This window comes from Xenopus laevis, chromosome 3L (assembly GCF_017654675.1).
Source record: "Xenopus laevis strain J_2021 chromosome 3L, Xenopus_laevis_v10.1, whole genome shotgun sequence".
Lineage (NCBI taxonomy): Eukaryota > Metazoa > Chordata > Amphibia > Anura > Pipidae > Xenopus > Xenopus laevis.
This window is the reverse complement of record NC_054375.1, coordinates 98,798,402-98,859,435: the sequence shown is the minus strand read 5'-3', so window position 1 is coordinate 98,859,435 and position 61,034 is coordinate 98,798,402. Positions and strand designations below refer to the sequence as shown.

General features: G+C 38.5%; 1 protein-coding gene across 1 annotated transcript; it reads right to left on the bottom strand.

Moving 5' to 3' along the window:
* Positions 1 to 7,252: 7,252 nt before the first annotated feature.
* On the bottom strand, positions 7,253 to 60,429 carry cspg4.L (chondroitin sulfate proteoglycan 4 L homeolog). Its single transcript, XM_018252921.2, has 10 exons — positions 60,354 to 60,429; positions 38,233 to 38,384; positions 30,968 to 34,549; positions 29,699 to 30,166; positions 26,117 to 26,293; positions 17,453 to 17,648; positions 16,597 to 16,728; positions 16,343 to 16,509; positions 15,967 to 16,150; positions 7,253 to 11,003 (listed from the first exon to the last, which is right to left on the bottom strand). Exons 1-10 carry the CDS (start codon positions 60,421 to 60,423, stop codon positions 8,884 to 8,886), a joined length of 7,248 nt encoding a protein of 2,415 aa, XP_018108410.2. The 5' UTR covers positions 60,424 to 60,429; the 3' UTR covers positions 7,253 to 8,883.
* Positions 60,430 to 61,034: the final 605 nt, after the last annotated feature.

The following is a 61,034-nucleotide window of genomic DNA, read 5'->3' as shown; positions in this document are numbered from 1 at the left end:
GAAGTGCAATAAACAATAGTCTGTGCTTATACTTATTGGTGGCTAGCAGAGTGGGTGTGCCCAGGAAGCTGTGCCTTCATGGAATAAACAAGGGCTGGGTGAGTGAGTTATCCACATTGCCTTGCCAGCCTCCCCTCTTTCTCCATTCTCTCATTGCTGTCATTATTTCATTAGTTGCTTACACTGTGCAGATCCTTCACCTGTTTCTTTCTCTTCTGTTTTGCTTCTTCGAGGCATTTATCCCACCACTGCCTTCAAATTGCTTAAAAGCAGAGAAATCAAATCCACACAATGTTCAATATAAATAATTTCATGAAAGCTGTCAAACACATTCTAATAAATCAAAAAACTGAATTATATTCATAGACAATTTGTTAAACATGTTCTTGACTATCTTTAACTGATAGAATTCCAAGCGTTGCCTTTATGATTTCTCAGTTTGTATTTGAATACCGCCCCTCCAACACACATTGTTAGTATTATCAGATCAGACACAGAACACAAGAATCTCCTGGCAGGAAAAAAGGAGACACAAGCAGAAACAGGGTTATAGCTATTTTAGGATTAAAGTACCTTTGATCTTATTTTTAAGCACAAATAAAACCTTTATATTTTGATGTGTGTCTTCTGCACCCCTCTGTTCTCACATCTTATTTGACTTTTTTTAAATTTCTTTCCTCCTAGGGTTGCATTGAGGCTGGCATAAAGGACAGGTAGGGTGGGTTTTTGGGATGAATGTACATTTCTGTTTTAGATATTTATAAGTAATACAAAGGCTAGTGCCACACATGCCAATCTGCTGCATTCCAGCAGTACCAGCAGTACACACACAGGTGGATTTCAGCATGAACAGGTGGATTTCAGCATGAACATTTTCTCCCCAAACCCACTTCGGTGTGTTTTGACATGCAGATGCTGTGCCTATCCATGCATACTAAAGAAGCTATTGAAGGTAGCAGTTTGCCATTTTTCCCCCACCGGTGTAAATACCCATGTGTAGCACTAGCCATAATTTTGTAAGTCACTTGCATTATAGGGATTGTATTCAGTTTGCACTGCGTTCATTTATTAGTGCAATTTTCAGGCAAAAATTACCATGCTTTTAACTAGCAAAACAGAATTTTTTCTATAATTTTCCTGTAATTACCACTTTATTCAGGGTGGCAGGAACTCCAGGATTCCCCCAGAATCAATAAAAACTTTCCAGCATGATTCACAGAAGGTCAGATGCAACCACACTAAGGGAGTTATTTGCTAAACCTCGAATTTATTTGGTCAGGCTTATTGGAGCTAAACCTCTATTTTTTTCTTGGAAAAAACCCCCCACATTTTTCAACATTCATTATACCCCAATGCTGCAAAAAGCCAAAATCTGAAAATCCACCATCTCATACCTGTCGAGGTCTTGTATAAGTCAGTGGGAGAGGCATCTATGTCAATTTGAAGTTTTCGTGGTTTGCGCTGGTTTTAGCCTGAAAATCTGACTTTTTCAGAGATTTTGGGCAAAAACACAAAACCATCGAATGATTCGGGGGAAATGCCATGAAAAATTTTAGCAATGCGGGGTTTTACTTGGTTTTATCAAGTATTTCCACTATTAATGTTATTGTATTAATAAAGAAGGTCAAATAAAGCATGGGAGTTTGTTTGTTTTTTAAAAATATGAGATGAATTTGGACTTTAGTAAATAACCCCCTTAGTGTAGCTATATGGAAGTTTGTTTTTTTGACAGTACCATTAATAAATTGGGTCAGTATAATGCAACAACTGTGTACATTTTAGTGGAACCCTACTTATAGCTGTGTACAGGAATTCTCCTTTAAGGGCTCAACTGTATATGGATCCTGCAAAACATGCTGGCATTAGGCCACATCCAAGGTTTATCCTGGATTCTCTAGAGCAGTGCTGTCCAAGTTCTGTGGTACCGAGGGCCAAAATTTTACTGGCCTATGTGGAGGAGGGCCGATAATGGAAGTTAGGGTTGGCCACTCCCCCTTTTAAACCACACCCACTATAATCTACACCCATGTTACCACAAGAACTTTTAAGATCATATGCACATTATGGTGGTAACACACCAAAAAACCAAATGGTTGGTGCTCACTGCAGGGAAATCCCTCATCACTCATATGTGAAAAATTGAAGTTATGTTAAAAACATACCCTTAAATCCATATGCCTCATCCTCCCCTGTGAATAATACAACAACCCCCAACACATGATTAAACACCTTAGGGGCCCTTAACAACAATTTCCAAATGCTAACAAATCCCAAGAACAAACCCCTAACAGGCTTACAAATCCCACAGGTAGCATAGGGCAAGAAGAGAATGGCACACACAAGCAGCACTGGGCAAGCAGAGAATGGCACACACAAGCAGCACTGGGCAAGCAGAGAATGGCACACACAGGGAGGCAGGGCCGGGCCAAGGTATTTTTGCACCCTAGGCAAAGGCTTCAATCAGTGCTCCCCCCCCCCCACCCAGTCCTGCATTACCATTTCCCACCTTACCAGTCATATAGCCCCCTGTACCTGTGCCAGCACCTATCATATTGACTCCATTTGTATATATGCCAATGGCAGTCAATCCCTCAGATTGCCCCCAGGCCCAAATCTGTACCTGTGCCAGCATAAGCCAAAACATCCATAATATTTTTACCCCTAATCTGTACCTATGCCAGCGGCAACCAAAAGAATCCATCATATTGCCCAATTTGTATCTGTTCCAGCAGTAGCCAAAAATCCATCATATTGCCCTCAAATATCTGTGTACCTGTGCCAGCAACCACCATATTGCCCCATGTACCTGAGTCAGCAGAAGCCAAATATCCATCATATCATCTGTTTACCTGTGCAAGTAGCAGCCAAGATATTGCCCACAAATATGTACCTGTGCCAGCAGCTACCAAAAGGGAGCTGGGGAGTGATTCTGTCTGGAACAGGGGGTTTATAAAGTTGAAAAACTATTAAAGGCCAAGCAAATCGGGGTTTAAAAAAAAAGAAATTCCCCTTAAAAGTGTGCCCCCACCCTTCTCTGCCTGCCCCTAGTTCCAGCCCTGCAGAGAGGGAAGGCAGAACAGAGCAGGAGACAGGGAAAGCTCTCAGTCTAATATGTACTACATACAGTGACACTGTGCTGGTGCTCCATTAGCATTTTCTATAAAGTGTGAACAGGTGAACAATGTCGGCAGTTTCACTCTGGGTCTCAGTTAGAACAGTACAGGGCTTTAGGGGAGTGAATAATAGAGGTGTCACAAGTGTGAACAATACAGGGGAATCACAGGTGTGAACAATACTGGGGATTAGTTTGAATTTGAGGTTTAAACAATGCAGGGTGCAGTTTATCTCTACAGTGATACCTTTTAAAGTTTACATATGGTAAACAGACAGCATCTGGGGGGCCAAAGAAGGGGGACAGCCCTGCTCTAGAGAATATTAACAATAGTATTTATGCTAGTTCCCCAATAAATTAATAAAATGCTTTTCTTTTCCTAGCCCCCTATTACTTACAAGAGTCATACTATTGCATGTCTCCTCCCATGGCTGCTGCAGTTATGACACTGGGGTTTGGGGAATGGCAAACATGCGATTGGTTGGATGCAATATTTTGTATGGAAAGGGGATGTTGTTTACAGGGAAGCATGGGTAGGAAAAAGCGTTCTACACGTTTGCACATTGATCTCTGAAAACACAAATTTCTTTGGAATCCAATGTTATGTTATTTTAGAAAAAGAATGTTTATATATAGCTGCAGTGTATGAAGAGCAAGGAATTCATTCAGGGCTCATGAGATTTGCAAGCAGTTCTAAGATTTGCCCACAAAACTCCCTCTATCATCCCAATAACATTTGCCAGAGATTCAAGAATATTGCTGCAACTGTGTGTGTTTATTGGAAGGCAAGCAACTCTTTTTATTCCATAATGGTCTAAGATTTTTTTTAATAGCCATGTTTCAGAGTTTGCCATTTGTACGTATTGCTTTTTACAAGTTGTATAAAACAGCATTTTGTAACATTTCCATTTGTGTGTTTGTTGAAACCGAAGATCTTTTGAATTCTGTCTAAACAGTAGCAGCAGCCCTGTGGATGCCTCTGTTCTCTATAGGTTATGCAGATGTAGCTATTTTTGGCTTGCTGCATGGCAGACCATAATTGCAAGCGTGGCCTCTGTGGACCGCAGAGTAACGTGTAATCTTATCCACTGTTGGGGATTGCTGGAAGCTGTAGTTCAGCAAAATCTGAAGGTTTGACCCTAACTGTTCCAATTGATGCACTAGTTTTCTATATGTGCAAATTCTCATAGCTTTACCAAAGTTGGCAATCCCGCAGCTTCACATTCAAGTGTATTTGCAGTTTAACAACAGCGGAAACACTTATTTTACAACCTAATGTCAGTCTATAATCTGCTCTGCAAATTCAATATCCCTGTACAGGAAAAATACTGTGTAAGATCCGCCAACAAGTGCCATCTGAGATTTACATTACTGTAGTATTACTCATAAATCATGGTTACAGCCCTTGCTCAGCGATCAGGACCTTAGAGCAGATGGACTGATGTTTGCCTATGTGTCACGAACAGGGTGGAGTCAGGTTCTGTGTGTTTGTGTAGATCTGCCTGACACTCACTGGGTGCCTTGGGGGTATTGATGTCACACAGCAGGAATGTAGTTGAGCCAGGGAAAGGCTACAGCAAGTTAGGCTTCCATATTGCCTTATTCAAAAATTCTGCTTTGTACAGGTACGTGATGAGAGGATGTCAGGTGTGTGTCATGAGCACAGCTCTCTAGTAAAATAGGTGCCACGTCTCTTGGGTTCACTCAGTTTAACTCCATACTTAATGCATCTAGAGGTGTGGACTTAGGGTTTGCATACAAAAAGTAAATGCACATTTTGATTTGGCTTCAGAAAAAAAGTACAACACACCATTTTCCATCCTAGCAAACCAGTGCAACTAGCATCAGAATCTTGTAAATCGGCCTTGTACCATCAGATTATATTACAGGCCAACCTCATTTTCTGCTTGATAATTTGCAACAACCCCTAAATTTAGCTTCTCAACAGCTGCTCAGAGCCCACTGATCATGTGAGTGTCACAGGCACTTTCCAAGATGGTGACCCCCTGTTACAAGTTTGAAATCCTGGATCATTGCTGCTGTCGAGAAGCTGAAATTTTAAACTCATGCAATAAGTTAATTATATAAAATATGGCATGTTTAGCCATATTCATTTTTAGGGTTTAGTTCTCCTTTAAACATTTAGGGGCAGATTTCCAAAAAATTCAAATATTGAAATTTATCATGTATTGTCTCTTTAAAAATTTGACTTCGACCATTCGCCATCTAAAACCTGCCAAATTGCTGTTTTAGTTTACAGGGGACCTCCTAGAACCTAATTGGAGTGAATTGGTGGACATTGAAAAAACTGTGGGGAAAAACTTCAAATCGAATTCGATCAAATACGCTATTCCTTTAATTCGAATTCAATCTAAAACAGACCTATTCGCCCCAAAAAAAACCTCCGACTTAATTTCAGTTGGTCTTTCTGAATTCGAATTTCGAAGTTTTTTCAATTCTAAATTCGACCCTTGATAAATATGCCCCTTAGTGTGCCACAGATGCAATTATAGGGATCTGTTTTTCAGCTTTGGTGGAGAGGAAACCTTTAATAGAAGCAGCTTTTATTGTTATTTGTTGTAATGATTACACTCCAGTGTCTCCTAAATATTACGTTGTTAGAGATAGCGACCCCCCTATGACAAAAAAACAATGGATTGTGAGGCTAGTTTTTTTTTTAATTATTTCATTTTTCCAGGCGTTATCTTAATTTTTTTGGACATTCAAACAAGTGTCTCTTTGCTAGGCTAATAGACAAAATCTTTTTATGGCCCTGACGCAAAGGGTATGTCAGTCCCCTCTCGTATTGTACTAAAGATAGAGAGTCTGTGTTAGGTACTAGCACAGAGGCAAAGTCTTCCAACCCACTTACACTAATCTTACCTACCTGGGGGGAATCCTCATTTTGTGGCTGGATAAGAACCTTTTGATGTACTAATCATACACACAATAAAATAATGCAACTAGACCTGTTTGCCAACTTCTTTGCCTTATGAACAAGAAGAGCAATGAAGTCGTGATGTATTATTGACTTGTGGGTTCTGCCGCTGTGGTGTTTCTTGCACATTTCTACTTTGTATAATGCTGTAACACTTGTAATCTAGTGTGTGCATGTTTACTGAGCTCACACTCAAGTTACTGGTTTAAAATCAATGCCATGTACCTTCCTGCTCCCAGAAATCCCCTGCACCACCATGAGTGGGTCACACGCAGTTCAGAACTTGTTTATGCTGTGCCTAGCTTCAATATACAAAGGGGTGCCAGGGAACAGACAAGAAGATGACAAGACCACATTGGGATTCAGGTCAGCAATTATAGCCGCTAGGGATGCCTAACAAGTTGGCACCACCCCCAACAGGTTAATGGTTTTACCATCTGATAGTTATTCCAGAAATGTAAATGGCCTATATTAATTATATTTTGTAATTATATATTCATTATGATTGTAATAGTCACCATTTTCAACACATAATAATGTTAATTAAAGGGGGTTTCACCTTTATGATAACTTTTAGTATGTTATAGAATGGCTAATGGCATTCTTTTTTTCTTATTTTAGTTTTTGAATGATTTGGCTTCTTTTCCTGAATCTTCAGCTTTCCAATGGGGATCACTGACCACAGCTAAAAAAACAAATGCTCCGTAAGGCTACACATTTATTGTTATTGCTATTTTTTTTACTCATCTTTCTTTTCAGGCCCTCTCCAATTCATATTTCAGTCTCTTATGCAAAGCAGTGCATGTTGCTAGGGTCATTTAGGACCATAGCAAACAGATTGCTGAAAATGCAACCTGCTGCTGAATAAAAAAACAACTCAAAAACCACAAATAAAAAATGAAAACCAATAGCAAATTGTCTCAGAATATCTCTAAATTATACTAAAAGTTAAGTCAAAGGTGAACCACCTGTCTTTGTAGGACTTTTAAGCTGTTCTCTGATGCCAAAACCCCCTAACTTAATGGTAACTGTGCAGTGCGAAAAAAAATCGAATGTACAAAAGTATAAATGATGTTGTTTTATAATGTGCCTCCTTGTCCCAAAGGTCCTTCACAGTGTCACTTTTGTGCCATGTGTGTATGAGACAAGCTCCATTAAGCCTTTTTCTTCATGTAAAATATAGTAAATGTTCCAGCAAGAAGTATACATAATTTATTTTTATTTAAAATGGGCAATCAAAAAGCACAGATAACATTACAGATTACGAAATGAAAGGCTTAGGGTTAATCTGTGCCGAAAACTTGCCAGGAATGTAACAGAAAGCAAAAAAAACAAACAAAATCTTTATTTCTACCGGAATGTAAATATAAAAAATAAATAATCTTTTCCTAGTGCTGGCAAATCTTTATATATATATATATGCAAATATAAACCGGACCTAACTACTGTATGATTTAGTACCTGAGTCACTTAAATCAGGCTTTAACGTGGCCTAATGTCTCCAGAGCAGAAAGAGATGAGCATAAAGGCTTTGGCAGAATAAGTTAATTTTAAGCACTTGCTCTCAGTATATGTAGTCGTCTGAGTATTACTGCAGACATTGGCAGCCTCAAATAAGCCTTATGTGTTGGCAGTTTTTCCTAGATTAAAGTTTGCATCATGTAGGGCAGCATAGCATGGCTACATATAGAATTTTATGCCATCATCTACTGTTCATACAAGCAAAATCTCTCTCATTTTACCAACAACATTGCATGGATAAAGATTCATTTGTATTGATGTTTTACCCAAGTTTTAGATAAGATTTTAAAAAGGTAATCATAAAATACCCAGGTAAAAAAAACTGCTGTACATTTTGTTCCCTTCGTTTGAATAGCAATCCGGCAAATCCCAGTTAAATTGGTTTGGTTTTTCAGGCGACAATAACAACTCATCTGCCTATGACAATGGGGTTAGAACCTTACAGTCTGTGTGATCCAGTCAATTTGGCTGTAAGAGACTTCAGCCACAGCTTAGGTCTAGCTGTAGGTTTAAGTTGTTGTGAGTGTGATGGGGCTTGGTGCAATGGATTCTGTAGTCCAAAAAAGTCCAGAAGCAGGGTTGACACCAAATAGAACAGAAAATAAAACACATGTTCTAGCCATTAGAACAAAGAGTACAATGGAGTATGCTGGTGCCAAATCTGCATATTTTGGACTTTGTCATTATTTTTCCTGTAAAAATATGTTTGCAATGAATTTTATATAGCTAATACCTTCTCCTAGTCAGACTAGTACCACATTAGCACAGAATTAATTTTATAGAAGTAGAGACAATGATCGTTTGGTTGATACCCTCTAGTGGAACTCTTTAATGGGCTGTATGCTGACTTTTTTGCTGGTTCTATGTCAGTTGGTTTTATTTAAATTAGCACCAATCTCTAAAAATAAACACATTTTCTTGTATATTTTAAGTTGCGTACAAAAAGTCAGTCAAGAATGATAATACCAGTCATTCCTATATTGGCTGTCCACCAAACACAGTTCATTATATTCATAGAGACCTCAAATGCACCTGGTGCTGGAAAGCAGCTCCTCTTCCAGATAGTAGTGGGGTCGTTGCGTAGGTATAGTAGGATCTGGCACAGCCTGATCATTTGATAGAACAGGAGTTGTGAGTTTTTTCAGTACCTTTTTGATGAGTGTTCCACAGTTCACTGATCCAGCCAAGAGAAAAGCACTGGCTTTATTTAGAAAGGAGATATTTAAATTCCACTGTTTGTTCCCATCTAGATGGATGTTGGGAGGAAGTCTCCCGCGTTTGGTGCCAATTTAGAAAAGATGCCACCCTAGATTCACACCCAGTACTGACTGCCCTGCTGGCCCTGTCCACCTGCCCCATTTCCCTTATGTCCAAAGCCAACCTCCGTAAGAGGAATGGCCATATCAGTCTCAGTTGGCCGAAAAGATTGATGGTCATTGATTCCATTTTCTGGCTTACCAGATGAGATAGCTGCTTTTTGAACATGATGCTTGCCCATTCGTTTCTTCCGCAATATGCAGAATAAGATAAGAAGGCCAATTACAATTAAAAAGAGGGCCAGACATGCAGGAAGCAAAATGCTGTATTTATGAGCACCTAGAAAGCCAAGCAATGTAGCGCCTTCATCTGACATTGTTGTATTGGACACTTCAGTATTCCATGAGCTGTTTAAGACAACACTTTGAGCAGTAGTAATAGTTACATCTTCCAATGATGTCCAAAGAGTTGGTGTCATAGAGTTTAGTTTTGTGGCATTTTGTGTTTGGTTTTGGCTTGTGAAGGATGCAAAATCTGTTGTGGCCAGTGGCTGTTCTTGGCTTGAAACAGACATGAGGTTTGTTGTAGACAATGGACTGGTGACAGTTTCCTGGTTTATGGTAGTAAGTGGGCTGTTTGTGGTAAACTGCTGTGTTGTTGAATCTACATTTGTTGTATGTTGCAAATTGATAGTAAAGTCAGTGACTGTCGTTTTGAAAACGGCGGTAGGTTCTGGGCTAGTCGTAAATGGTAACGTTGATGTAGCGTCCAGCCCTACACTTTTTCTTAAAATTGCAACTCTATAGGTTTGAGAAGCATTGTAAGGAATGGTGGTAAACTTTACAGTAACATTTGCTGGTGGCACATTTTTTGCAGCAACCTCTAACTGAATTCTATCATTTCTTAGGCCACTGTGTCCATCCTCCCATATTTCTACTCCAATTAGCCCTCTCTCAATCTCCCTCTGAGTAAAATAATCGATACTGGTACTTTCTCCTTCTCCGTTTTCTGTGGGATACTTAACCATCCTTGCACCCCTTGGTTGGCGTAAAACTCTGAATTCTGGTTCACTTTCTGTATGTGTGCCCAGCTCACTTGCACTGACTGTGTCTGGTCCCAGCATCACTGTACAGCCTCTTGGCCATTGTTCCCGATCTCCTATTTTTACCATTGCTACTGCTGTTACTGTGACTGTGCCAGCCATTTCCTCTGTCCTGTTGGAGAGTGCCAGGTATTCAAACTCATCTTGAGAGGAGAGGAAGCTGGTAAATACATAAGATACCTCTCCATTTTTTACTTGGGCCCACCAAAATTCTCTCACTGGCATCTGTTTAGCCATTAGCTGTCCAAAGCTGGGTTGCTTGGTTATTTTAAACAAGATATCCTGGGGTATTTTTTCCCTTGTGGATGTGATGTGTTTTGTGGTCAGAGCTGCCATTGCTGATGCCTGTGGGACTTCCAGTAAAGATTTATGAAGAGGAGGAACTTTCACTGGTAAGAGTGCTACCAGAGGTGATTGATTCCTAGTTGTAATGTTAAATTGTATAGAACCTGAAGCTGCAGTTCGGTTAGCCAGAATTATAAGCATCCTCATATTAACATCTTCTTGAGTGAAACTGAAGACATCAGTGTATTGATTGCTCTGGGTTGCTAAAGAGATGCCCTCTGGCATTTCCAGAACTGTATAAATGATCTTTTCAGAGGGGATAAGAGGAACATCTACAGACAAGTGATCACGGGTTAAGACTGCATATGAACCTGGTGCCACTTGTAGTTGCAACTTAGGTGGGGATACTTGCAAGGGAAGCTTTGGCACACCGATTACTGTCACATTGAAGGACTCTGAAATCACCAAGCTGCCAACTTCTTGGGGGGGTTCAGTGATTGATGGATGTGACTTAGGCAAGAGCCAGGCTTTAAAGTGGAAGTTGTCCTCCAGGATTCCAGGTCCTGTGTGTATGTATTGGAGCTTTCCTGTTTCTAATTGTGACTGTAAGAGGTGGGGAGAGTGCTGTTCCAGTGGAACATTCTCAATGGCAAGATACCCCCAGGATGGAAGAGTTGTTAGAAAATAGATAACCTCTTGTGAGTCACTGCTGGCATTGGCCAGGAGGTTTGAGGCATCTAAATTTGAGCTTGTTATGGGTGAAGAGCTTCCTTCCATGACAGTGATACCTAAGGACATAAAAATAAAGATTATTATATCATTAAACTATTTTAGATTAATAGATGTATAAACTGAAATACTGTAAATATTGATCTTAATATTTGTATATTTTCTATTTTGTTTTTGAATGAGTTGATTTTTTTTTGCTTCTGACCTTTTTATTATAATATGATAATGTATTTTAGATTGTTACAGGTACATTTTGGTATCACAGTAAGTAATTTGTTTACACCAATGCAGAGTTAAAATAGGCAATTACCCTGCTAATCAACATAAGTGCAATAGGGCTGGAGCCATGAAAATTTTATGTTTTTTGTTATTTCTTGAGCTTAACTGGGAATCTACTCCCAGGGTTGGACTGGAAAAAGCCTGGTGGGCCCCTGCCCTCATGCCCCCCCCTTATCTGTTTTCCTTGGAGAACCTAGAAAAACCTAAAAAACATGCAGTTTTTGAGGAGAATAATGTAGTTCAGTACACAAATGTATGTACCAACCAGAGCTGGTATTTGTATAGGTACTGTAGTATGCCATGAGGGCTGCATAAATGAAATTCAGCCATACATTATGCTGCTGTACCCATAGTGATTGAGTAGAAGTTTGAACACAGAATTGAATTGATTATGAGCCCTCTGGAATTTGTGAAATTCGCACCTATCAACTCATGTGTATGTTCTTGTATGTTCTTGTATTCTCTTCTTTGGAAGTGTGAAACAAAGCATGGTGTCAGGTCTGACAAATGAATTAGCTAGGAGAATTTTTACCCTTTAGCATCTAGCAGTCTAAACATTAGACATAGATTATATTAGAATATATTAGACATATAAACAACGAAAGGGAATTGAAAATAGTAACAATAATTTTATTTTATACCCCACCAGAGAGCAACCACAGTCAGAACATAATTACTAAAATAGTATTCCAAAAATATTAAAGGGGTAGTTCACCTTTAACTTAATATTTAGTATATTATAGAATAGCCATTTCTAATGAACTTTTCAGTTGGTCTGCATTTTCTCCCTTTTTTAATAGTTTTTTTAATTATTTTCCTTCTTCTTCTTCTGACTTTTTCCAGCTTTCAAATGATGGGGTTACTGAACCATCTAAAAAATCAATGCTCTCTAAAGCCACACATTTATTGTTATTTATACTTTGTACTACTCAGCTTTCTATTCAGGCCCTCTCCTATTCATATTTCAGTCTCTTATTCAAATCAGTGCATGGCTGCTAGAGTGATTTTACTTTTAATTTCTTGAATTCACTGAGCATATATATTAATTAATTTGAATTGGTTTTATTTTTGTCTTATGTTGGCAATTTATTTAGTGTTAAAGTGGACCTGTCACCCAGACATACAAATCTGTAAAATAAAAGTCCTTTTCAAACTAAACATGAAATCCAAATTCTTTTTTTTATTAAAGTATTCATAGCTGTTGTAAGCTCATTTAAAAATCTCAGCTGTCAATCAAATATTGCCTGACACTCCTCTATGCCCTGGGCATAGAGGCGGGACAGACAATTACTTTCACTTTTCATTCAGCACTTCCTAGATGTCACTGCTCTCCCCACATTCCCCCGTTCTCTTTACCATTTAATTGTGTAGCCAGTGCATGGGGATGGACATTGGGTCCCCCATTCTGGTGCACAAACAAGATTCTGTGCTGATGCAAGGCTTGCCTTAATAACAGTGTCCACAAAATGGCTCCTGCCTGCTTGCTGTGATTGTGAATTCCAGACTGAAGGAAACAAGATTCAAATAATTTATATAGTGTAAATAAAGTTCATTTTGCATGACTAATGTGATAAAATAGGATTTGGAATATTTTTTTGGGGTGACAGGTCCCCTTTAAAGTAGGTTCTAGCCCGAATCCAATTTCACAAAATTATACTTTAAAATGCTTTAATGTGTCTATACTTCCTACTATAATCTGAATGTACTTGGTCAATTATGTATTAGGGATTGTTTGTCTTTAGTAGAAGTAGTTGAATTTTGTAATTTCTTTAATGTAATAAAACTGTGAAAATACATATGAGCTACCCCCCCCCCCGTATAATACAAAGTACACTGGTTTATTTAGAATTTCTGTAAATTCATCTGTCTTTTGCACAGACCATTATGCACAGACAAAACTTCCAAATGAGTCCAGGGAATTTTAGTTCTCATAGGCTACATGGTATAACTGCTTCTGCAAGAGCCGTTTGAGGTTGCTACAAGATTTTAGATCATTTTTAGATCAGTCTTTGAAAACTCTTTCTTTTTTCCCTCAAATATTTGTAGCCATAACTCAGCACAATGTTTTAGGTGAGGTTATCACAGGTGTCTTTTAAACACCATTAATTCTTTTTCTTGCATCCTGCTGCTATTACTTCTTCCTATACAATCTGTATCCTTCTGTTCCCCACTGCTTAGTGTTATTGTCTGATCTCCTGTAGCGTAATGATCCGAACTATTCAAAAAAAACTCTTCAACAAAGCCTGCAATTGGAGAAGCACATTTATTTTCTTTATTACAGGTGTAAATGCAGATATGTACAGAACCATTTCCCTTGTGTTTCCTATGTGCCAGGTAACAACAAGGAGCCAGTGCTTTACTTATAAAAGAAGATCTCTGTGTGAGAGCAGACCTGCTGTTATACAGTATAATTACAGTTCTGGTCCAGAGTCCAGATTGTTTCTCAGTAATGATATTTTCTTCCACTGTACTAATTACACACAGTGGAGTTGATTTATTATAGAAGGCACAGCATGGAAAACGCATTTACATGGCTGCATTCCCTAAAAACTTTTCTGGCAAGTTAGCAGAAGCAATTGAACAAAGCTTGGTAACTTGACTGCAAAGTGCAAGCCATGCCACAAGGGAGCCCTGTAATTAATTTTAGTGTTCCAGATGTGTCTTGTTGCGTTCCTCTCACCCTTTCCTGACTTTTCACTATACTTTATTGGCGTATCAATTGCATACGCCCAATTGGACTGCATGTTCTGGAGCAAGGCACACTCCTCTAATCTATATCTCTATATTGGCTCTCCAATCTCCGTTTTCTGTAATCAATAACATTGACATCAAGTGCCATATTTACTTGCCTGGGCCTATAAAATTCTGACTAAGAGGCAAGCCTAATAATTTGTCTTCGACTGTGTCCAGTCCAGGATTAAATGTGTCAGGGTTATGTGTCAGGGTTAGTCACAGGAGGGGGCACATATTTGCCAGATTCGAACATAGTCACATAGACTGGGGGAAGCAGTGGGTATATTGGGTTGGATGGTGGACATACCTGGGAGGGTTAGGCATAATAACTGGAACGCCTACATTTTCTATCAAATACAGTGGCTGTATATTTTTTTATAATAGCCCCTGGCCTCAACTGGTATTTTACCAGCTAGACGTATGAAATACAAACAATGTGGCAACCATACTCATGAATGCTTTGCATTAAATGGTGTATGCTGGTACTATATCCATTGCTGTACACTGCTGATATATACATCTTTCATTGCTATATACAGGACCTAATACAACCTATAGAAACCTTATAGCATGCCACTGTCCTATATCGTCTGTAGAGCAATGTGTATTGTAGCACCCACACATGGAATTTAACATGCATCTGTTAGCTCTGTAAAGGACAAGGAAAGGCTAAATATAATAAGTAGTAAGGGAAAGGAGTACCTTATTACTGTCTATCAGTGTAGTAATTTCACTGAAGCTTGCCTCAGAAAAGATCCTTAGTCAATGATCTCCGAAAAGCTTGAAGTATAGAAAGAACGCTACCCAAAAGTCTAAAGACCAACACTGAAACACGTGCAATAGCTAGTATTTTGGTTATGCGCATGTGCACATCCTAATGAGCGCACTTTCGTCCCCTGGAGTTCGCAAATGCACAGTCCAACAGGAAGGATGCGCATGGTGACGCAATACAGTCTAGAGTTGCCACCTTTTCTTACCTTGGAATGAGGGTTGCCACCTTTTCTGGAAAAAAACGCCGGCCTTCTTATATATATTTTTTTCCCCCTATTAAGGCCGGTATAATACTGGCCAGGTGGCAACCCTACTTGGAATCCGACGAAGGGGGGTGGCACCAGTGATGTCAGAGTCAGGAAGATGACATGAAGGGGTGGGGCCAGGGTGTATTATTTGTACCCTAACTACAGAGGAAGCAGAACCTGCAGGTGCAGGTGGTCCAGGAGGTATAGGGGCCCCATGAGGCCTTAATTCATATAAAAGTTCAATAAATATTAGACATTTTGGGGCCTGAAAAATAATTTGCTGTGGGGCTCATTAATATCTAGTTATGCCACTGGGTGGGGCTGTGACATGAAGGGACTGGCCGGTGATGCAAAGGGGCTGGGTGTGCCATGAAGGGGCGGGGCAGTATCACGAAGGGGAGGGCCAATGACGTGGCAGCCTGTGATTGCCCAAATCACTTAGGAAGCAGGGGTAGGCCTGCCCAGTTTTCAGACTTTTGAAAGCAGGTTTAAACAATTGACCATCCGGTTCAAAACCAGACAGGTGGCAACCCTATTACAGTCAAAGATGGTGTACACATCTTTTCATGGAGCGAAAAACTACACAGAGCGAGATTATCACCTTTACAGAGGGTATTTCCAAAAAAGGTAGCGATCTGGGAGAGGGGAATATGACAATTTAGATGATCCACTTTGTAAAAACGGGGTTCCTTATCCTTTAAGGAAGAGGCACAAAATAGTGGTTTTATTTTCTACTGATTGGCTCTCGGCTCTTTATTTGCTGTACATTTGTTTCTGAACAACATCAAGTTCATAAACATCATTTTATTTAAGATAAAATGATGGATTTCTGTTTTGTAGATATTCCTATTGTGTTTATCTCAGTATGTTTATGGACTTTTGAATGTTTGGCTAAAGGTAGGTGTAAGTCATACATTACTTTTTATTGATCTAAACAGATCATGTTCTTGTTGTTAGTCATACCTCTACTTGCTGCTCTTTGTTTTCTTACCTGTGTTTTTCCAAAGCCGGGTGTGAAGCTGAGGACAGAGTCCTTGAAAACTGACAGTCACATTCATGAGGTAGTGCTTGGACACTACTTGGTGTGATGTCACATGGAAAGAGAAGGAATCCTGTGCTGTCCAAAATGGTGTTTCCATTGCACTGTGCTTATAGTATATAAATCCAGCATCAACCTAAAATACAAGCAGATTTTATAACCTCTAGTTATAATGCCGGCAATGATTTAGTTTCATCGTGAGCTATTCTTTGCCACAAAAAGATGTCAGTGAAGCAAGACTGGATAACCACAAAGAGTGATTTATGTCTCTGGCAATACACAAATAACACTGTTCTTGAGTAAATGTCTTTAGTTCACAAATACTTACTTCTGATTGAGTAAAGTTCATAACCCCTGTAACCTCACTGTCTTGTTGTCGCACAATGTCACCAAGCTGAGGTGGTTCATCGATGTGATATAACAGATCAAACATCAGATCCTTTGGCTCATTAGACACTCCCTGCAGATACTGACTAGAGATAGACTGCACTGATCCTAATGACAAAAATAAAGATATGGACTAAGTAAACGGGGTAATCCTTACAGTACGATGTACAAGAAATATAAAGGGTTGGTACCTACTTGGGCATACAGTGAGATCTCGTAGGGTTTCCATGGTGATGGCCAAAGGTATGACTTGGATATGGAAGAAGTGCTCATCAGATTGGTTTATTCCATCAGATACATTGAAGTAGAAACCACCATCAAGATTCCCTTTTAAAAAAAGGCAGATATAGTTATAAGTTTATAATTGACACTAGTGTTTTGACCTGGCATTTGCTGCACCAGTTTATTCATGCCTTTATTTATTCACTTTACTGTCTCCTAGTCTGAGCTTACCTTCAATTGATGTTTCTGGTTTGCCATTAAACCATTGGCCTGCAAGTGGCCTGATACTGGTGATATTTTAACTTCTTCATTATTACAACATATAATAAAAAACATTTGTAGTCTCTAAATGCTTCACTTGTGAAATCTCAATTATAAAGGGATACTATAATTATGGTTACCACATCTTCTTGAGGAAAAGTGTCTAAGGGTCTAGGAGAGATTATGTAAATATGGTTGGGTCAGGGGTATAAACAGGCAGAGGGGGGTATAAGTGGGCAGATCAGAACATAGATTAAACATAATGGCTGGGTGGCAACCCTATCATCAAAAAATAAATAGGATAATGTAGTCAAAATTGTAAATGTTTCCCTAAATTTTTGCACTTAACAAATTCTGAATGTTGATCAGTCACTATGGGATGCCAAACAAAAATATCATTTATTTTAAGTCTGTTTGCATATTTCCTGGTACACTGTCAGACAAAAGACATTTTAAATCAGTGGTTCTTTTACTTTTCATCTCTAGTTCGTTTATACTTTTACTATTGCTTGTCTTTCGTGCATATCTTGTTCACATTTATTTTTTTAGGTAAGTTTGAATGTCCCACCTTTGTGCATGAACTGTACATCTCCTTGGTCAAGCTGTTTTTGGGTGAAGCTGACAAGCTGCCCAGAAGAACCTCGCAATATCAACTGACCATTGCTTGGGGGCAAAAAGGAATACATTAATTCATCTGGTGAGGAATCTGCATCAGTAGTGTAGAGGGCTTGGGAAGAGAGCTCCGCTGTAGTACCTTCCAGTATCTGGTATAAGGGGAAAAGACATTCTTTGTTATTATATTTTTTTTATATTAGGACAGGTTGGTTAAGCACAGCCTGGAAAAAAATAAAATAAAATAAATAAATAAACACATATATAGATATATATATATATATGTTTATTTATTTATTTTATTTTTTTCCAGGCTGTGCTTAACCAACCTGTTCTATATATATATATATATATATATATATATATATATATATATATATATATATATATATATATATATATATATATATATATATATATATATATATATATATATATATATATATAATTTGCTTTACAGTAAATGCAGTAATGCAATTAGTAATGCAATCAGTTATAAAATATAATCCTCAAATTGAAAATTCTTGCATTTTTTTCATTGTGTTGCTTACCTGGCTAATTTATATTTAGCTTGATGCTACCAAAACTCCTTGACCACAGTTGGAGAGGAAGATTTCCAAGCCATATACTGTAGGTAGGCCAGAAACATGACCTGCCCCTGGCAGAGTGCAGATGTTGGGATTTTTTTTGGGATTTATTGCAGCCTGACAAGACCAGGTTGGCCATCTGTGCTATAAATACTAAGCCCATTTCAACAGTCATTACACAGCATAACAGTATGTTATAGGTACCTTTAGAAAGAACATATTCTTTCCAAAGGGCCAGTTCTGAAGGTGATGGCTTATGGTCTTTTCTATTAACTTTCTGTTCCTTGCTTCCACAAGAAGCCATGTAACTATCTCATCCCATTTGTTTCATAAGGCTCAGGTTTCTTGGTTATCAGAGAGAGAGATCACATAGCTAGCAATGGATTATTCATGTGCAGGGGTAGGAATGCTGTTTAGCATGGGACTGGCTATGAAAACGGCACAATAAAGACATAATTTTTACAGAAGAAGTGGCCCATCCTTTTTTTGTGCTGGAGACAAGCAAAATTTGACAGTGATCAATGAAACATGTATACCTGTATACTGTTTTGCATAGTTTACTCCCACTCTTATTTATACTAAGACTAATGTAATTTGCAAAACAGTCAGCTGAGCACTCTGAGCAATGTTACATTAATTTATTGAGGGTTGTTTAGTCCACTAAAAAGTCACTGATCTATATATCTAGAAGTGTTTTGCATTAGTCACTTCAGTAAAACATTTAGATGGTGGGCCCTGCTTCTTGAGACGGTACATACATGTATACATTGATTGCAATAGGTTGTTCATGCCACCTACAATCTTTTTATTGGGCCCTGGACACAATATAGCAAAGGGCCTTCTCTGGCCAGATCTTTGTATTTATACATTATTGCTCAGCACTACTATATTTTCATTATGGATATACAGTATAAAAAGACTGGTAGTTGTGTGCTTTTTTAAATAATATAAAAAATAAGGAACAAGAAGGGAGACGTGACACTTAGATAAGTAAAGTTTAATAGTTATTAAAATTTAAAACTTCCTGTATATTCATGTAAAAATAAATCTGCAGGTATAGTATAATAATGCTGAATTATTCAGGACCTCCACTAAGTGCTGTTAAAGTGACCATTCATTGGCATATAAATACTGTATGACTGACCTAACATAGTGCTACAGCCCCTTCTCAACCTTGAGTCATGCTGGGCCTTGGGATGAGAATGACTGGGTAAGGGCTAGTTGCAAATTGGCAAATTCCCTTTGTGCACATACATAATATATATGGATGGGTAAATGCTACTGTTCAGTTTGATCAGCTCCTCTCATCTCTCGGTGCCCCCACTGACAAGGTGCATTCGCAAATTAAAGATCCAGTTTGAGCAGATCAAATGAACCCAATAGGATTGCAGGATGGTCTGCTGACACTAGCCCCAAGATGAAATACATAGCCAGCCGGACGGGCAGTAAGTACATATGAAATTGGCCAAACTGTCTGAACAAATCTGTATAGCCACTGTTATTAAAACTAAAATACAGATGGGTTCCTGCTGTCTATATTTTATACCCCTTCTGTTATTCTAAGGGGATCCCTTAAACACAGAATCCCTAACACTACAGTTAAAACTGGCATAAGTCAACTTTATTTCCTCTTGGCTTTTCTAACCTACGGCTCTGATCAAATGACAACACGCTTATGTTTAATTTTTTATCCTTATATAATCTCTCTGGGAAATGGTGGCATGACATTCCTATCTTTTCTACTGTCTTTTTATTTATATTTTTTACTTGTTTTGTTGCATATTTGCATTTAGAAACAAAATATGAATTACTTTTGTTGTGATTTAACGTGAAATCAAGAAACCTGAATTTCTGGATCTGTTTTTCAGAAACAGAAAAGCCATTCAATCTATACTGGAGCAGCAGTACTGGATGTAAATCTGGTGGAGGTTATGGCTTTCCCTGTCATGACTTCTAGAGCCTAACATGTATACTTTTAAAGGCAGCTCAATAGAAAAACATACAGTACATTCCAGCTGAAGTTTGAGAGGTGTGGCTGCTGTGCAAGAACCTGAAATATGAGGTGTGTAGTAACACAATCTCCAGTTTGATCTCCAATAAAGCAGTTTGTGGTTTTCTGTAAGACCCGTAGCAACCAGTCAATTGTCATCTCATTAAATATACACCACTAGAAAGAGCAGCACGGAACACCCGAGGACATGCTTTATCAATATGGGCGTGGAAAGCAATGGCACATTTATTTGTGCCAATGTAAAGGTTGTAAATGGATTTATGGGGTAGAACTATAGTCACAGTTTACAGCAATGTAGCAAGTACATTTTTTGTATCAAATATATCAATTATTATATATAGGTATACATAATAATAAAATGGTATCTTGTACTTGGTGGTAACCAAGCTCAAATAATTTATATTTGTGGCAACATTCCTACTGGGTTTATCTAATGTTAAAATGTTTTTAGTATGGTGATCAATATAATAGAAAAAAAACATTTTCTGGAAAAGCCCTAGGTATCACTAAAGTATCCCTTATCACCAAGGAGTGTATAGCTGGGATGCACTGAATCCAGGGTTTGGAAATTCCCAGCACTCTTTGCAGAATTTGGGCTCAAACAAATCTTAATGCTCAGACAAACAGAATTAAAGTAATGTGAATTTAAAGCGCTGGATAATTAAATGCAACAATTTTTTCAGGTTACACAAATTTGTTGGTCTTTGACAACTTCACTGTTATTAATGACTAAAAGAATTATCAATCCTGAGTGACCAACTCCATTCTGATAGGACAGTAAACTGATGTTCCAAGGCAGCACATACTGAAAACTGGATTACCCATTTGAATAGAGACAATTAGGATGGCAAACCATCTCTCAATGTGTGTTGCCAACAATTATGAAAAGTGCCTTCCCTAAACAGCAGCTTTAGGGTGAGCAAGTGATTCCTGCATCTTTAAAAACAAGCCTGAAGCTGTTTTACTGTTTAGCCAATAAACTACTTTGCAGTAAATTCCCAACTGTCTGGTGTGCTACAGTGAACTCCTTTACGTGCATGAAGCAGTTAGGGTTGCCACCCTTTCTTGAAAAAAATACCGGCCTTCCTATATATTTATCTTTTTTCCCTATTGGGATCAATCATCATCACCGGCCAGGCCGTTAAAATACCAGCCAGGTGGCAACCCTAGAAGCAGTTCTGTGTGGCAGAGGTTTGGGGCAGAGAATTAGCAGGCCAGCCACATGCATGGGGAAAGGCTTGGCTGCACTGCTTTTGGTCATTTGCCTTTGGTCATAGAAGGATCTATCCCGGTTATTAAAGTCAAGCATGCACATTGATTCATAAATAACGTACTCTTATATGGTTTTTATTTATACTATGTTGTGCTCATATATTTAAGTGTTTAATAACCTGCCATACAAGGCAGTAGCAATGCCCATAACATCCATTCATCTTAGCTAAAATATGTGTTTTCCAGTGTCCTAGAATAAAAAGTACATAGTTACTGGATACAATTTTTGTCAATCAAGACGCACTATCAAGTCTGAATTATTTCCAATGTTTGCGATGCAACGATATATCACATAGGAATGTATCTGCATACTGGATCTGTACAAATAGAGACAGAGATTTACCTACCACTGAGTGAACAGTAAAATACACTATTTTTATGCCCAGGCTTAAAATGTAAAAATATAAAATCTGCTGCTGTGTTCTTGCCAACAGCACCTCCCCTTCCTGCACTACACAAGCAAGGGTTATTTAGCTTATGTGGATCTTTGCAGACATCTAGTGGAAAGATGGAGTAACTGCATGGTAGCCAAAGCATACTGTATGTAAATTAAATGATTTGTTGCAGTATGTATTGTTGGTACAAAAAAAAAAAAAAATTATAGTTATCATAGATGTATATTTAATTTTTTAGTATCTTAATGCATGCTATTCCGTGTATTCAGTGGCACTGCAATGTGCATGTTTGCATTTTTTGCTGTTACTTTTGTTGCATTATTATCTATTATTACCAACTTTCCTGGGATTTTGCAAGTTTACAGCATTTTCTAATCCCCCCATAAACTCTTCTTTGGAGAAACTATTTAGTTCAGACCCTTTCTCCCTCTATATATTGTAATAAAAATCAGATGGCACACACTCTGGCAAATGTGCTTAATAATTATTGTGGTTAATTTGGGATCTCCAACCACAAGAATTATTTAGAACATTTGCCAGAGTGTGTGCCATCTGATTTTTATTACATTACATGGTTTGTTGAGACTTTTGGATGCAGCAGAGTTCCCAGAGTTCCCAGAGCACCACATTGAATCGAACACAGAATCTTGTATTGTTTCACATTTGATATTGCCTTTCTCACTCTAGTCTTCTTTAGACACATATGGTCAGTAATGCAGGACTGACAAAATAATTGGGAAGTGTAAACTGCTGCTCTATGCTATGCTTGTATATCTACATTAGTGCAGAAGTTTGAGAAGCAGAGCAATCAGGAGAGGTACAAAGAAGGACCTGTGAGTGTGTCTGCCTACTTGAGGAAATTGAGATTTGAACTCCTCGGAAGATATAATTCACGGTCAGTTAAAGCTGCCTGCTTTAATATTCTGAATTGAAATTCTTTATTACTTTGTTCTGCTTTTTTTGCTCTTTCTGCTTGCCTGGCCAGTACTTACAAAACTAGGTCATTTATTCTATTAACACTCAATTAGACTAAACTAATTTTGCTTAGATATCTTCATCACTTCTCTTGCTGCACATTAACATTGCTACAGGTATGTCCCATTCTACAAAATCACACTCTGACCCCTCCAACTACTGTCACTTCATAGAAACACAGCCATTAGAAACCCTTGTCTCACATTCTGTCCCTCTCTCTCCTAATTTTACTAATCCTTATCCCTACATGCCTATTTTCTTTTGGAATACTCCCTATTTGAAACCTTATTTAGATTCCCACACTTTCCTTTACTTGTGGCCATCTCAGTACTTTCTCTAGCTTTACTGGTCATGGTGTAATTGTTTGGGGGGGTGGGCATGTTATATATACTGCTGTATATATACATATATATAATTTGTTAATGCCAAAGGATATATCTATATTATCATCCCTCTTGATTTATCCTTTGCATTTAACTGCCAGCCACTCTTTTCCATACATTTTCCATTTACTTGGTATCTCAAACTGCATCATGGTTCTCTTCTCACCTCTAACCAATCCCTTTGGAGATAATCTTTATGTGGAGGGTGCCTTTAGGTTCTGTTTTTTGGGCCTCTTTTTTCTCCCCTTATACTGTCTTATTTGGAGGCCTCATTCATATATTTGGTTTTAATACCCAGCGCCGGATTTCTTTGCCGGCCGCCCCTAGGCCGCACGATCCGACCAGGCGGTCGCACACGTCCCCATAATGCGGCTGGGCGGCATGCCGCCCCTATTTTCTACCGCCCTAGGCCCGGGCCTATGCGGCCTTGCCGCAAATCCGGGCCTGTTATGAAGATGATATCCAGATATATTTAGACTCCCCTACACTAACCACTGAGATTCAGACCTCTAGCTATCTCCAAGCTATGTCCTCCTGCATGAGAAAAGGGGGATACAGTACAGAAAATTAAAAGACGTGGGGAATAAAGACACAGTAAGCAGATGCAATAATATTATAGATGTACTCTAAAATCATTGGACAAGTGTTTTGCTATAATAAAATCGAAACATGAGCAGCCTTCTCGTGTTATCTGGGGAATCCTTGTATTCACCACCTCTTATTCATTAAGGAGTCTGACCTCCTTCTTTTGAGGGATAAAGCAGTCTTAACTCCCAGGTTTCAGTGTAGCTGGGAAGAACTGCAGTAGATAAATAAGTGCAAGTAGAGGGTTAAAACTTGTGCAGCACTGCTTCCCTCGCTGCACATTATGTGGCCTACTTTAAGTTGCCATTTACTGATAATACATTACCTCCAGAATCCATTGCCCTTATATATATGTCAAAACCTGCCACCTTTAAACCCAATCTTAAATTCATTCTATTTGAGCACTTTCACTGCTGCAACCTCTCTCCACAACTGTATAAATACCATATTCAGTGCTTCCGCACTTTCAGCCTTCCCTATTAGCCTTTATAGTTGTTCAGTGCAGCTCCTCACTGTACTCTAGTGCCACTTATTGTATTGCTTTTCCCCATATGTCACATTGCTTTGATAAGTTCTGTTGAGGCACCATGTACTCTCTGCAGTACCATACAAATACATTAATACAAACACATCAATATGAAAGCAGACATTTCCAATCTCCTTTCCATCTCCAGGTATCTCCCAATACAAGAGCAACAAAGGGGAGGAAAAACCTTTATCCCATACAGTTTTACAGGGATGTAGTCTAATGCAAAGATGTCTAAACAGATCTGATCACAACAATGTTTTAATCCATTTGTGACCATGTGAAATAAAGATGTACCTGTAGTTGCCACCTGGCCGGTAGGAGATTATGCTTGATGCCAATGTTATTAAAGAAAAGAAAGATAAAATAATTATAGGAAGGCCTATCTGCATAGCGAGGTCAAGTATATCACAATCCCTTTTCTGCTGCAATAGGCTTGAATGATACAGTAATAGCTTTCCCATTAACCACAGATTCTCCTTTTTGTAGGGTTCCAGCCACTGCAGAAGGCAATCTGTGATTGCTCTTGATATTGTGAATAAAACTGCATATTATTTGCCTATTTATGTTATCAGTTAAATTTTTTCCATGTAGTGAGTTGTTAAATTTAAATGAAATCTTTTGTCTCATAATTTGGATAATTTTATGTCTAAGAAATGTTATGCAGACATGTTTTCTTTTGCACTGTATACTCATTAAGTAGCAATTATGGATCGTTAAATTGCTGTTTGGAGAGGATGTGAATATTAATGAGTGTTCCTATGTAAATGGAAAAATCAGAATGTTTGGAGAGATGAATCCTTAGAGATGCTGGGAAATTGCATTAATGTGCAGAATTCTGTGTGCTAATGAGTGAATAGCTTTACATTAATAAAATTACACATGCTTATAAATTCTGTATCCAGACACATACATGAGCGGTTTTTGCACAGAAAGGATATTAACCGTGGGACACATAACAACATTAAGACCCCGTGGGGGTGGTGGGGATGTGTTATGGGATGGAGCTAAAAGTTCAAAGGACATACTGCTTTTCAAAATTACTATATATTTCCACTATATAATTTAGGCATGTTCACAGCCCTGCTGCTATTTTTGAGCTGCAAGTCATTTTAATGTCAGAGCCTGAACACCCTTGTATAGGTATGGGACCTGTTATACAGAATGCTTGGGATCTGGAGTTTTCTGGATCAGGTATCTTTCTGTAATTTGGATCTCTACACCACCAAGTCTACCAAACCATCATTTAAACATTAATTAAACTCAAAAGGATGGGTTTACCTTCAATAAGTATTAATTATATATTAGCTGGGATCAAATATAACAAACTGTTTTAAAGGGTGGTTCACTTTTAACTTTTAGTTTTTTATAGAATGGCCAGTTCTAAGCAACTTTTCATCTGACCTCCATTGTTTATTTCTTATACATTTTTTTAATTATTTGCCTTCTTCTTCTGACTCTTTCCAGCTTTCAAAAGGGGTTCACTGACCCTGTCTAATAACGAATGCTCGGTAAGGTTACACATTTGTTGTTCATTTATTATTTTCCAGATAGCGGATCCCATAACTGTATAGTATTCTAATGTGTGTGGCGTCAGATGTCCTTCTGTTTATTTAGAGAACAAATCAGAACCATTCTGAAAGGTTCCAACTCCTTCTGACGTTGTCTCAAGCCACAAAGGAGCAGCCCAATGGCTGACTTGAGTTGGCACTGGTGGCCCATGATCACCATGGTATATATTGTTAGCCTACTGAAAAAAAATATCAGTCCAAAAGTAGCACTCTGAGCAAGAATGGTGGTATCTGTAGCAAGCAGAAAAGAATGGGGAATGCGACAGGAAAGGGAGTAAATAACAAGATAACCTAAACCAAATTCCATGTCCTTACCTGCATTCCTGTGTTGGTGACCACCAGTGGCTTCTCATCATTTATGGCCTGTACTGTCACACTAACAGTGATGGGTTGGCTCTGGCGGTTGGTGTCAGATACAAAAACCACAATGGTGAAATTGTCACTCAGTGTCTCACTGCCGTCATGTTCATAAAAGACTTGCCCCTGATTCACCTAGGAAAAAACAGTTTATCTTTTTTTTTTTTTTTGCATACATAAAAGAAATATAGAAAATTTAATAAAATTTCTTTTTGGCCCTTCAGTAATCCTGCATTTATTCAATGTCCACTTGTTCTGTGTGTTGAGCATTGGGCTCAGCATTATAAGGATGTACAAGGTAATGTGTTACAGTCTTGAAATAAACACAAAATGCAAGGCCCCCTACACACGTGCATCTGGGTCTCCTTCCTCTGAAGCAATTATCTACATGTTTCTATTCCCATTGGAAACTTTATCAAGGACAATGAAAGACTATTCATACAAACACACAATTGACGTGCATGTCAGTATCTAACACATCTTGTTTCTCTAGTCCCAGGGTAAATCTATCATAGTGACAAGTCACACAGTTACTGTGGTGTGTGTATAAAGCAATTGTCATACCGCCATTTAGCCTTTCAGGGGTAATAGTGAGCCGTTTCCTTCACAATTGTTCCTATTTGCATAAGATATGTACTTTCATGCTTATTTATTTATTTATTTATTTTTAGATTTCTTTTCACTCCCACTCTGGTATTTAATTCTCTGAACAATTCTGCGCTAAATGTATATTTTAGTACATATTGTCATAATACATAACCAAAAGCACTCAAGCAGTATGAGTGACAGCTATGAGCAAGAAAGCCGTAACTTAAGATATATTTTATACAGTTTGGGAGTAAAGGGATTAAAGAAAATTGGCAGAGAGAAGAGTGACTGCATATTGAAGGATCTGAAAAAGACAAAGAAAGGCAAAAAACATTTTTCTTTACAGGTTTCTGCTAGACTGTATAGAGTGAAGGAACAGGCATGTGGGCAGTGGTGTAAATAGATAATACTGGGCCCCACAGCAAATCATTTTTCAGGCCCGCAAAATGTCTAGAGGGTGACCTGTTTACCAATATTTTTTTAAATTGTATATGGAGGGCCTTATGGGGCCCCTATACCTCCTGGGCCCCCCTGCAGCTGCAGGGTCTGCTTCCTCTGTAGTTACGCCCCTGCATGTGGGCATGACAAGTTATTCTTGATAATTAGTAAAAAGAAGTATTGTTTCTTCTGGGCCTATTTATTAAACCTTGATTTTTTTCTGGTCAAGTTTTTAAAGGTGAAACTTGAATTTTTAGAGGAAAACAAAACGTGTCAAGGTCATATAGAAGTTAATGGCAGATGTCCCTTTTACAATCTGATGATGTCTTGATCTGTGCTGGTTTTGGTATGATAATCCAAAAAAGTCAGGGTTTTCAGGTGACAACTCCAAAAAAATCTTATGATCGAGTGTCAAACTTAAAAAATTTGTACGATTTAAAAAAATTTGATTATTTTTTTTCGAGACTTTTCCTGCACCAAGTTTTTCGAGCTGATTTTTTGCTAATTTCATGGATGGGAGTTAGGTTGACTGTTTTAATCTCATAAAAAAATGAGATAGACACAAGTTTTAGTAAATATCCCCCCTTATTGTATAAAGCCAGTTTGGGGGAATACATCTCTACACAACTGATCGACTTCCCCAAGTCTCTCTGTATGTGCATAGTGTGCAAGTGCTGTATAGGGGGCACCAGTGGAACAAGCCACAGAAATAAAACCCAGGCACATAATTAAACCTTTGAGTCTTTCTTCATTGAAAAACAATAAAAACATAATTATTACATGGTGCAATAAAAACCAGAATGCATGAGTCTTTAAGGCAGTCTCTGAGTAAGCAGAATAGCACCCCTACGGCTATGTACTCATCATTGCTTATTTAATCTACTGGGTTATTCGCTATGCTGAAATGAGTTTCTTTGTGGGTAATTTTGTATCCAGTTTGATCCTTTTCTTTCAGTTATCAATGTAAATGTAGTAGCTTGTAGCACTGGTGCAGATTATGCTACATTTTGCTATACGTGTCTTTTCTGGGGAGGATTGTCACTACATTTTTTAAAAATAAATCTTACCAAGGCCTCTGTGCTTTCCTGCATATGGCACATATTGTATTATGCCATTCTGCATGCAACCTATGGCATTTATCCTGCTTATAAGTACAAGGTGTTTTAGGGTCTTAATCATAGTTCTTGTAAAGGTGAACTGCTCCTTTAGAGCCTAACAACCCTAAGTAATGTTTTAGCCTTATGTCGACCTATAATATAGTTATAGGCAAGACTACCTATAATATAATTACATGACAGAAGTCTTTAAATAGCCAGAAATAGTGGACAGGAAAGTAAAATGTTCAATGTTAGGTTGAAGCAAGATCGGGAAGGTACTGAAACTTAGCCCTTGGCATAAGATTGGACAACTTTGTATGAAAATGTATTTCAATTTACATTATTTCTTAATTTTTTATTATTTGTGCTACATTAATTACTGAATTATATTGATCTATTGATATTGTTACATAGCTGCAGTACTCTTTTGCCTGAAATAAAACTGGAAGAGAATTTTCTATACACTGGACAGAACACAAGACTCAAGTTGATCACATATTATGTATGGAGTAATATTTCATTGCCTGAGATAAAAAAAGATAAATAAGGGGTCAGTTATTGCCCCTAGGCATCTTGGGAAGGCAGCTGAAATATTGCTGTAACAATCGTGACATTTTACAATGTAATTTTCCATTTGAAAATAATTCATACATAATTTGTTGAATGTATGTTTCATTTTTAAGACATAATAAATCTATGCTTTCTGCAGTAAAAAGTAATGTGAAATCTGGGAATGTACCTCAAGTGAGAACAACACTAAAAATATAATTTGCTGAGATTTGATGTTTCTTTTTTTTGGAGTAACTGAGGGGCAAAACTTATTGCTGTTCTAATATTCACCATTGTATTAACAGTGGCCCAAGGAACTAGAGATGATCTAAGGTGTCTTCATTTAAAGTTGGAGTAATCATATGTGTTTTCATAAATAGACATGAAAGATTTGTTTCACAGCATAAAATCTAGTAACCCAAAAGCAAAATCGTGTACTTCTCTGAATCTCCCTTTCCATCTGAATCTTCATCATTGTCATTATCCTTTTAATTATTATAGCAATAACATATTCTGCATATTCCATATAATTCTCATCAGTCCCTGTCAATCACATTCACAATGGACATTTTTAACAGGAGCTAAGTAACCTGTATGTTTTGGAATGTGGGAGGAAAGTACCTGTAGGAAACTGACGCATGTACAAGTAGAACATACATGAAGAAAATGCCCTAGATACAATGAAACTTAGGATGCCTGTACTGCAAGGCAGTAATGGAAAGAACTACAACCGCTTGCTATCCTTGCTGCCTATCAAAATTGTTTTATAAACTAGTCATGTTCACTAATGCTACACACACTACATTGTTTACTATGAACCTACACCTTTTACTTTTTTGCACACACAAAAAATGGCACCATAACTTACCTCATTCCAGTTAAAACCTCTGAGGTTTACTCTTTCTGCACTGACAATATGGCCTCTGCTTGGAGCTATCAGCACTGTGAATTCCAGGTCAAGGTTCAGAAAATATTTGCTGGAGATCTGAAGAGTGTTGTTGGAGAGGACAGCTTTGCCACCTTCTTCCACCTCAAGGTCTGAAGCTATTAGAGGTATGTTGATGGGCAGTACTTCCACCAGAACAATTACTTCCTGTGGAACCCCTTCACCTGTGGTCACCTCCAATGTCAAGCTATCAGGTAGCAGGTCTGGGGCAGAATGTAAATACAAGATTTTCCCTTGATTTATATCCTCTTGGGTAAAGGTCTCAACTGTGTCTAAACTTGGAGATCCATCAGAAGACAGTTCTGAACCAACAGCAACCAAGTACCCAAAAGAAGGAGGATCTGTTAAGGTGTACATAATCATTTGAGGGAGCTTCCCTTCAGCAGATATCTGCAAGTATAAATGCACAAATTAAATTTGGGAACAAAGTACACAGCCATTTATATACAACAGTAAATTCTATGTTATTTCAAAAACAGTAAAGCTTCCTTGCTCTTTGCACTTTACATTCCTTTTGTATAAGATGAAACAGTTTGTAACCCAATTTATATGCTCTTACAAAGAAGGGAAACTGTAGGTCAGACATCGTTCAAGGGCATAAGGAGAAAAATAATCACTGACAGACCTGATGCTAGTATCATGTTGCAGAATAAAACAGAAATTGAATTGATATTCTGTTTGCTTCAAATGAGCATCCCCCACACAATTTGCCATATTCTTGTAAATGCTTGCCACATTGATAAATATTAGAATAGGCTCACTCTTAATACCATTTTCTTTGAGCTTTGTATTTGTGGTTAGTGTATCTGTAACTAAAGTAGCTGCGAAGTACAGGACTGCCCTGAGCATGACAGTCTGTACTGTTAAAAATCGGTGCAAGGTGCAAATTGCGCCCTTAGGGCTCCAGCAGGGATTAGTAAATTACCCCTTACATAATATCATAAACCTGCACAGAGAGATACCATAAACGATCTCTATGTTCCTGAATTTCCAGTAGTTGCTGGGTCTGCTGGCCTTAGTGTTATTCCCTCTGATTAGTTATTGATTGTCAGGGCTTGCTCTGCTGTAAATATGTTAGTTACCAAAATTTGTGTCCAATCCATGACACTTGATTACTTTCTTTTAAATATGCATATCATGTATTGTTCCCTAACAATGAATCTGTCAGAATTCAAAGGCTCTTAAACTTACCATCAGATCCTCCTTCTTGATATTTGCTCTTTCTCCCTGGAATACGTACACTTTCTCATTACGTATCACATGCAGAGTGTCAGTGACTATATGTATCTCAATCTCCCCTGCAGTCACAACTTGATTAGCGTCAACTGAAATCCCGAAACGGTCCTTGTTATTTCTTTCTCCATTATGGTGGTAAATGATATTTCCTTCTACTAACTCATGTTGTGTAAAGGAATTAGCAGGCTTGCCTTCCTTCAAAATCACCCCCCGCCTAGGCTGAGGTTCAATGTAGTATCTGATATTTTCTCTACGTATATCTATATTAGTCTCTAATTGCAAGCCAATGGTTTTCAAAGTCACTTGTCCTCCTAAAGACACGTTTAGCACTGTGATGTTTGGTATATGGATAAAAGGTTCAGAGGCTTGCACCTCTAAAATGGTAGTGAGATGGTGTAGTCCATCTGATACTTGAAACTGAATGGAACCTTGGTCCGGCCCACTGTGGACATAAAGGATCCTGTGTCTCCTTAAGTCTTCTTGTGTGAAACGAAACACTAAAAGTGATGGGTCGTCCACAAAGACAATTTTGCCAAATGGTACTCCATGTCTAACCAGTACAATCTGTGCATCTGTTGATCCTGAATCTGGATCTGAGAATGCAATATCATTGGTGGTTAACAGTCTTTGTCCATCACGGACCACATGAAAAATTTTGTGCACTATTTGGAAGGGTGGATTGTTGTTAACTGGCTGGATAGAGACACGGAAAACACCTCTTACCACCTCTTCTTCAACGGTTTCATCTTCTTCCCCACTGCTATCAGTGCCACTTCCTACCTTTAGCATGGATGCAACAAATGGTATGTCGTCCTCTGTGGTTTCTGAGCCATCATGCTGGTAAGAAAGCTGTCCAAGTAGTATGTCATCATTTGTAAACTCTGTTACTCCTATTTCTGCAGGATCACTCACTCTCGAATTTCCTTTACGGATCAGAACCCCATGCTGAGGGCCATCAATGACTTCATAGAAAAAGCTGGCACTATTGCCACTGGATAGAAAAAGATGTTCTGGGGTAATAGTTTCTTCCCCACCTTCAAGAACATGTAAGGCACGATTGGTGAAATAAGGTGCATCAGGATCAACACCAATTTGTATTTTGTAAGTATAAATTGGAGATATTTGTGCACCTGTCATCACCTGGAATTGAAACTGGTCTTCAGTATCTCTTGTATTTCTCACTGTAGCAACATAACTGAGGTGCTGTTTCTGTATATCATCTTGCCTGAATTGGGAACCTTCGATAAGCCGCTGTCCATTAATCTGCAAATTGCCCTTTTTAGGAGACTGTATTATGAAATAGGTCAAGGGTTCTTTAAGTCCTTGTTCCCCCATGTCCATCTGTATCTCCTTGCCTGTAATTTTAACTTCACGTGTCCTTCCAAGCTTTAATGGGATTGTCTTCTTTAAATGAAAGTAGGGTTTCTTAACTTTGACTCGCAGTGTTTCATTACTTAGATGCTCTGCCCCAAGATGCATTTGGATACTAAGATTTTCATGGATTTCCTCCTGTGGAATATCTAAAACTTTGCTGTAGTACCGTACCGCTCTGTTTTCTACGTCATTTTGTTTGAACACTTTAGTAACCTTCCACTCATCCCCAACCATTAGCTTCTGAACTTCTCCAAACTTGGGATTCACAGAAATTCGGTAAAATACTTCTAATCCAAAAGTGTCTGCATTTGTAACAGAAGGAAGACTGGAAGGGGGAATGAGTATGGACGCTCCCTGGGAAACCTCCAACTGTGGGATCTGGGCTTTTTGTAGGTTAGGCTCCATCACAAGTAAGGAAATGAGTACAGGGTCACTTTTTAAACTCCCATCACTTGCCTGAAGTGTAAGTTCCAGTTGGTTTCCTGTTTTGTGAATAAATGCCATTTGGCCATTTTCTATATCACTGCATGAAAATTCATGTACAACCTCTCCTGGCTTATTTTGTCTTTCAATGTGACCTTCTGTGTAACTTCCAGTCACGATTATGGTAAGTTCATCACACGGTGTGTCATAGTCTGTTATCTGAATAATCTCAGTTGTTATTGGTTTCTCTCCATGTGATAGAATTCTAAATGTCTTTCCTTTGGGAAAAATCAGAATAGGTGCAGATTCAGGAGAAATATTAATTGGAATTCTGTATCTTTGTTTTTTCCTTAAACATTCTGAAGAGGATGCCCTGCTTGATATATCCACTTCAAAATTTAGTGCATCTTGATTGGACTCAGAACCATCATGGACATATTTTACCTTGTGATTTGTCACATCAAGCAGTGTGAATGTCCTTCTAACCTCCGCACCTGGGATATCAAAAATTAGCTGTCCATGTTGAGCAGTGCCCACCTCCCTGAAAACGACTTGTGACTGACGTATGCCCACTTTCCCAAAGTCCACAGTGGGCTGGATTTTTTCCAAATCCAAAACTAAAGAGCCACCTCTAATTACTGTCAGGGACTGTGGATTCAGCAACTTTGCCATGTTGGGAAAAGTGGACTCCAGCTTGCAATTCTCATAGAGGCTGGAAATAATTGAGGACACTGGAGCAGTGGGGGTGTTTGCTGGAACTGTAGTGGACATGTAATACTGTGTACTAGTTTCATCATATTCTGCATAGTCACTATATTCATCTTCTTGGCACCCTGATGCAACATCTGTGAACTTTAGAACATCATGGAAGCTCAATTTTATTGAGTTCACTGTTAGATCTTTAAGGCATCCTGTGAAGGAACGATACTCCATATCATCTAAGTAAAGTTCTCCTAGAGGACCTTCTCTCATCATGCTCAGAGCACTTGAATCTACCCCTCCCAGATACATGTTACCATGTAAACCCCACACATGTCCAAGACCATCAATAGAGACCTTGGAAAAAGTTTTATCAACACCAAACTGTATCTCAGACTTGTCTACTGAAATGTTAATTCTGTGTGGTCTATTGTCACTAATGTACACTGGGTTTTCAATAGTTACAGAAGATTCTCCCGTGTCCAGTGTCCCTTTTAGATGTCCCCCAGAAATCTCGACATATAAATATGATTTTTGTGGACCTGACTGAAAAAGCAGAGGTGCTCTTCCTGGTCTGGAAGTCTCTAAGATTAGGTGGATAGTGCCATGACTGCTTAGATCCCAGCTAGGAAACATCAGGTAAGATCGTGGTCCAAGGAATCCAAATGAACCTTCAGAGCTTTCTGTAGTGCCTAAATGACAGTAGTCCCATTGCCCATGGAAGTGAACAAGAGGATCGTAGTAAGAGAACAGATCCAGGTTGTCAAACTTAGCCTCCCAGATGCAGCCACGGAATCTGAGAATGTCCCCAGGTATAAAAGGAATGTCTGATGTCCCAGTGCCACCAAGATAAATGCCATCTTTCATATTCATTTGCTTTGAAGTCCTTGGAAGGTCAGAAGAGGTAGAAAAGTTGTCAAGAGTGAGAGTTATGTTGGATTCTGTGATTACTAAATTAATTTTATGGGGTTTCAGGTTGTTAAGTGTCAGCCATGTTGGAGTCTTAAGCTCAGATTCTCCTGAACCCCTGTTCAGCCGAGTCTATAAAAAAAAGATAAAAACATATTATATCTTGTATATTTAATAAACATTTGAAAAGTTTATGTAACTTGTATGCAGAGAGCTGGGTGTGTGGAACGCATACTAAAGCTGGTGCACTAAGTGGTGCAAATTTGTGCCTCTTCAAGCCCATGCACGTAATGCATGTGCCCACGGCCATCTTCTTTTCAAGCTGAACTCAGTACTGAGGTGCAGGGTAAGACATGCACAGACAAAAAGGCAGGTATTTAGTACAGGGCTTTCTGGATCTTAGCTAGTTTTGGTACTCCTACCTTGTGCTTCTGAATTGACCCTCAAGGTAACGGGAGTGTCAGAGGGTAATTACACCCACTTTTTGCTTATTTAAGGGATGTTACACATAACCATTTGCTTGTGCACTTCCTTGTGGTGGAGTTTTCATGCATTTTACCAATAAATACAATCCTACAGGTAATAAAGGGCTGTGATAACTCATGTTTACTCTTGCGGTAGAAAACATGCATGAAAGCTCACAGCAAGGAAATGCCCAAGCAAACACTCATGTGTAAGAGCCCTAAATGCAGTACAAGTAAGTGCTATCAATAGTACATAATTAAAATACTGTTAATTAGTGCAAAGAGTTGTGTTTATCTACTTGCCCAACATACAGTAAGGGTAAAGCTGGCCATAGATACAAAGATTCAATTGTTCGAATCTTCAAATGATCGGACTTATAGGACTTCCCCATCTCCCGACCTGCCACTAAACTTTCAGATCAAATAAAGCTGATGTTCTGCCCCAACGAAAGTTATGTCTGAGAAAAGCTAGTGACAGTCTCCCTCTGAAAATCGTATGATCGGCAATACATGCAGAGATATTATCGGCAAATTTTCTAACTGTCCAATCGACTGAACGACCGATCGGCATGGCACGACAGATGTCGGGACACTCCACACATGATCCGAAAATCTGCATCCATCAATGCAGAGTGTTATTCAGATGACAACAGTAGTGTTAGTATCTATATGTAGATCAATGTACATTTATATGTTGGGTGTGCATTGCTGGCAAAACAGTGTCTACCTGTAAGCAGAGCACTTTCTATTATACATGTAAAACAGTGCGGATCTGTATGAAGAGTAGTGAGCAGCTACAGTATATTGGATGTAGAGCAGTGTGACACTAGCTATAAACATGAGTGCTTCCCTGTACAAAGAGCACTATGGATTAATGTAAGGCAATGTTTAGAGTAGTGTGGGTATTTTTTTTTTGTGCATCAAGTGAAGCCACAGTCGGCACGCTACAAAAAGCGGTGAGAGTGATTGTGTAGCACTGCTTTGTGTGTTTGTATACGTATGTACACACACAGTTACCTGCTCAGAGGTCTGTCATTTTGCTGCTATTATCTTTCTGCTGTATTGTTATCGCTGCTGAAAGCTATTTTATAGTGTTTTTGAATAAAACTGCCTTTATTTGGCAACCTGTTGCTGCCAGCTGAAATAGAAGTCATTTTCTTTGGGACTTTTGCTGTCCTGACACTTACTTTGTGGGAACCTGTCATAATCTGCCATCAAAAATTCTCAAGTAGATTTGTGGCAAGAGCAATATCTTATCTGCAGGGCAGTGTTTCTCTCTGCTGTGCAATGTATGTTCCTGCTCTAAGCAGATGAGAACAATGTGTGCTGTTGGACAGATGGGGGCAGCTGAGGGTAATCTCTGGATTCCCCATGTCCACATCTGCTTCTAATTTGGATTCTAGGAAGAAACTGATTAGGAACGGAAGTTTTTATTTGCAAATGTGTATTTGTTGGACTGTGTATTTTCTCTTTGTGTGGATATATATTTTATTGTGTAATCTAGCTTTGTATCTACTGTATAGCTACAAAATTGTAGTTTCAGGGGTTCTTAGTTCACTCTAGCCTTATGTATTATTTTTCATTGTTCTCTGTGCCTGCACTGTTCTAAGCAGCATCTGCTATTTCTCTTCCACTATCTACTAATCTTTGCTGACCCTCTAGTGAGTGGGTGATTTTATTAACCAGATAACCAGTATAATGCTGCTGCAGGTTGGCACACATTAAGATACATTCTTTATTAGAGTGGAGAGCAGTTAGTAGGTTAGATGACACATCACATTAGACAAAAATGCTTTATACTTATCCCTGTAGCTGCTGGGAGTATTTTTATGAGTATTTTGTTAAAGGAGACATCTGGTTGTTTTATTATAAAGTATAAGCAGTGCTGTATATTACTCTGCCATTGGAATGTGTGTGTGTATATACAGTATATATATATATATATATATATATATATATATATATATATATATATATATAATATATATATATATATATATATATATATATATAGACATTTTTACTGGTAAATAAAGACAATGAGGCACTTTTATAAACACTGGACAAATTTGCACCTGGGCAGTAACCCTTGGCAAAAAGGTTGAGGTCAACAATTAGACAGCACACTTTGGAGCCTATTTATCACAGGTTGGGTTTTAGTAGGTTTTGAAACCAGATTAAAACAGATAAAAAAATCAGAATAAAAAAAAGTATGAACAGAAAATTATGCTTATATGATTATTTTAAAAAAGCCCAAAAATTTCATTTTTTTTGGACAATTCCTAGCTACAAAAAAAATTATGAAAAGTCTTGATTTTTATAGGACATCAACAACTTTTTCCTGGAGAAGTTTTGTATTAGTGGTTTTCGTGGTTTTTACACTTCATAAATCTTGAATTTCTAGAGCTTTTTTTTAAAAAAAATGAGAAAACCACAAATTTTTTGAGATTCGATTGTTTGTGAATAGGTGCCTTAAAGGACATGCAAAGCTTACATTTTCCTACCATGTATATATGTTTAGCATATCTTCCGCACCCAAGCAACATAATTTGTACTGCATATACCCCCCTCCATTTGCCAGCTCCATCACATTTTCCTAAAACAAATAACAGCTTTTATGCTGTAAAGTTCATGCAATGCAGAATGCAGATTTACACAGGCACAACACAACATACAGTACTTTGATAAAAAGTTCTGCTGGGGTTAAGCTGTAGTGGTTAAGCTGAGCTCAGGAGAGGTGGTTAGGAGAAAAAATAGGATCAGACAGCTAGAGTTTTGGGAACCAGCAATGCAATCACTTCACTGGCTGCTAGACTGGAGCTGAGACGAACTGAGCATGCTCATGAGCAAACAGCCAAAGTAAATTCCTGAGGGAGGGGCAGAGTGGGTTAGTGGAGGAGAAGGATTTCTAAGTGATTTAGGGGATGCTGAAGGCTTACTGTTAACTTTTTAACAACCAGAGTGGCAGTTATCTAAAGATTTCAAAAAGGCTGTTCACTGATTACATTTGTGTGTGTGGGGGGGTTACATGTCCTTTAAAGTATAGTATCTTTTCTGTAACCTTTGTTGTGCCATGCGTTTATCTGCAGCACTGGCTTATTAACAGTTCTGTCATTTAAATTCAATAGTATATTTAGAATGTTTAAAGCTCATGATGATGGTTACATGACTCATATCTCAATATTATTGCCAAAAGCACTTATTGCTACCAGAGCACCAACATTTAAATGATGAAAATTGCTACTGACTGCTTTCCGCCCTGTATGCCTTCCCTTTCTTTGTCCTTATCTCTCCCAGCTTTAGCCTTTTCCTAGTAATCTTCACCCCCCATATCCTAGCTTGTCCTCTCACCCTTAGGGTCCCATTGATGAGATCCACCATCAGATACTGGGTGCCTCCAGTCGCTAGGAACAAGAGCCCAGAGCTCTGATCAGTAATAAATTTCAGTTGTAGACTTGAATTTGTCGTTTCCTTGAAAAAGGCTTCCTCCCTGCTGTCCTGTCCTGCAGAGGAGAGAGAGAAACATAATGATATTAATGCAGTTACTGTCATGAGAATGCCATTCACGATAAAGATGTGTTTTTGGATTCTGAAAAATGAATTCAAGATTTTTTTCATACGTTTACCATAACCACTTTTTGTGTGAGAATGTAAGGAATAGATAAATGCTTACGCTGTAAATAAGGAACCCATATGAAACTGAACACATAAGTAATCAGTTCAACCAAGACTGAAAGCACAGCAAATATATTATAGATCTCTTTCCTGGGTTTCAATACAGTCGGAACACTGAACATGGCAATACACTAAGATGTTCATTCATTCAATTCTTGCTATGCCCAATGCCAAGAATGTGCTCAGTTCCAGTCATAAAGGATAGTATTCTCAACTTGTGGCCCTTGGGCAGGATGCAGCTAACAAGTCTTTGGCAGCCAGCTAACTTCTAAAAAAAACTCCCCTGCCCTCAATATACTACATCAATATCTTATTAGAATCTACCATACCAAATTGGTATTGAATGAGCATGGTTTTAAAGACCACGTGGTCTCCTTTGCCACTTGTCATACCAAAGAATTAATACTCTCATTTATTAGGCTTGATAGATCACAACTTGGAAGGATGGGTGGTTGGTAAATGTTTCTGTAAGCTCTTTATAGCCTGAGCAATGTAACCATTCTGGAGGTGGTTAAGACAGTAAGGGTGGGATAGGGGCTACCCAGTTTCTGAGAAATTAAAGTGCAGTGTTGTCCAACTGGAGTACTGCGGCTAGATATGGACTTAAAATTGTACGTGGGATATCTGGACAGTACTACTGTAAAGCAAGGATATCTGCTTTCCAGTGCTTCAGCAACTGCAGCCAATAACTCTCCATATCTTCAGCTTATGCCTCAAGGCAGACTAGTAACATATCCCCACTATAAAGCTTGTAGTCCTAAACATTACTAACATAATTTATTTTAGGATACAAAACTGCCGTGGATTTTGAGCTGAATTGAGATAAAAATTGTGTCAGTTGCAGGCAGTTGATCATCTTTGGAATGGGAAATTGTAAGTCTACTTTACGTATTAGTTGGAATAGTTTAGGCTTATCTGACATTTCCCATCATCCTTGGTGCCTGCCGCCCCCACACATCAGCCTGAGAAGCCGGGCACAGTGTTTTTTTGGCTGTGTAACAGTTTCTATAGGCAGATGGTGGAAGTGAATTAATGCACTTTTATTAGTGAATGTGGTTAGCAAAGGGAGATTAGTAAGCGTACTTTAATGACTCAACGGCTATAACACTGAGTCCTTTCAGTTCAGTAGGAAAATATTATTCCAGCTTTTCCTGTTTCTTATAGTCCAAGGGGGTGTGTTGTGAGGGCTATAAGGGAGACGCACACAAACACCCTGGCACACAGCACAGCACATCCGGGGCCAATTGAACACCCAGATGCTTACTGAGAAATACACGGCTGCACACAGATTCATTTGTTACTCCCACACACAAGCTGCAGTGCAATGGCACAGTCAGACTAACGGAGATTGCTGTATGATTGCTGTATGATGCTGCAGTGTGATGAGTAGACGGTACCACAATGGGCTGGGCTGCTTGCTGTTACTATATTAGGATGTATAATAGTCAGTGTGTCAGTGCCAATACCGATGATTCAGTGTCAGAGACTGGGAGAAAGCAAGGAAACCACATCAAGAACTACAGCATTTTGCTGCACTAACTTCTACCAATCTTTGCAAAGAATATGTTACAGTGATGAGGCCCTGGATAGGGTAATGCATTATGGGTCCTATTCAGAAATGATGTTTCTGCCATGCTGCTACACTACCAGTAGCCAGTACCAATCTATATGCTTCCTATTCATTTAGCATTGATGGGGACCCTAGGCAGGAGCCTAGAAAGCCCTGTGTATATTCCTGCCCTTTGTTAAACACATCCTCTCCAAAAAGTTTCAAGTAGTTCAGTACTCCCTTTACCTATACTTAAGGTGGCCATAAATGAGCAGATATAATCTTGCAATTCGGGCTGTAGACCAATTCAGCAGTTTATCTGTCCATGTATGGGAACCAGATGTCAATTGGACAGGTTTGATTTTGCTTAGGATTGGGGGCCACATCAGCTCATTGAGGGGTCTTTGCTCCGACTGCTGTAAAATGATTGTTCAACCCTAGGGTCAACAATTGGATTAAACCTTAGGTGTGCATATTGGGAAAATATCCGCTCTTTGGCAACTAAACAAGAGGATCTTATAGTGTATGGCTTCCTTTAGATTGTAAACCCTACTCGGCAGGAGCCTCCTTCCTCCTGTATTTCATTTTTGCATTTATCTATATTTATGTGCATTATTGCAGTGTTTTTCGTGCCAGACGGTACTATTAATGCATTATAAAAACAGCACTGTGTATTATACATAGCATTATAAAAACTATAGATTTCATATGCACTGCAAATTAAAGGGCAACTCCACCAACAACTGTTTGCATAATGTCAAAAAATGTAGTTCTAAGACATTTACCCATATACATAAACTAAAAATGATAAAATCAATATTATTTTTCAAACCGTTTCAAAATATATAATGAGCTTATACTGGAAAGTTACTTAGAATGTCATTATCTTTCATTAACCAAAAAAATCCCCTATAACCCCTCCTATGCTAGCCCTCCTATGCATTGCCTTTCTCTTTCACTGAATCCAAGCTTGAGGCTCTGCAGATCTCTCCTCAGGAATGAAACACTAAAGAGCAAGTTGGAAAATTGTAGTCCATTCAAATAGTGAAGCTGTGAGATCACCATGAGTGTGCAGTATATTTATACAGCCAAAATGCTATATGAATGTGTACAGAGACAGCATTGTATGAGCTCGTACAAAGGTGGACAGAGCAGACGGTATGTATAAAGTGGAGTACACTTGATTGTGATGGAAAAAATCAATCAAATGGAGCACTTTTCCAGACAGCAAGAAATTGAATTCAAACATCACCGATATATAGGTTTAAAATTAAATTACTCAGGAAAATGGGGGTGGGGATGGGGGGAGGTTGTTTGAATCAGCCTTTAGCCAACTATCACTTTGAACAGCATCCAGAAATGAGGTATTCTGAGGCTAAGCTTCCATTAACTGTATAGGGGAGAAAGTGCCTGGGGCATGTTCAGCAGAAAGAACACATTGCATTCAGATATCCTAAATGATACATTGCTTTGCTGTACTCTGCCCTGAGTATAGCTAGGATCACACATATATACATACCGGTAGATTTCAGAGGATACACATTTAGCCCAGAATAAATAACATTTTGGGATATCTTAATATGTAAATGCCTGAAATCCCATATTCCATTAATATTAAGAGGTATTATAAAAAGTATGCTGATGTTTGTGCATTTAATTAGTCCTAGCTAATATTTATTGAGGTTTCCTTATCTCAGCACTTAGTTTGAAGACATTCTCCTAAAAGCTCTTTACTGACAGATATCTAAATGCCTGTTTGGTAACATAATGTTAAAGGGATGGGTTACCTTTAAGTTGAATTTTAGTATGTTATAGAACAGACAATTTTAAGCAACTTCTCAATTGGTCTTCATTATTTTGTTTTTATGGTTGCAAATTTGGACCCTAGCAAACAAAATTGTAAACTGGAAGGCTGCTGAATAAAAAGTGAAATAACTCAAAAAACACAAATAATAAAAAATGAAAACGAATTGCATATTACTATCTATACCATACTAAAAGTTAATTTAAAAGTGAACAACCCCTTTAATATTAACAATGCACTCCCCTAATTTGTGCATGTTTTTTTGGGATAAAAAAAACCTGTTTGCAGGTGTAAAATACAGGGGTCCCTTGTACCTTATTCATGATGTGCAGAGGAGCACATGAAGATTCATTAGTCAGCAGTCACAATTGCTAAAGAACTACAAAATTGCAGTACTGCTCCCACCATTGTTCCAATACTGACAGTGCTGCATTCCTGAAAGGAGTGCAGGTCTTTAATGCAAATATTTCTTGGCGCCATTGCAAACGATAGTACAATACTGACTAGTCTAAGTAATTATTAGCAATTTATCAGGGCTGGAACTAGGGGTAGGCAGCTGTATAGGGCACAGATGCAGGGTTAAAAAACTAAGGTCAAGTAGTGGCAGCACTTGGAGTAGGGGGGTGTTGCAGCCATGGTGGGCAAAGGCCAAGAACACTATAATTTGGAACCAGGACAAGAGGTATCTACCATGGGCACAGCAGCAAATAATGGTTTGTTTTGTAGGCACAAGCACACAAAAAGGTGGCTGAAAACCAGCACAAGTGGTACTTGACTTGAGCAAAAGTACCTCTTGGCCTGGCATGGCAATTTATTAATGCATTAAAAAGTTATATTATGAACCATTAATTATCAGTAATCAAATATTTTCATAACATAGTATTTTTTCAAATTCAGTAATAATAGATGTAAAGGTATTATACTTCCCAAATGGACAGAATAATGTTCACTGGTCATCTTAAAAAAACTCTGCTCACCCTCTATACAATTTCTGGTGTAATTCAACATAATGCAATATATCTGGGTGGAGGTGGAGCATACATTTTGTAGATCTTGTGCTTATAGCAGTGCCTGGCCAAGAGGTACTTTAGCTCAAGTCAAGCACCACTTGTTCTGGTTTTCAGCCACCTGCCCTCCTGCCACAGTTCAGACAGCACCTGCTGCAGACCACGCCTGCTTGCCCATACTGAACTTAGAACAAGCCTCTCTCTCCCCATATGTGCACTAGGCAGCTGCCTACTCTGCCAACGCCTAGTTCTGGCCCTGTTACATAGCATGATTGAATAGGAGAGGAATTAAGAGGACTGTTTACGACTGGCCCCCTGAATAGATTTTTTGGCAGGGGGGCGGTGCTACCAATTTATGCCACTGGACACAGATTAGTAATCAGCTCTGCCTCTGTTGTTGTTACCAAAGACATTTACTCTGTAGACCATTTTAGAAAACAGAGACCCTGATTCCTAATTTAGTACAGTAGCACAATGGATCTCATTTATGCCCCTATGTAATATGAAAGTGGCATAATGTTAATGATGTGGTTATGGCTGGATCTTAAATCTGTGATGTGCAGCAAAGATATCTAATATAGTGATCTGGGATCTAATGTTTGGGATATTGATCCTTTTATGAAATCCATATTAATTATGGTTGCCACATGGCTTGTATTTTAGTGACCCAGCTGGTAAATATGTTTGATGCCAATGTTTTTATAAGGGAAAAAACAAATGTGATAACAATTAAAGGTGGGAACTATACTCTGTACAGTATTTCTCTTTTTATCATCTGGTGGAAGATTGTGCTTTCTCCCAGACTCCTACGTGGGCAGATCTAGGCAAGGCAGAAATGCTGGTCTCCCAAGATCACAACATGATATATATGTAATTATATATATTCTTAAAATGCCATGGTTTTAATTGATAAGCTTCTACAAAATGTTCTTATTTCTTGAGCTTCATAAATGCCCCTCTAGACTGCAATTGTGTAAACAACAGGGACTTTGAGTCTCTCAGTTATGAGTTCCATGATGCTTGAGACTCAGGCTGTGTTGTAAGGAGAGTTAAAATCCTATTCATAAAGTGAGAGTGTGGCTGCATTTTAACAAAATGCCAGTACACATAAAGACACGGGTACAGGAAATGTATTCCCTAATGTATAACTTTTATTTTTAACATGTTAAGTACCCCTATTACAACAGTATTCCATTCTACTTAAGTCTGTACATTATCACAAGCCACACATTTTTCATGATGAAGATACAGGTCACATGGCAAAAAAAACCCATATGTAGATTATATGTCCCCACTGTCCTCCATCAAATGATCCCTATTTTGTGTGCTTGTGCCTACAAAACAAACCATCATTTTCTGCTGTGCCCAAAGGTGTGTTCACTGTACCCACTAGGTAAATGGGGTTAATGGACCAGAACTGGGGGTGTCCTTAGTAATTGTGCAGGCTGTGGCTGACACTAACTGGATACGCAAAAGGGACACAGTGGATAGCCACTAAATAGGAAATGCAACAGGCAGAATGCCAGTAAAGCATATATAAAAGTAAATGTAATAAGTTTATGCCAAATCATTGGTGCAGCTAGCACTGCAAAGTGCCCCAGATTTAATAGGGGCACATTTACTTAGCTCGAGTGAAGGAATAGAATAAAAATTACTTTGCATTTCGAAGTATTTTTTTGGCTACTTCGACCATAGAATTGGCTACTTCGACCTTCGACTACGACTTCGACTAAACGTTCAAACGTTTCAAACTAAAAATCATTTGACTATTCGACCATTCGATAGTCGAAGTACTGTCTCTTTAAAAAAAACCTACTTCGCCAACCTAAAACCTACAGAGCATCAATGTTAGCCTATGGGGAAGGTCCCCATAGGCTTTCTAGCCACTTTCTGATCGAATGAAAATCGTTCAATCGATGGATTAAAATCCTTCGAATCGTTCGGTTCGAGGATTTAATCGTTCGATCAAACGATTATTCCTTCGATCGTTCGAAAGAACAAATATCACTAAATCCTTCGACTTCGATATTCGAAGTCGAAGGATTTAACTTCGAGGGTCGAATATCGAGGGTTAATTAACCCTCGATATTTGACCATTAGTAAATGTGCCCCTTAGTGTTGGGTAAGTTCACCATCCCATCTATGTTTGTCTTTACCAAACCATTACTTTTCAAAGCTTCTTATAAGAGTCCCTAGGCTTCTGTCTGGGTTGTTACCAGCCCTAGAAGACAGAGCCATTAAAAATAAAATAGGGCCAACTTTAGTGGTGGTGGGACCTGGGACAAAACAAACATGGACCTATGACCTTTCAGCTATTTTTAAAATACTATTCCAGGTTGGGCAGCACTCATGCAAATATAATGCTGCCATCTCTTCCTACTGTACCTGCTGTCCCTCCAACTTACTACCTACCCTGGGGGAAAATAATATTTAAAGTGCCAAAGGTAGTACCAGTTTTTTGGTTACCCTAAAGACAGATGTACATGTGTCTTTGGGAGACACTCAATCTTAGCAGAGAATCGATAGGGCCCCAAATAGCTTCCATGCCTCCAACCCCATTTGAAATAATCCACTTCCATCTGAATGCTGCTGTTTTGCTTAGAAAGAAGTGCCATACAAACCAATCATTGTTCAAAAAAAAAAACAGCTAGCCAGTATAATGTCTCTGTAACACTTATTAACATCGTACATCAAGCTGTGGAGCTTTAATTTGTGTAAGACACCAAACTATACGTGCATTTAAAAAGCACTGCATCTAAAGTATGTATACATTTAGACAAGGCATTCTCTGTATAGTGGGGTTTGAAGTGAATAAATATATGCATTGTGAATACACAGAGCTGTTGCTTCAGACGTCAGAGGTACAGACAGTAGGACTGTGTGTTTGTAGTAATGATGGCTAATGTATGTGTTACAAACATACATAAATACCATGACAAATCTTTCAGGGAAGTAACAGTGTACTCATACAGAGACTGCAAGAGCATGCAGAACACCACAAAGGCAATTTTGCTGGTATTTCTATTGCTCAGTACAGATAAATTACACAACATACTCTCACATATGCACAGAGAAATTATTGGGGGGGAGAGTCTAATCATGGTTGACTACCATTGGTTTAGCACACCATATGAATAAAGATTGTGGTAAAAACACAGTATGACCCATAATACTTGTGGTGAAACAGTAATAGTAAAGCACAGCCTTTAGCAGAGTAGTAGTCACTAAGGGGCAAATTTACTAAAGCGCGAAGCGGCTAACACTAGCTCAAATTCGCCAGCCGGACGTAATTTCGTTATTTTGCCGATTTACTAACGGGTGCTGACGTAAATTCGCTAGCGAAGTGGACCTACTCTAGCGCTACTTTGCACCCTTACGCCAGACGAAGTTGTGCTATGGCGAAGGGACGTAACTACGCTAATTCACTAACTTGCGCATTTTACTGAACGTTACCTCTTGCGCCAGACTTTACTTCGTCAGGTCAGACCAGGCTAAGTTCAATACAATAGATAGGAGTTTGTCCAAAAATAGTTGAAGATTTTTCTAAGTCCCAAAAAATGCTGGCGCCTTTTACTTTTTTAAGGGTGATAGTATGAAAAATAGCGTAAATTTTTTTGGTGCTACCCTCCTTCCCCCCTACATTTCCTAACATATGGCAACTCAACTATACATGTAGGGCAATAGAGCACCTTTATTTTATATTTTAAAGGTTTCCTGGGCTTGTGTAGTGTAATGTAGTTGCTGCAGCATATACGTCTATTACATTTTAAGTTTGTGCACTATGCAAATTAGGAATCGCTATCGTAACTTCGCTTTGCTTGACGAAGTAACGGCAGCGCAACTTCGCTACCGTTTGCCTCCCTGAGCGCAACTTCGCATTTTAGTGAATTTGCGTAGCGCTGGCGAAACTACGCCTGTTGAAGTGCGGCAAAGCTGTCGCTGCCGCAACTTCGGATCTTAGTGAATTTGCCCCTTAGTCTTATGCCACACATGGCTGTTTATCCACTCTGCTTTCACCAATTCACACCTGTATCTGCACTAACAGACACGCTGTATGTATTTCAGCGAGAAAATACACACTCTTGTGTTTCTGTGCTAAAATCAGCTCTGTGTGATGGATACCATACACTGGCGGAGGGACAGCCACATGTGATATTGGCCTAAGACTTGAAGGTGGTATTGTGGGCATCACTTCTAGGTATCACTTTTACATGGAAACTCTTGCATAACATAATAGCTGCAGTGGTGCAATTCCTGATAGAGCTGGTAAAAGTAAGTAGGTGAATATGGATACAGAGAAAAGTGATGAGTGTATAGTGTATATGGCATGGGGAGTAAGCGATTGACAAAGAATAAAAAAAACATGGCTATAAGTATGTACAGTATATGTAATTAAAAAAGAGAGAATGAATGGATAAGCAAAGGTAACAAGTAGGAGCAATGTACTGTATTAGGAGAGAGAAATGGGAATTGTAGGAACTTGAGGATAGAGGGAATGACGATGTAGGAGATGTGTATGAAAGATATAGGGACAAAGAAAAGTTGGAGTAGGGAAATAAGTGATGTGGAGAGAGATATAATAGTTATGAAGAGGTTAATGAAGAGGTGGGAATTATGCGTGAAGAATATAGCAGAACAGGTAAGTAATAAGGTATGGAGAGAGAAAAGAAGTGGGAGTAGGGACATTATTAATGAAGCAGGAAGCAAGATGAAGTGAAAGTGGTGGCTTAAGTGATGGAATCTGAAAGGAAGATGTGGGAGGAATACTGTATATAAAGAATACAGTAGTGAATAAAAGTGGCCATACATGGGTTGAACCTATATGTTATGTTTAGGCTGAATGGATGTGGATGCACATTATACAAGGGAGTATGTAGTAGCGTAACATTTGGGATAAGGGCCCCAACATGGTTGGGATAGGATAGGATTTGCTTGAAACCCAGGCCATCTCCCCCTCATGTAATCAGCAGACCCTACGACTGTATGGACCTCAGTTACAGGGTAAGCAGTATACTAGTTACACGACTGATATTGCTGCCTATCTATTCAAAATTAATTACTGTAATTTGTACTCACCGACTTGTAACACTGCTGCAGTTATTTTAGGCTGCTATAAGCATTGGCATATGCTATGACTATGGTCTGGCCTATCTATCTTTCCACTTGTTTGGGCTAACATCCCAATAGAGTTTTGTATAATTTTATTGATGCATATATGGCCATCTTAAATATTACACCGAAATGGGAGAACTGTGTAAACAATACAGAGAAGTGGGAAAGGTGTATAAGAGGTCAAAGAAATGGGAGCTGTATAAGGAATACAGAGAAATGAGAGAGCTGTATAAAGAATACAGATAAATGGAGAGCATAAGTAATACAAAGAAATGGGAGCACTGTACCTGTATAAGGAATACAGAGATATTGGTGAACTGTATAAGAAATACAGAGAAATGGGAGAACTTTATAAGGAATACAGAGATATTGGTGAGCTGTATAAGGAATAGACAGAAATGGGAGATGTATAAGGAATAGACAGAAATGGGAGAGTAGTATAAGGAATAGACAGAAATGGGACAGCTGAAATACAGAATAGCCAACATAATTCTAACAAACTTGTGATCTGTGAACATATTTTCAGGGCAGAGCACTATATAATGCTGTGGTACATGTACAAATACTCCTTTCAAGATCTGTATTTGGCCCTTGGGACTCCAGATGGGCAGCCCTTCATAAAGCGATAGTAAGAGAAAACCAAATTATAGAGAGTAATAAAGGAGATGGCAGTAAAACACAGAAGTAGAATACAGATTATGCCATTTTTATCCAAGATGCTGGTAGTAAATAACATGGCAATTAACTGAGGATATTAATTCTATCTCAGGCTCTGTTTCCCCCTGTCATAAATCTGTTTCTTTCTCACACATCCTTTCTCTCTAGTTAAACATACACAGTAATTCCCTAGGGAGTCTCTGATTAATGTTTTGGGGTATTTTTAGCCTGGATATAAAACATGAGAAAATGTTAAGGATACAGTTATGTACAGAGATCAGGGAGAAGGAAATTGAATGGAAGAAGAATGTGAATGTTATGCAATGACGGAAAGATATCAGAAGGGTAAGGAATAGGTGTCACCCTCATTTTGCTGTCTCATTTTCTGTATTCCTCTTTAATGCTCCTCTGTAACATTCCACCCATCAATTATTTCCTTTTACATCCTATGATCCATCTCTTCTCTCTCTTCCAAATTCTTTACTGCAGCTAATTAAACAGCTTCCCATTTTAATTGCACCACAGAGCTATCCCCAGAGGAGTACATGGGGGGGGGGGGTAATGAATAAAAAAATGAGAAAAAGAACTTGGATACAAACATGAACCATGAAAAAGGTAGGAGTGGCAGAAGACAGAGAAATAAGGACAGAGAGGGAGTTGAAGGGATGAAGAAAAGAGTTTTTGGTAATAGGACACAGTAAGGACTGTGGGGGGTGGCAGCTCAAAGTTGAGGGGTGTGTCCCCATTACATACCTATAGCTCACACCGACCACAAATTACTCACAACTGCTACCAATTAATAGCCACAAATGTTCTACAGACAGCATCCAGTTGCTCCCACTGAACACACACCCACACAGCCTTGTGTACTTGTAGTTTGTGTTTCACTACAGTCTTTAGGGGCATATACAGTATATCCCCCTCCAATATCAATACTTATTTGGGGATTTCTGTCAGTGTGGCAGAGGTTATAGGTCTATTATTTAAATGTGTAAATGTGTGTGTATAGATAGAGTTGTCTGTATGTATTTTCACTCCCTGCACCCTGTCTTGTGAAATTGTGTTCCCTAATCACACACTGCAATTTTGTTCAGTGATCTCAGAGTTTCTGTCCAGGTCAGTCCCACGGACTGGGACCAAAAACCACACAGGAAGTGTTTTCATACGCAAAGGATGAACACTTAAATTGATTTATGAATACTAAAAATATGCAAAAGCAAAACAAAAAGTAACCATTCATTAACACAGTCTTCTATGAAAAGCCACATTGCTGCAAGAAAGATCACATGTAAGGACACAATGGGCCTTTTTTACTGTGGCTGTGGTGCCTACATTGAGGCAAACTGTACATTTTATCTACAGTATATACTGAAATGACTGTGTATTGAGCTACACAGCACAAGTAGGAATAATGCAGATACTGTATGAGATCTCTTATCCAGAATGTTTGGGACCTGGAGCTTTCTGGATAATAGGTTTTTGTGTAAATTGGATCACCATACCATAAGTCTGCAAAAAAAATGTAAATATTAAATAAACCCAAATAGGCTGGTTTTGCCTCCAACAAGGATTATTTATATCCTAGTTAGGATCAAGTACAAGGTACCGTTTTATTATTACAGAGGAAAATGTAATTTGTGACATTTTCTGTGAATTTGATTAAAATTGGGTCTAGGAGATCCTGTAATCTTTCTGGATAATGGGTTTCTTGATATAGGATCCTATACCTGTATCTGAAATGCAGCAAATTATGTTATATGTGTCATCTTGTTCCACCAATACTATCATATCTAATCTAATTTAGAGTGTTAGTACCCAGTTAGTTACAAATTAACATTACCCATTCCAACCATTAGACAGGGACAGACTTTATTTAGAAGGTGATATTCTTAGTCATAGAGGCTTGTGAGCTTATTTTGTTAAAGATGCCACCATACAACACCCACACTCAACAATTACTTAGTTATGGTAACAATTTTACTTTAAACACTTTGTGTTATCCTATTTCTATTTTCTAAGGCAAATTATTTTCATTAAAACAAATCATACTGAATGTACACTATTTAGTAAGTGAGAAAAAAGGACCACTCTACCTGTGTGTACAAGAACAATGCGATACCATTGTTGGCAGATGTTATGATATATCTCTGTACAGGCTTTAAAGGAACAATTCAGTGTAAAAATAAAAAATGGGTAAATAGATATGATGTGCAAAATAAAGATGAGCAAAATAAAACATGTTTCTAATATAGTTAGTTTTGTGTTGTTAGCAATTCAATTGTTTACAAACAATTTATTTTCCGAAGTCCGGGTGGAGCTGCCCCCTCTTACCCCCTTCTGTGGACACCCATGCATGTGCCCCCCCCCTCAAGTCTCTGATTGGTACAGCCCGGTAACCTATCAATGGAAACCAAGTAGTTATGTTACATATCAAGTCACTCCAGCCTTATACATTGCATATTTGGCTAGCTATTTACCCAGTTTTTATACTGAACATTTCCTTTAATAAAAACCTAGAGAGTTGCTGAGAAGTGTTATGTTGAAATATTATAATAGTAATATAATGTTGGACTAACCCTACCCCTAAAATACATCAAACCATACCTGCCTCGATTTAGAGAGGAGGTAAGGAAGGTCATGACCAACAAGTCTGAAAGATAGTGGCTGCATAAGCAAGGCAAGGCAAAACTGTAACTAAGACTCCTTGTATTCTCTCTGTACTTAGTTTTATTACTGTATCAAACTCTCTGATCATTTCTGTATGACTTCGGCCAAGTTGCTTCAGTTTGCTGTGACTCTGCGCCAAATATAGATCTGAATACTACAGTGCAGGGACTCACTGTGCCAGCAATGCCTGTTCCTAGCTCTGCATGTAATTAGTAGCATTATATAATAAGATAATAATACTTACACAAAGGAAATAGATTTATTACAGAACTGACACGTTCCAGTTTATCATTCAGAGATATTGTGTAATTAGGAGTTCTAGCAAAATGTTCTATGATCAGCATATTTGCCAACAGATGCAAATAATTTCCAGGGACAATGTGTTGCTGGACTATCTAGCGTTATCCTAAAAAGGGGCATTATATGCTGCACACATGACATATTAATGGTAATTTTGTTAGTAGCAGCCCTTTTTATGGTTTAGAAAATATGAGTAAGCCAAGTATTGATTTTAGTCCATAAGACCACTGAACTACTGAATTTTGTAACTGGTGAATCATCAAAAAAACGACCCCAGAGGCTACAGCACATGAGTTTATAGGATTAACTAAAGTTGTTAAATTACCAAATATGGGTTTTATAGTTGAGTACTGACTTCAGTTTGGATCTTAAAGAGATAAACAGAGCATTAAAAATATGCTCGAAACCAAAACATTTTCGGTATTACTGCTTAATGGATCAAAAATAGTGAGAAGCATATTAATAGAGCTTTACGGCATACATTTCACCAGTGCACCTGTTACTCATATCAATATACATTGGCCACCTACAAAAAAACGATGCCAGCTACTTCTTTTGAAGTTGATAAAGACTAGTTTACAGTGCCCCTGTTGGAGGGGGGAGCAGGGGAGTCTCTTTTTTCAAAAGCCTCCTGTAAGCTTGAATTGACATGTTCTAGGACTAAGGCATACTATTTGCTTATGAACACTATCTTTGGATATACCTGATTATAGCTGTTGAAAGTGTGTTCTGAATTCCTCACCTCTGCATTGAGTGTTGGTCTTTAGTGGCTTTCAGGCTAATGTTATATCAGGCAGACTAACAGAGAAAATCTTGAACATGCCTACACTGATTTTTATGGATATTGCCTGTCATCACTTGAGCAGACGATGACCACAAACACTAATTTTTAGGCTGAAAACCACCTGCAAAAATGTATGGGTGGTGGGAGGTTTCAGGCATTGCTCTGCCAGCAGAATTACAGCAGAGGAAGACAGTAGCCTTAGAGGAGACAGTCATTGCACAAAGTGGGGCAAGATGGTGTCAATAATTTAACTGTCCAGCCTGCAGCCCTATATAATTTAGTTCAACAATGAAGAGCCGTGGGTTAGGCAACCAAACTTCATATAAGTAATGGGGCTTGATAAAACTGTTTTGCCTAGGCCCTACCAGCACTAAATACAGACTTGACCAGGGTGAAGAGCTGGGTGGGGGTAGCATTCAGTGGTTATAAGGAGAGAATGAGAGTATGAAGCAAAACAAAGATCACATTCAAAAACAGAGATCATAGTCAAAACCAGTTCTCACATTAATATCCCTTAAACATGGCACAGCCACACTGCAGAACCAAAAGCCAGTGTTTCAATTCAGTTGGTATTATTGGAGGCTTTTAATTAATGGCATCAGAAATGTATATTCAGAAATAAACTAACAGTCTCTAAAGTGAGTTTGATGTAAGTATGGCATGTTAGGGTATTTGTTAAAGAAATAAGGTGGGCATTATACAGTACAAGAAATTGTAGTAAAGAACAAAGAGTGAATTTTTTTTGGCTTCAGTCCCTCCAGTAAGCCTTGTTCATTATGTTCCATTTTTGTTATTACTAATATGGTGATAGCATGACTCTCATTGCACAATAGTTTGGTCTTATTTAACTATTTTGGGTACTACTATTCACCTGAAGGATACCAGACAATGGTTTGAGGTTGGTCCTAAGTGTTGGTGTCATGAAAATGAAAATTGATTATATAAGCTTCATATTGCTGAAATAAGACACTTTTTAAATATAATCAGTTACAACTTCTATACAAAATAATCAAGGTACTCTTCACTCTGAGCAACCTTCTTCATTCTGTCTTCATGTAGTAGGTGGAGTCAGTTTTTGATTGACAGGTCTAATACATGCTTTGGGAGGGTTGCACCCATAACCTAGTGCTCACTCTTTAAAATAACCTACTTTGATGGAAATCTTGTTTCTCTGTTTGCAGGGAGTTTGCCAGAGTCTGTTATTTTGTCACCTTTTGTTTTGGTTATTTGAGTTATTCTGCTAAGAAAGGGAACCCCCTATTACTATTATCCTGTATTTTTAGAACATATTGCACAACACTGACATTAGACCTACCTGTCAATCAAAATCTGACCCAGACCTCAGCATGAAGAGAGCATGAAGAGTGACAGGTTGTGGAGAGTGCAATACTGAAGAGTAACTTGATTATTTCTTAAATGGACAGAATTTTTAATTGATTGTAGTTGGAAAGTGTCTTATTTCAGTGAGAGGAAGCTTATATTAAATTTTCATTTTCACGATAGATCCCGTTTAAATGTTGGGAAAAAATTCATTTTAAATACCTATGTATGCCATATATATCTTGCAGTGAGACAAGTAATACTGAGCCAGAGTGAAATTATGTATAAATTCCAAGTACTTTGTTCCAAATGGATAAACTAGTTATGCCAAACTGGCATCTACAGAGCATGCATAGAGGCAGCCAGAAAATGGTACATTCCTTTGGTACCTCTCACTAGTCAGTGAATGATGCTGCAGGCATCTGTTTAGATCTGTCTGCTACCATCCCATAGCTTTGCCTGTGCCTTCCCATCCTACTTCTTGCAGCAATGCTCTTCACTACGTTTTTTCATTCTCTAAAAAAACTCATGGTTAAAAAGTCACTTGGCTAGGAAGGATATGGCAATGTTTTGGAGACGAGAACAGGCTAAAGTAGTATCATGCCATAGGGTTATATGCCAATGTGAGCAATGAGCGAAGGGAATGAACTTCTTTTTATTGTAATGTCTATACGGATAAAAAATAATTTCAATGAAGAGATTTTGGGATCATGAAGCAGTTATATAAAGCTACTAAAAGGCATACAGAATCTTGCACTTGAATATTAGGACAGTTGGGAGCAGTTATATGTCCATCACTGTGTGAATCTCCTGTTGGGCGTTGTTCTTGGGTGTAATCAAAGGGTGTGTGTAAACCATACGGAGAAACAGATTTTCCTCCTCCTTGTGCAGTCCTTTGAAAGAAGTGTTTCTTACAGATGAGGAACGTTTAATGTCAGGCATGCGGTGTGGTGCTGTTAGCGGCACACAAACACAGACCCCTCTGTCTGTCCCAAAGTCACTCCTAGACACACCCAGATGGAAAAAATTAGTCCTTAAACAGGGAAGGAGATCCCTCCCCTCCCCCTGATCCCACACACCTCTTCCAACTGCCAACCAAAATGGCATTATAAATCCTTACAACTCTGAACTGCTATAAAACAGCCACCCTTTGAGCTTTTAAATGTGCCACTGTTAACTGGCCGTTAGACCAACGTTTAACTAGAATGTTATTGAGTTTCCCTGTTTTCAACGGAACTGAGGTCCCATGTGCCGGCCAGTGAAATAACACTGTGTACTCATTTATTAAATTGCACTATAGTTCTTCTAGTGTAGCTTGTCATGGTAAATTCCAGTGTAAATTATAATATTAATTCATCTAAGAAAGTATTTATAACAGGATGCTTTTGCTGTGTGTGAAACCGAAAGAAAAAAATGGATAGAACGGCAGGGAGATAAAAGCAAAGGGAATAACGTTGTTATTATGGGGGAGATCAGGATGTGCAGCACATAGATGAGCAGAATGGGAAAAAGCAATGATAACTCACAATGCAAGCTTATTAGCTTCGATTTTCACTACTAACATATGACATAGTGATTCAGTTCATTTTATATCTGTTTGCATGATGTGATAAGAAAAGGTGAACCAGGTAAAGATGATCATTTACTCCTAGTTGTAACATTTGATCCACACTAGGCCAATCAAATCACTTCAATCTTAGAAAAACACACAGATAGAAAATACTGTACTGAAAAAAGGTTTTATTTCTGGTGAACAATCTGAAAACAATTGAACTGAAAAAAGTGTTGGTGTAGGGTTATCGTACCAAGCCCCTCAAGGTCGGGCACTCAGTCTTAGGCATGTATGATGTTTCCACAAAGTTGGACCTGGACCACTCTCCAGTACCAAAATACAAGAAGGTTAAATGAACAAAAATGATGCGGTTCGCATCTGAGCTCACCCGGAAATGCTGTGTCTTCCCAGCCGCTGCCTTTGCGAGACGCCAAGTACTCCATGCCGGTAATCAATGTAGAAAATGATACTCTCGCATACTCGGCGCCGATCCAGGACACCATGTGAGGACAACAGCGTTTGTGTAGAATTTTCGGCTTTATTTCAACAAACACACAGTTAAGGGTGCAGCGGTGGGTTTACAGGGCTGACTTACGCATTTCTTGCCGGATCTCCGGCACTTCCACTGACTCTGAGGAAGTGCTGGGAGATCCGGCAAGAAACGCGTAAGTCAGCCCTGTACACCCACCGCTGCACCCTTACCTGTGTGTTTGTTGAAATAAAACCGAAAATTCTGTCCTCACATGGTGTCCTGGATCGGTGCCGAGTATGCAAGAGTATCGTTTTCTACCAAAGTACAAGAAAACTGCAAAACAAATTGCAACGGAGTCTTCAAACCCCTTTCCTCTTTCTGCTAAGACCCATCTCTCTTAGGGACAGACATTAAGAACTATCCTATATTGGGACATTTGGTGGTTTATGTAGAAGAGCAATAGACTTGTTTGCATGTTATGCAGTGAGGGTGAGCAGGAGAGAGTGCTGGGCAGCTTTCACTGAAGGCCTGAATTAGAGACTGGTGTGGAGAGAGTAAGAGAGCTTGCAGTGTATGGTCAAAATTAAATATATTTATTATGCTGTGTAAAACATTGGAGACAAACATCACAGGTGATGGTACCCATAGCAACCAATCAGATATCTGCTTTTGTTTTCTAACCTGTAGGTGACTGTTGAAAGCTAATAGCTGATTGGTTGCTATGTGCAACATCACTGGTGATGTTTTTCTCCAGAGTTTTACACAGCATGATAAATAGGCCCCTAAAAATGACTGTACATTTTCTTGGGGAGCAATGTTAATCTAAATAAACAGGTCTGTGGTCAATCTGGCCACATTTAAAGAGCACAACTGGTAAAGGATTACATGGATAAGTGTCTGTATGTCAGTTGACACTCTTTTAAATTATAAAATAACATTATCTGCAGTTGTCCCTTTCAACAAGAAACAAGATTGCTGCAGGCCCTTGAAAAATGATTGGCTAATTACAACAAAAATTGACTGTTATTTTGCATGTGTGATCATTTCTAGCCTACTTATGGGGTATATTGTACAATAGATGGTACAATATTTACTAAATCATATAAAGAAACGTGAAGACATAGCTGGACTGATGATTTGTTGACTATTATAAACATGAGGTCTAGGTAAAAAAATACTATGGAGGAAAAAGTGTCGGGACAACTGTATATCATCTATTATTAAAGAAACCAGAGCAGTTTGTACAATAACAGTGTTACAGAAATTCATACATTCATAAAAAAAGGCCATACATCTTATAGACTAACATATAAAAATCATATTGCTAAATCCTTCATACAAATTTTGTTTAGAGCTACAGAGTTTTAGTAGATCCCATAACAGTTGAGGGTTTAGTCAGGGGAGGGTGTGTCAGTTGACACCCTGTACAAGGACCCTAGTCATTGGCTTTTGCTCTGAGATGATAGGTATCCAGCACCAGAACTATTATTAATGGGCTCTATTCAGGAGATATTTAGGAAGGACTGACTGTGTTCTGGCTGGCCATTGATAGCTGTGATATAAATAACTTCATTTTTCAGAGACTAGAAAAAGAGAAATAATGAATGTCAACCAGTTTTTAATCAATACCCTTAAAACAAATACCAGTAGGAATAACTAATACTATTAATAACAACACAAACAATCTGGTTTCTTATTGAAAGGGAAAAATGCAGATTATTTTATTTTAAAGGTTGAAAAGAGTTTCCCCATCTCGGGAGCCATCACTTTTCTACTTCCCAGTGTTGTACATTCCACCCCCAGAAGGGATTCCATAAGCCTAAGACTTTTCTTTATGTCATTACTTCTGCATTATTCTACAGCTGCATGTTAGATTATATCAGAGGTTTCCAAACCTGCCCTCATGCTCCCTCCAACTTAATGTTTTCTGATATCTACAGAGCAGCAGAGGTGAATAAATGTGTAGCACAAGTGAGTCGGTCAAACTCATGCAAACAAATAACAACTGACTAAAAAGAATTTCTCCAGTTTTATATGGTGGCAGTCTGTACTGCAGTATGTAGCCCTTGTGTTTTGCCCCAAAGGAAAGGAAATATATTTTAGGAACAAGTTACAATCCATACCTGTTTACTTGCTAATCTAGATGTGCCACTAAAAGAATATCCAAAAAAAAATAGGACCAGACAGCTAGAGGTTCTATGGGAAACAACAATGCTATCTCTTCATTGGCTGTTAGACTGAGGGTGTGTTTAGTCATCTGAGCTGAGAAGAACTGAGCATGCTCATGAGCCAAGAGCCAAGGTAAATTCCTGGGGGAGGGGGCAGAGTGGGTTATAAGATGAGAAAAAATTACAAATGATTAAGGGGATGCTGCAGCCTTACTGTTAACCTTTTAACAATTAGAGTGGCAGGAATCTAAAGATTTCGAAGAGGCTGATCACTGATTACATACAGTGTGTGTGTGTGTGTGTGTGTGTGTGTGTGTGTGTGTGTGGGGGGGGGGTTACATGTCCTTTAAGGGGCTTTGCAAAGACCAGACCCCTATAGCTGTACCTTTTTGCCCTCGTGATGTTGCCCCTGTGTTACATTAAGAAACATTATTAACTTTTACAAAAGAGCCAACAAAAATGCTGTACAAAACCTAAGCACTAATATGTCTATTAAAATGTAAGTAATATTTACATACTGCATCACCTGTGAACAAAGATGTAGAACCAGGGAAGTGGTCAGTGATGAAAAAAAAATTGTATCCATCCCCATCACATATGCCCCTTAGAAGATAATACCAATTTAATTTACATCAATCTTTAAATGTGTCCCAGATCCCTCTAAAATAGTTGAAGGGAAACAAAATAAATCAGCAGTACTTCAGCTCTCCACAACTCTCTGCATTTGTGTGAATTCATATTTGTGTATTTTTGCCTGGTTGAACAGTACTAAGAAGAATGGATGCAAGGATAATAATACCAATCGGTTGTAACAGAGAAAGACTCCGAGTGAGATAGCTGTGCATCTCAAAGAAGGAGGAGCGGGGGAGCTAACCTGTGATTTGCCAACTCTTCAACTCTCAGCAGGAAAGAGGAAATGAATGGGAGAGAACTGCAAGGCTCAAGCTCTAATATGCAAACTAAGAATATCTAAGAATATCTCACCTGTCTAGAACAAACAAAAACCTATCTGAGATGAAAGCATTGAACAATAGCAACTTTCTTGTAACACACTATTAACACAGTTTGATATAGTGGAAGAATTTCAGGAATAAAATGAGAGGCTTTGACATGCAGAGCAGAAAATTGTCTCAGTGAGTCAACTAGAGCTAATTGTCAAGTTTTCCAACAACACATATCATTCACCTTCATCTTCTTATAGAAGGGAGAGGAGCAGGGGGATATGTGAGTCATAAGTACTGTATGAAAAACAATATATGCTTTAAGGCTATAAGATCAGAGTATAGGTTATCTGAGCATGCCAGAGAAGCTAATGGCTACTTTAACCTAAAGAGAACTTTTTTAAGATGTAGAAACTCATCACCGATTCAGATTGTAGATCTGAACCTACAGAAATCCATCCCTCAGGAGGACCACTCTGTGTACAAAGCTTGCTTCATATGGAGCAGGAGTCTCTGAGCTTTGACTCTCCAGTAATATTCAAAAAGATTCTAAGTGAGTATTCTGGGGTTTAAGGTAAGAAAAAGCTTAAGAAGTTGAGGATCTCTACTACAAGAGGAAGGAACAGTTGGCAGAGATAGGACAGAAGATTTATACATAATATAAAAAGATGACCATACAGTGAAACAGATGTGTGTTGTATACAGAGTGTGACATATAATTACACGACTTACAGAAGGAGAAAGTTATAGCTGTGCATCATATACAGAGAGGAGGCTAAATTATAGTTGTACACCATATACAGAAAGGAGTGTAAGTTATAACTCTGCATCATGTTCAAAGAGAAGAGTATAAAGTATGAACATTTTACAGAAAGGAGAACAATGTATCAATTATAAAGAGGAGTGTAAGTTACTGCCCTGAATCTTATACAGAGAGAAAAGTGAAGGTTATAGATGTGCATCTTATACAGGCAGAAGTGTCAGGTACATGCTTGCATCTCATACAGAGAGGAAACGTGAGGAAGTTTATGGTGGGCATCGTTATACACAAAGAAGGAGAGTGAAAGTTAGACCTGTGCATTTTATACAGAAAGAAAAAGATTGTAATGTTCTTATATAGGGAGGGGGTGAATGTAGGTTATTGCTGTGCATACAACAAGCAAAGGTGTAAGATATCCTTGTGCATCTTATGCAGAGAAGGTGACAAGTATAAAGTATCATAATGCATTGCATACAAAGAGTGTAAGATATAGCTGTGCATCTTATTAAAAGAGAAATCTGATATTTACCCTTTATAAAGAGTGCAGAACATTCAGAAGTAGCAGTACATCTACAAAGCTGGGAACCCATAAACCCCCATATACCAATGAAAATACTAAGCCTCAAAGTTTACAAAAACATTGCCTTAATTTCTTGCATTATCAAAACACCCATTTCTCGTGTGGCCCAATAGTTTGCCATTACCTCTAGTTCCCATATCCCGCAGGACTCCCGCTAGAAATAGCAGCAGCAACCCGTGTCTTCTTCCAGCCATCGTACAGCTACTGCTCACTGCAGACACAGAGTCAGTGTGTAAGGGACTCACATTACAGTTAGCGTCCCACCCTGTCTGATTAACTCTTACATTGCAGCCAGCACATGAATGATTGCTCTTATACTAGCTAATGGCCATGTGACATTAAATCATTATGTATGTATATACTGCAGATATATCTCTATACAAAGGATTATTTCTGTATATATATTATGTAGTGTAACTAGTATTTCACAGTACTATATACATACTATAAAGCACACTATATACATACTATAAGGCACAGCAGACCCCTTATCATGCTCCTGTATATCATTTTAGCGCCTAGGGCACATTGATAACTATAACATGACTTACACTCAGTCACAAGGAAATAACTTCAGAATCAAACTAATTTTCTTGTTGACTGTTTCTGTATCTTGGCCCAGTGCCTTGGCACACAAAAGTGTTTCCTTCTTTTACAGTTACACCGTTTATTGATTATAACTGTTTCTGGATTTACTTGTACAACTGTGTATATATGCTGACAGGCAGCTGTGCTGTGTTTGCATGTAGCCCGCCACAGATATCTGTGTGTGTGTGTAGTGCAGGAAGTTGTATTTATTTCTAGG

Coding starts and splice junctions, on each gene's coding strand:
- cspg4.L (XM_018252921.2), bottom strand. CDS start 60,423: ATGGCTGGAAGAAGACACGGGTTGCTGCTGCTATTTCTAGCGGGAGTC. Junction 16,510..16,596: donor AGATCTCACTGTATGCCCAA/GTAGGTACCAAC, acceptor TTTTGTCATTAG/GATCAGTGCAGTCTATCTCT. Junction 11,004..15,966: donor CCGGCTTTGGAAAAACACAG/GTAAGAAAACAA, acceptor TTATGTCCTTAG/GTATCACTGTCATGGAAGGA.